Source organism: Crocuta crocuta, unplaced genomic scaffold (genome assembly GCF_008692635.1).
Source record: "Crocuta crocuta isolate KB4526 unplaced genomic scaffold, BGI_CrCroc_1.0 scaffold260, whole genome shotgun sequence".
Classification (NCBI taxonomy): domain Eukaryota; kingdom Metazoa; phylum Chordata; class Mammalia; order Carnivora; family Hyaenidae; genus Crocuta; species Crocuta crocuta.
The window spans coordinates 4099128-4171216 of NW_027527525.1; the positions used below are offsets into that span (position 1 = coordinate 4099128).

Here is a 72089-nt window from a genome sequence, read left to right on the forward strand (position 1 = left end):
CCAAAAAAACAATCCAGTGAAGAAATGGGCAGAAAAAGTGCTTACTATCACTTATCATTAGAGAAATACAAACCAAAACTATAATGAGAAACCATCTCACACCTGTCAGAATGGCTAAAATTAAAAACTCAGGAAACAACAGATGTTGGTGAGGATGTGAAGAAATGGGAACCCTCTTACACTGCTGGTGGGAATCCAACTGGTACAGCCACTCTGGAAAATAGTATGGAGATTCCTCAAAAAGTTAAAAATAGAACTACCCTAGGGCCCAGCAATTGTGCTTTATCCCACAGATACAAAAATACTGATTCAAAGGGGCACATGCACCCCAGTGTTTATAGCAGCTCTATCAACAGTAGCCAAAATACAGAAAGAGCCCAAATGTTTATCAACTGCTGAATGGATAAAGAAAATAAAGAATATATATCTATTTCTTTATATATATTTCTTTATATATATATTAATATATATTTTGTAATATATACATATATTAGAAAGAGTGAAATCTTGCCATTTGTAATGAGAGGAATGGCACTAGGGTGTATTATGCTAAGTGAAACAAGTTAGAGAAAGACAAACACCTATGATTTCATTCATATGTGGAATTTAAGAAACAAAACAGATGAACACCAAGGAAGGGAAGGCAAAATAAAATAAGATAAAAACAGAGAGAAAGACAAACTGTAAGAGACTCTTAACTATATAGAATGAACTGAGGGTTGCTGGAGGCAAGTTGGGTAGGGAGATGAGTTAAATGGATTATAGGCATTAAAGAGAGCACTTGGTGTTATGTAAGTGATGAATCACTAAATTCTACTCCTGAAACCAATACTACGCTAAATGTTAACTAACTTGAATTTAAATAAAAACTTGGAAGAAAAAATTAAAATAAAATAAAATAAAATAAATGGAAATCATGGCCAAATAGGAAAAAATGTCACCAATAGAATCATTACCTTAAAAAATTGAAGAGAAAATATTTACCGTATAATGCTTTGTAAAAATGGCAGAATATGTTTTATGTATACATCTCTACAGAAAAAAGATTGAAGGGTAATACATCAAAATGTTTATTTATGAGAAGTTACAGGTACTTTAATTTTTTGGAGGATCTCATTAATTTTCTACAATAAACATGTATGGTCTTCATACTTGAAAAGTATACCTTTTTCCTTTAGATAAGCCAAAGGAAATTAGTATTTTAATTGTTATTTTCTAATTTTGCTTAAAAATTACTAAGTTAAAAAAACAAACTCACTATCCACATCTTTTTAATATATGTAAATGCAAATAAATATTTGTGTAAGGTATGTATATGTATACATAAAGCAGGTGTGTGTGTATATAAATATGGCTTGTTTAATGTAAAATGTTTAAAGTAAATTCGTATTTAAGCAATAAATTTTGCTTGAAAAGCACAATCAGAGCCACAAGGCATTGTATGGCCAGATTGCAGACAGTTGTTCTGTTTCCAAAGGTTCTATTCTAAAACTTGCATGTAGGGGGCAGCCTGGTGACTCAGTTGGGTGGGCATCTGACTTCAGCTTAGGTCATGATCTTGAGGTTTGTGAGTTTAAGCCCACATAGAGCTCGCTGCTCTCTGCACACAGCCCACTTCAGATCTTCTGTACCCACTTTGCCCTTACCCCGCTTGCACTCTCTCAAAAATAAACATTAAAAAAATTTTTTTTTTAACTTGAGTGTTGGGGCACCTGGGTAGCTCAGTCGGTTAAGCGTCCAACTTCAGCTCAGGTCATGATCTCACAGTTCGTGGGTTCAAGCCCCGCATCGGGCTCTGTGCTGACAGCTGACAGCCTGGAGCCTGTTTCGGATTCTGTGTCTCCCTCTCCCTCTGACCCTTCCCTGTTCATGCTGTCTCTCTCTCTCTCAGAAATAAATAAAAAACATTAAAAAAATATTTTAAAAATAAATAAATAAACTTGAATGTTGTATGTTCCTGAAAAGCATAATTTAAGCAAATTTTCTACTTTATTCTAAACTGAAAAACATACTTAAAATGAATTTTCTGCTTTATTCTAAGCATTAATGTAAAGGATAAATATTAGTATACTTATAACACTGATAAAATTATTTGAATACGTAAGTTACATTTTAGTTATGAAGTAGTCTAAAATATTTTGGTAAACCTAGTAGGAATTTTCTAGGATTCAAATGGTAATAGTTGTTCTTCTATGGTTAGAGGTCCTAATGTTATTGCAGTAACATGTATTTGGTTGTACGATTACTGTCCCAAATATATGTCCTAGGAAAAGCTTCTCCTGATTCTTACTAATAAAAAACTATTATTGGTTACCTTCTAGTACAGGAAAAAGAAAAAAAAGATTAACTGGAAATTAATTTTTAGAGTCTACAATTAGTCAATTTATCTCCTAAATGCCATTTTATGTTTAAAAAAAAAGGCAATGATAAACAATTGGCCAGGAATTTACTTTAAAATTTATTTTATTTTTAATGTTTATTTTGAAAGAGAGTGCATGCGCATATACATGTTCACGTGTGTGCAGAGGAGGGCAGAGAGAGAGGGAGAGAGGGAGTCCCAAGCAGGCTCTGTGGTGTCAGCACAGAGCCTGGCCATGGGGCTCGATCCCACAAACCATGAGATCATGACCTGAGCTGCAACCAAGAGTGGGACATTCAACTGACTGAGCCACCCAGGTGCTAAAGTCAGAAATTTATTTTAAAATACACTTTTAGGGGCACCTGGGTGACTCAGTCAGTTAAGCCTCCAATTTTGGCTCAGGTCATGATCTCACAGTTAATGAGTTCAAGCCTGTGGTAGGCTCTGTGCTAATAGTGCAGAACCTGCTTGAGATTCTCTCTGCCCCTCCTGGGCACACTCTCTCTCTCTCAAAATAAATAAACTTTATTTAAAATAAGCTTTTAGAACATGGCCTAAGATATAGAAATGTTTAGACCTGTGTCGCACAGAAAAACCAGAGAACCTCTGGCACAGCTGGGATGCTTTTTATTCATCTGTTTTTCCCATAGTGCTTAGTTAGCATTGTGCTTTGTATTAAGAGTACTCTGTGTGCACAATGGAGTCTGATCCAAAGATACCAAGTTTAGACCGCTAGATGACTGATCAACAAAGAATCACATTAGAGGGACTGAAGAAATACATGTCCCAGCAATTCATTTGCCCAGATCTAGGGCGTCTTTTTCTTGTGACACCTTTTCTGAGGCTCCCTTTGAAATAATCTCTCTCCCTCCCTCCCTTTCTGTTTAAAAAAAAAATCTCTGCATTTGTTGCTCATCTGTTTTTCTTAACGGGTTCTGTTTCTCATTCCTCCCTTTGCTCCTTTCTTCCTAATCTAACATTCTTCTTTCTTTAAATAAGTGCAATAGCAAACTTAAATATTTATACTTATGTTTATGTAGGAAAATATAAAATGCAGCTGGATTAAATACATTATTCCTGAAATAGAAAAAAATCCTTAATTTTTGTTTTCTTTTGACTCTCTTCTCTATTTTATATGATAGTGCCCTCACTTTTATAAAGATAAAGAGATAATAATTCAGCATTAAAATGATGATTGTGATGTACTATAATATTTAATACATCAAAGAAATATTCCTTTTTAAAAAATGGTAGTATTATGTAGGCAGTAACAGTATTTTACAAGCTACAACAGGTCTCCGGTTGCTTTGGTTAATTAGAAAACTAACTGAATACCTCATGCTTTGTACAATCTAAAAAGTTAGAGTTTCATTTCATTAAGAAAAAAAAGTAAAATTGCTTTACATTTTTAAAATCATTTTCTCTAATCTTGCTGGGTTACTGAAACAAAACAAAATGTTGAAAGTGTTGAAAAATCCCATATTTAAACATGCAAAGTGTTTTTCTTATATTTTCAAGATTTGTAATGAGTATCTCAGAGATTTTTGTATTAGAAAAAGATTTGTTTATGTTTTATAATACTTGAATATATTTAAATTCTCAGGGACAGATTGGAGGAAGAGAGTTCCATTTCAAAAAAATTTCATTTGATTTGATACAGTAAAAATTAGCTGTTTGCAGCAACCATCTTCTCTTATTTACCCTTCCTTAGGCAAACGTTAAAATGTGCAATCGAAAGGAAAAAATCCTATATGTAAATATTATCTCAAATGCTTACAGATAATTTTCTTAAACTATGTATTTTTTTTAGTTGTTTTTTTTATTTAGTTCTCTTTTGAGAGAGAGAGAGAGAGAAGGGGAGGGGCAGAAAGAGAGGGATAGAGAGAATCACAAGCAGACTCCATGCTGTCAGAGCAGAGCCTGATGCAGGGCTTGAACCCACAAACCATGAGATCGTGACCTGAGCCAAAATCAAGAGTCAGATGCTTAACTGACTGAGCCACCCAGGCGCCCCCTAACCTATGTATTTCTAAACATGGAACTCTAGTAAGAGCAATTCTTCAATAATGAGAAATATCTTTTTTTTTAAAAAAAAGGGAAAACTGTAAGGGAGTTTGGATGTTATTTTTTGCCACTATTATGAATAAACACACTTAAAGTGGAACAGTTATTATTCATTAAGGATTTAGTGTCTGTGTTCATGAGGAATATTGGTGTGCAGTTTTTTCTTTTTTGTGATTTCTTGGTTAGGTTATGTTTTTAGGATTTCTGAAAACAAGTTGGGAAGTATTTCCATATCTTCTGTTTTTTTTTTTTTCAAAGAATTTGTGAGTTAATGTAATAATGGTGTGTGTGTGTGTGTGTGTTTCTTTAAGCATTTAAAAATTCACCAATGAAACCATCTGGGCCTGGAGGATTTTTGCGTGTATATGTTATGGAAAAGTATTTGGTGACAAATTCAATTTTATTAATAGATAGAACTATTCAGATTTTTGTTCCATTTTAAGTCAGTTTTAGTAAATTTTATTTTTCAAACAATTTGTTCATTTTATCAAAGTTTTTGAATTTGCTGGCATAAAGTTATTAATAGTACTCTGTTTAATTTCTATAGGATCTGTAGTGATGTCCCTTCTTTCATTTCTGATGTTAGTATTTTGTGTTTTCTCTTTCTTTATCAGTGTACCTGGGGGGTTATTAATTTTGGGGGGTTGATTATTTCAAAGAAACAACTTTTGTCTTTGTCTATTTCCTTTATTGTTTTCTGTTTGATTTCGGCTCTTTTCATATTTCCTTCTTTTTGTTTACTTACTCATGATTTAACTTGCTCTTGGTCTTTTTTCATAGCTTCTTAAGATAGACCAGTAGGCCATTTATCTTAGACCTTTCTGCTTATTAATGTAAGTATTTCAGCTTCAAACTATAAGCTTTCCTTTAAGCATTCATTTTGCTGCATCCCATAAAGTTTGATATGTTGTATTTTCATTGATATTCAGTCTAATTTCCCTTTTGATTTCTTCTTTGGCCCATGTATGTATTTATTTATTTTAAAATGTTTATTTTGAGAGAGAGAGAGAGCAGGGGAAGGGCAGAGAGAGGGGGAGACAGAAGATCTGAAGCAGGCTCTGTGCTGACAGCAGAGAGCCCAATGTGGGGCTCAAACTGATGAACTATGAGATCATGACCTGAGCTAAAGGCAGAGACTTAACTGACTGAGCCACCCGGGCACCCTGAGTCCATTTATTTAGAAAATGTTATTTAATTTCCAAAACTTTTTTCTGGATGTCTTATTATTTATTCCATTTTGGTCAGAGAATGTATTCTTTATGATTTTAATTATAAATTTATTAACATGTTTTGTGGATCAGTTTATGGTCTATCTTGATGAGTGAACCATCTCCACTTAAAAAGAATATGTGTATTCTGTAGTTGTTGGGTGTTGTTTAAATATCAATTGGATCAGGATGATTGGTAGTGCTGTTCAAATAATCTGCATCTTACTGATACTTTTGCCTAGTTTTCTGTCAGTTGATGAGAAAGAGGTTTCTGTCTTTCTTAGTATGATTGTGGAATTGTTTATTTTATCCTTTAATTCTGTCAGATTTTGCATCATGCAGTTTGAAGCTATGATGTTAGGCGTAATCAAATTATTATTTTGTCTTTTGATGAATTTACTCTCTTATCATTTTGAAATGTCCCTGGCTCTGGTCATATTCTTTAGGTCTAGTTGATGTGATATTAATATAACCACTCCAGCCTTTATAAGCTTAGTGTTTGTATAGTATATCTTTTACCATCCATTTAATTTCAACCTATTAAACTATAATTCTTGTGGATATCTTATAGTTGGGTCTTGCTTTTTTATCCATTTTGACAATCCCTACCTTTTAATTGAAGCATTTAGTTTAGTCCATTAACAATGTAAATTACTGATATAGTAGGATATAGGTTTGTTACTTTACTATTTGCTTTTTGTTCCTCTGTTCGCATTCCCTGCATTGTTTTGACTTAATTTTTAAAAATTCCCTTCAAATTATTTACTAGCTTTTTAACTGTATTCTCATTGCATTTTGTCTGTATGTGTGATTGTTTCAGAGCTTACAAATATGCATTGTTGGGGCGCTGGGTGGCTCAGTTGGTTAAGTGTCCAACTTTGGTTCAGGTCTTGATCTCACAAATCGTGTGTTCAAGCCCCACATTGGGCTCTGTGCTGACAGGTCGGAGCCTGGACCCTGCTCCGATTCTCTGTCTCCCCATCTCTCTGCCCTTCCCTTGCTTTCTCTCAAAAATGAATTAATATTTTTTAAAAAAACACAAATATTCATTCTTACTTCTTCATAGACTGCATAGAGCTAATGTTGTACTACTTAATAGACATTGTAGAAATATTACAACCAAATTACCAAATTGGTCCATTTGCAGCCTCCTTTATCCTTTATGCTTTGATGTCATATATATTATATCTACATATGTTATAAACTCCATAAGGCAGAGTTAACAATTTTTTCTTTAGATAGTCATGTCTGCCTAAGTTAAATTACTAGGGGAAAAGTAGATTTTTTTATTTACGCAGTATTTACCATTACTGACACTCTTCATCCTTTCCTGAAGATCCTACTGCCCAACTGGCATTTCCCTTCTGTCTGAAGAGCTTGCTTTCACATTTCCTATATTGCAGGTTGGCTGGCAACATATTCTCGTAGTTTTAGTTTATCTTTGATACAGTTGGCCTTCATTCTTGAAGGATAATCTTTCTGGATACAGAATAGTGGGCTGACAGCTTTTTTTTCCCTTCTTGAATCATATTTAAAGAATCATTTTCCTTTAGTTAATATGTTGGGTTTTTTTGTGACTATATAAGATTATTTTCTATTACTGATTTTCCTCATGTTTATTTTACTAGGGGTTCACTGAACTTTCATGACTCTTGAAATTTTTGTCTTTCACCAAATTTGGGAAATTATTAGCCATTACTTATTCAAATGTTTTTTGGTTTTTTTCTTCCTGCTTTCTGGAACTCCAGTTATACATGTTTTGACTTTTTGATATTTAGCTGTAAGTCTCTTAGACTAATTTATTATTTCTCAATCCTTTTATTTTCTGTTCTTCAGATGAGTAATTTTTATTGGTCTATCATGCTCACTCTTCATTCTGCTTTTAAGCCTATCCAATTAACTTTTAAATTTCAGATAATTTTCATAGGAGTTTGATTCTTTTTGTAGTTTCTATTTGACTGTGTTTTCATTTATGTTTTTGTTTTTTTTTTTAAATGTTTTATTTATTTCTAGGATTGAGAGAGAGAGAGAGAGACAGCGTGAACAGGGGAGGGTCAGAGAGAGAGGGAGTCGCAGACTGAAACAGGCTCCAGGCTCCGAGCTGGCAGTCAGCACAGAGCCCGACGCGGGGCCCGAACCCACGAACCGCGAGATCATGACCTAAGCGAAAGTCGGACGCTTAACCGACTAAGCCACCTAGGCGCCCCTTCATTTATGTTTTTGAATATAATTTCTACTTCTAACATTTGAGTCACTCTGTCTATTGTTTTGTCTCCTGAAGATGGGTCATTTTCCCCCATTTCTTTGTTTGTGAAGCAATGTTAGATTATATCTTAGTCACTGCTGTAATTATCATGTTGTAGAAACTCTGGGTTATGCTTTATTCTTCTAAAAAATACCAATTTTTCTTTACTTGCCTCTTTTAGCAGGCGGTTGATGGTTAGGTTCATACTGCAAACTATATCTAGGTGTGCTGCTCAAATCTTCAGTTATTTTACCCATAGCTGGGATTTGTTTTGGTTTTTACTGCAAATTTGTGATTCATAGGTCAGCCATATATTTGAACTGACTGTATATATAGAATTTAGGGCTCCTCCTTTCAATCTCTATCCTTTCCAGGACTCCCCTTTCACTTTCTAATGGCTTTGGTTACCTTGCACCCCAGTCACTGCTTCTTCAGGCCAGAAAGAATGAAGATTTTTTGTTGGAGTTTTAGTTGCCCCAATATTGTGGGTTGAGGTCTGCCCTCAGGCCAAAAGAGACAATAAGCAACTAACTCACTTAGTTCTATTTCTTTTTCTAAGTGTTGATTCCTTTCCAGAATCAACCTGCTCTTGGACATTTTCTAGGTCTTTTAGGTAGTTATATATACTTTTTACATATTTGTTTACAGTTTATAGATATTCTGTGCAGGAGAATTGGTCTCATAGGAGGTTAGGAAGCCAGCAGTGGAAGTAGAATCAGAATTTTTTACATTAAAATCATTGGAAAATATGATATGGTGAAATACAGTCTTAATGATTATCTTATTATTTTAAGATATTCAGGAAAAGTAAAAAGTAATGGTGTATGTTACACACATACACACACACACACACACACACATTCACACACACATACACACTGAAACGAAAGAACTAGGTTTTCTAACTCCAGAGTCGTCTTAATGAAACATTAAATTAGAATACATTTCCAATGTAAGTGTAGTTTGCCATATATATGTCAAAAGAAAATTCTAAAGTTTATTTCTTATGAGAGAGAGTGTGAGTGAGGGAGGGGCGCGGGGGAGGGGTGGAAATCCCAAGCAGGCACAGCACAGAGCCCAGAGCCCAGGGTGAGACTCAGTCTCACAAGCCATGAGATCAAGACCTGAGCCAAAATCAAGAGTTATTTGCTTAACTGATTGAGCCACCCAGGTCCCCTCAAAAAGAAAATTCTTAAGGTTAAGATACATACATAGGGAAACAATGCTTCTGGGGTTTATTGTGACCATTTTGAGGGAGGTATGTTAGCAGTGATCACAGTTGTTTTGTTTTTTAAGTTTATTTCCAGAGACAGAGGACAGGAAAGGGGTAGAGAGAGAAGGAGAGAGAAAGAATCCCAAGCAGTCTCCACACTGTCAGTCAGAGCCCAATGTGGAGGTTGATCCCAGGAATCGTGAGATTGTGACCTGAGCGGAGATGAACCACTCAGGCACCCCGCAGCCAGTACAGTTTAAACCTGTATAAGATTGCCTGGGCTAATTTCCAAGATTGAGTTCTGTAGTGCATTGAATTGATAATGTTCTGATTATATATCTGATAAACTTCTGGTATATATAGTTTTGATTTAGTTAATATAGTAAAGAAGGTAATTAACAGCATCAATGTCCTCAAAATGATCAATATATGGTTTAAAACATGTTTGACAGATACTTTCCAGTAAAATTTCCACTTTCTGGGAAATGTTCCTTTCATGTTTCCTCTTGCTACTTATTAGGTTCTTTGTGAAGCAGGAGGCAGAGTCTCTGCTTTGATTTTACTTTAATCTCTGTGCCAGTGGTTTTTCTTCCAGCTCTGTCTCCTTTACTTTATCTTTCTTTCTTTTTCTCAGTCTTTACAAAATATTTTTCATTAGTTTTAATCTTTTACTCTTTATGTGTAATAGGAAAGAGATTAGGAATATTGATTATATTATTTGATTGCTCTTTGCTGTACCTTTACATTTGCCTACCTCTTACCCTTTCTTCTTTGAAGTTGTAAAACAGTTTGAATATTTTACTCACTATGAATATGTAGGGAATTTGAAGAAGTAAAAGCAAGGACTCTGTATACTCTCATTCTATTGGGAAGGTCCTGCTTGTTGAATTTTTAGGTATTTCAAGATGTTCCAGTCAACTGACAAGGACTTCTCCTCACAGTGTCAGAACTGTAGTGATGATGAGAGTAATGCATCTAGCAAATAGTTCTGGTATGTAACCACTTTTGCATGTTTACTTCAGCAGAAAACTCTGTGGCATACAGTGGTATCCTATGTTCCCTGTTAAAATTTGGAAAACCATTTGCATGCTTTCAAATAGATTTTGAGGTAATGGTGTTAGTCCATGGATAGCGAATATATTTTAATTAGATGGGAAATTCTGCAAAGATTAGTATCTTCATTTCAAAACTCTTCTAAAAAACGTTAAACAAAACTTAAACTTGCATTCTTAGAACTTTCTGAATAATACGATGATTGATTAAACCCAAGGTTTTAGCATACTTATTGTATAACCATTTTGGTACTATATTCAGTTTCAGTAAAATATTCACAAATATGAACAATACTTCTTTTTTACATAGTTTATCAATGAGGATGTATTTGCTTTTTACTTTTTTAAAAGTAAATTCTTCAGTTCTTTTGTTGTCATAGATTATAAACAAGTATTTTAGAAAATATATCCAGTTCTTAATGTGTCTCCTTGGACAGGCTGGTTGTACTAAATCTTTAGAGCAGCGTGACGCATGGTGTGGGCTCTTCTCTGTAGACTGTCAGTTCATTCTTTTGGACAGGAGGAGGGCAAAGTACGGTTCTCTGCCACTTTACCAGAGCTTACTCTTGTCCTCACACAAATGGTGAGATGTTAGGTATGTTGCTTCTTTATAATAATTGTTAATTTTTAGATTTAATGATTGCAGTTAAAGCTATTACTTTGATTTATACTTGGGAAAACTTTGTGTGTTTTATGATATATATTATAAATAGTTTACTGTTACTTGTGATTCTGAATAGCACTCTACTTTTTCTTGTGTAAAATATTCTATATTATCCAATAGTATAGGGTTCAAAACCCAAAATATTTAATGTATTATCAAGAGAGATTAAGGAACAGAACACAATCCAGTGAAGTCATCATTGAAATACATTGCTTTAAAGATATTATTTTCTGTTTTTTTAAAGGATATCTAGGTCTATTTGAATATTCTTTTTTCTGCTATCAATGTTTGTTTGTATATATATTTCTTAAGACATCTGTCATTGCCTTCTTAAAGAAAGGTAGCTATATTTCAAATGTTTTTTTTTTTAACTGTAACTAATCAGGCCCATTATATAGATGTAAAGACTTAAAAAACAAAAAAATGAAATGCTAATGATTACCTAGGCCCATAGGGTCCATGGTAGACTTGTAACTAAAGTTCAGTTTTGTTTTCTAGCCTTGTAATTTAATCCATACCAAGTATTATTTTCTTTATGGATAACTTTGGTCTGTTAACCTACAAAAATTTATAAATAAACTTTGATATCCTCTCACTTTGTAAATCTGCTGGTATTTTCCTCATTGTAATAAAAGGAACTCGTGCTATGGTAACTAATTCTTGACCTAAGCCCTTTTTTTCCCCTTTAGAAAAATTGGAAGCTGCACCACCCACGCCAGGACAGCTGAGATATGGTAATGGTTCTCTAATTGTTAAATATTTGTTCATCTATCTTTTAGACTTGAAACAACTGCATCATTCAATGATAGTATAGAAGAGTCAGTAAATTTAATTTTTCCACATAGAGCGGATTATCTTATTTATCATGGCGAAACAAAAAGTTTATAAACTTGGTTTAAGACATATTACAATGTTATGGAATTTTAATATTTGTAATAGTATATAACATTGTTAAACTGTAGTTACCATCTAGAAATAAAGTTATACTTATGGTAAGGTTTCTTTAATTCCCAGTAAAAAGGATATTGTTTACTTTAATTTGGATTCAAATTGGGTAATTTCAGAACTAGAAAGTCTGAGCTCAGAGCTAGGTAGATTTGTTCTCTGGTGGAGAAAATACTTATGGCTTGCTGTTTGTAATGATGAAGAAAGTTAAGTTCATTTGACACTGCCAGGAAGAAGCTTATAAATGGTGCTGGTGTACTTTCTTTACGGTTATGAAAATAGTCAAGGCTAACACTGACATAATGTAAAACAGTTTGGGATCTTATTATAGAGACAGTGAAAGAAGAGAATGTTTTAACAGTGCAGTAAATTGAGTAGATTATAAGTGAAAGCTAAATATTAGATGTGATTTGCTGTTATAGAGTAGTATTTCCCAAAGGAAACTGAAGAAGTTACAAATTAATAGGAGATCATTACATACTAGAGAGTAAACTAACATAATTTTTTTAAAATTAATAACTAGTTATATTTTCTCTCAGAGGTAGAATATAATTTATATTAGAAATAAGTAACGTTTCCCAAATACCAAACCATTTAAGAATTCTTTAAGACCTTTTCCCCCCAGGTAATTTTTTCTGATTCCCCTAGCCTAGATTCATGCAGTTGATATCCATAGCCCAGTATAATACTATTATCAGTTTTTCTGTAATATTGAAATGAACTGTTTACATGGTGTTTTATCATACCCTCTATCATAACTTCTTGAGGGCTGGTAACCAAGTCTTATTTATCTTTGTATCTCATACCCAGTGGAGTGTCCAGTACGTGTTTATTTAACAATATGGAAATAGTATTTTTTCTTTTGTGTTGAAAATAAATTTTTATATATAGGACATGTTTATTTAGGTCTAAGCATAAAAACATGTTATATTTTATACTTCAGAGTTGCCTGTTACAGAATTTTGGATGTCTGGTAGTTAAGTAACTAGACAGGCAAAAAATCAAAGAGCTAAGGTTAGACTCTTTAGTTGAAAAATCCCATTTCATTAATACACAATTTGATTTTTATCATCTTTAATAACTTTTAAAATAATATTTTTGTAATTAAAAAATTCTATTTTTTATCTTGAACATTCTTACTTAATAGCAAAAAGAAATCTGAAATAACCTGGGATGTATATGCACCCTTTTCCTATGATGTTAGTATTCAATAGTTGTTTTGGGTAGAAGCATTTTTTGTTTTTTTTTGTTCACTGCTTATTAGCCTTCCCTGGGTTGGTGCAAAACTCACTATAGCAATATCAAACTTTCATAACTTCTAGATTATATTTTAATTATACTTTCTGTGGACTTAACCACAATAAAAGAAAAAAACACTCTAAAGTCACTGAACACATACACCAATTGGCTTAAGGGACTATTTTTGGATACGGTATAAAATTCACAGTTTTGATATTTATCTAAAAAAGTCCTCAGTTGAATTGATGTTGACTATATCTTGGCAATTTTATAGATGAATTAGCATAAAGTCTTTTAACTATCCCAGCTTTTAATCTGTTTCACAGTTTGCCTTCAATTCTCTTAATATGGAATTCTCTTCCTTTCCAGGTTAGTGGTCCTCAACTTAATTAACTAATGTTCATTGAGTATCTGCTATGCACTAGGCATTCTGCACGTGCTGAAGATGCAAATATGAGAAAAAAATTGAGGCTAAATGTATAAAAAGTATATAGGTATTAGTTCTTCCTAGTTACACTTGTATTATGTCAGGTCGTTCAGATTGTGTATTGGATAGCTAAGGTAAGGTGTGCTTTTGTTAGGATGAGGCCAAATTACATTTGATATAAATCAAATAGTTGGTATATAGTTTGTGAAAGCTTTCAGGCATACCAATATGAGGGGGAAAAGACTGCATATCGATGACTTATATAGATGAGATAATGACATTTTTCTCACATTTGTCCAAAAAATTATTTAGTGAGTAAAAGCAACCATATAGTTTCCCTGAAATTTGATTCAAGGTATTTTTTATTATTTCTAATATGGAGCTTAATTTTATGATATCAGTCCTTAAGATATAAGAAATAGATTGATATCTGTAGCAATTAAACAGGTAAAAACATGGTACTTATAATGTATATTTACTTACTTGTTCTGCCATTAACTGTATGTACTTTTTAAGTGTAGCTAGTAAGAAAACAACCCAGAAATCTAACACAATTACTTTTACATGTTACATGGTTTTAAATTTTGGTGTTTTCCTTACTGTAGCTTCTACAAAGTAGTTGAACTTATAGCAGAGGCAGAATCATTTGGCTATGGGGAATGAAAAGCAGATTTCAGAAGTTATCAGATCTGTTTAGAAGACTTTAATCATATGGTATGTTTTTATCATTTAAGTTACAGAAATCTTAATATATATTTTCTGTTTTTGGTGTTTTTCAGTATTCATCCACAATGCGATACCTTTCATAGGGTTTGGCTTTTTGGATAATGCAATTATGATTGTTGCAGTAAGTTCTTTCTTTCACCGCTTCTATTTTGAGTTAATAAAGAAATTAATGTAGTCTAAATTTTCCCAATGATTTATAGATTCTAGCTCTAAAATTTTAATTAACATCATAATGAACAAGGCCAGTTTTACTATATTTCATGTTAATTAGGTGATTATTTAATTTTAAGGCATTATATGTATTAATCATTAAGACTTCAGGCAAAACATTGACAGTAATAAACAAATTTATTGGGTCTGTATTATTATGTTCTAGTTTCAACATTCTTGTTAAATAAAAAAGTATGTAAAATTTTCTGATGTTCTTTAATTTTATTGACTGTTCTCATAACGTATATGTTATTTGGTTAGTTCTTTGTTCAGGTTTTCCATGTAGAAATGTTTTAAGGGGTGTTTTGATATACAGTCTCTCCATTTAACCGAAAGGTATTTTAAATTTCAGTCGAGAACACTAAATATACCTGCCTTCTGTCTTTATTCTATTGTAGTGTTAACAGATAGCTCCCCTTTGCTGTGGTCTTTTTGACGTAATAAGAGTGTTCCTTAAGTGTTTAATCTCAGAGAAGGCTTATTTTCCTTTCTTACCACCGAGTAACATCTTTTATTAATGAATACCAATATTGTCCCAATTTCTAAAGACAGATATTAAAATATTTGTCCTCTAAAACTGCCCAGTGCTCTCTCCACTTCTCTTCACTTGACTCTAACTTCAAAAAATTCTGTAAATGGTAGCTGTTGTGTAGGAGACTGCTAAAAAAAAAAAAGTGATTTTAGGATTATTAAATGTGAGGAAAATACATATAAGAGATGCAAGGGTTTTTTTAATTTTTATTTTTAGCGTTTTGGAGGTCACATGTACTACATATGGACATAAATAGGATATTTGGTTTAAAACCAGGGATTAAAAGTATCATTTACATTGTGCAGATTATACAGTTTGCTTAAAGAATATCTAAAATCCTTAAAAGAATATCTAAGAAGAATTTTTTTTTACACTATTAGGTCGTCTCCTCTTATTTCCAGATTAATGGTGGTCAGGTATCACACAGCAGGAAGGTGTCCTGCTACCTAAATCGTCACAGAAGATACTGTAACCTGCACACTACTTGAAAGTGAAAGCATCCGTTGCATAATTCTTTAGCAAAGAGGTCTGGCGAGACTCTCTAAGATATAATTTCGGAATGCTAGTTTTTTGACCGATTATGACATTTTCCTAATGTGTATAAACGAATTAAAGTGGCCAATTTATATATCTGTGAATGTGAGAATAGATCTGTGAATATTCAGCAACCCAGAACCACACTGCTTTTTCTGAAATTACTAAAATTTGAATTGGTTAGATCATTTAAATAGTCAATAAATAGTAAATCATATCTAATTGTCATGAAAACCCCATTATGATGAATTTATAAGCTGTAGTTAAGACTTGATGTATTCTTAAACAGTTTGTCTCAAAGCTTCTCTGTGCAAACATTTCTTTTAGTTTCACACAATTCAGTATTTTAGTTTCTCTTAATTGACAGCTAGTATCCATAGTACCATCTTCATATTCGTTTGGTTTTTTTCCACCTCAATAGGGCAGACCTTAGATAGTCAAATAATGAAAGACTATTATTGCTACAAGGTCATATTGAGATGATATATTTTGTATAAAGAGAGGTGAATAGAGATTTTGAAGAGAGGTCAGAATGGAGAAACTGGGTAGCTCCTTAGATCCTGAATAAGACCTTCACAGTGTGCTCTTATCATTTCTTTGAAATAAACACCTAAAGTAACAGATAATCTGCATCTAAATACAGCTATCAACAAAGCAAAACACCCACATTCTAGAGTCATTATTGTAGTGTTGTTTACTGTTTTCTGTTACTCAGGCCTGTGTCTCATTATTAGTATAACTGAGAGTGAACTGTTTTTCCAGGTCCGGATGATTGACTCCAAGTTAGTAATACTTGTTCTTGAAGTCTACATTGAAGTCCAGTTTCAGGAACTTAACACCAGTTTTTGCTTATGTAATACTGAAGTAAATGTTTAAAACACTGGCTTCAATAACAGTATTATGTGTGGCAAAATGTTATTCCGTGATAATTGCACACTAGTTCAGGACAGTGAAAGTTTCTAAAGAGGTTTTATAATAGATTGCTGAAACTAAAATATGTAAGTAATGTAAACTCTAGAATCTATATTAGGGAGAATAGTGGTCATCATTATCTGAAGAATGTTTTTCACCTTTTTATTTTTTAAAAACACTGCCTCCGAACATTGAGGGTAGCCTTGATTGTTTTACAGTGGTTAAGTTAAGGAAATATTTGAGTCTCCTTTTCTCTCATGCCACAGACATTTGATGTTTTCCTCTTTCCTGCTGTACTGTCTTGGTTGCTTTCCTAGCTGTAGTCATTAAAAACAAATTCCTATGTAATTTCCTGTAATAGATTTGACCTTTATTGTTGGCTGCTGTTCATACTCAGCCTTTGGTTTCATAGTTTTTTATTATATTTTTGAATACAAAAATATATTTGTATTAGTATTGCTAATACTATAAGAGCAATTAGTATTGCTTTTTATAACTTCTATTTTAGTGGGGTTTTTGGATTATGTTTCTTACAATTTAATTAGAATAGAATTTATTAGAATTCCAGAGCAATTTAAGTGTATTCAGGTGATGAGCCAGATATAATTTTGAGATAACTAGTATTAGATGTATTTATAATTTCTTCTGTACTCGTTAACATAAAATTTGATATAACTATGAGAAAAAGTCAAGAGTGGTACTCCATTGTCCTCAAACTCTCTTTGACTTCATTTTAGGCTTTCATATTATTAGGAGGTCCTTCAGGTTTCTTAAAGTTAACTAAATGATTAAGCGCTTAAATACTTTTTAAATAGTTGTATTGCAAACATATTTTTCTTGGGGTGTTCCTAATAATTTACTGCCACCTAAGATGCTATATTTATTTCTTCTATGTTGTACCTATCAGGTGCCATTCTTCTCTATTAGTGCTCTAGGTTTTTGTTATCTTTGTGGGTTGTTTTTTTATTTTTGCATCCATATATAAAGATACACATTTTTATTCTTTGTGCAAGTTCTCTTTTTTTCTTCAGAAATCTGGGGTTTTTTGGTACCTTTACAACTCTCCTTGTTGCTTTAGTGCATGGGAGACTTTTATGCATCAGGCTGTTCTCTCCATATCCAAGAATTTTATTTTATAATTTTTTATTTTTATTTTATAATATTTTTATTCTTATTTTTGAGAGAGAGAGAATACAGACAGGGGAGGGGCAGAGAGAGAGAGAGAGAGCGAGCATGAGCAGGGGAGGGGCAAAGAGAGGGAGACACAGAATCCAAAGCAGGCTCTAGGCTCTGAGCTGTCAGCATAGACCCCAACGCGGAGCTTGAACTTGTTTAACTGCTAGATCATGTCCTGAGCCAGTCAGATGATCAACTCTCTGAGCCACGCAGGCACCCTAAAGAAGAATTGAAGTTTATTTTATTTTACATTTTAAATTATTTTTATGTTTGTTTATTTTTGAGAGACAAAGCGTGAGTGGGGGAGGGGCAGAAAGAGAGGGAGACAATCTGAAGCAGACTCCAGGTTCTGAGATATCAGCACAGAGCCCGACACGGGGCTTGAACTCGTGAACTATGAGATCATGACCTGAGATGAAGTCAGATGATTAACTGACTGAGCCACCTAGACGCCCTAAGAAGAATTGTATTTTAATTTTTTTTTAACGTTTTATTTATTTCTGAGAGACAGAGAGAGACAGCATGAGCAGGGGAAGGTCAGAGAGAGAGGGAGACACAGAATTTGAAGGAGGCTCCAGGTTCTGAGCTCGCTGTCAGCACAGAGCCTGACGTGGGGCTCGAACCCACAAGCTGTGAGATCATGACCTGAGCCGAAGTCAGACGCCCAGGCGCCCCAAGAATTGTATTTTAAACCAAAAGGCCTAGGGAAGAGAAAACTGAGGAAAACTTAACTCAGCTTCTCTTCAGTTTTATAAATAATTGATTAATGCAGTATTTCTACTTTACCAAATAGGTGGTTCTTTTTTTTCTCCGTAACTATCAATGAGATTTTAAAACTTACTGGGGCGCCTGGGTGGCTGTNCAGGGGAGGGGCAAAGAGAGGGAGACACAGAATCCAAAGCAGGCTCTAGGCTCTGAGCTGTCAGCATAGACCCCAACGCGGAGCTTGAACTTGTTTAACTGCTAGATCATGTCCTGAGCCAGTCAGATGATCAACTCTCTGAGCCACGCAGGCACCCTAAAGAAGAATTGAAGTTTATTTTATTTTACATTTTAAATTATTTTTATGTTTGTTTATTTTTGAGAGACAAAGCGTGAGTGGGGGAGGGGCAGAAAGAGAGGGAGACAATCTGAAGCAGACTCCAGGTTCTGAGATATCAGCACAGAGCCCGACACGGGGCTTGAACTCGTGAACTATGAGATCATGACCTGAGATGAAGTCAGATGATTAACTGACTGAGCCACCTAGACGCCCTAAGAAGAATTGTATTTTAATTTTTTTTTAACGTTTTATTTATTTCTGAGAGACAGAGAGAGACAGCATGAGCAGGGGAAGGTCAGAGAGAGAGGGAGACACAGAATTTGAAGGAGGCTCCAGGTTCTGAGCTCGCTGTCAGCACAGAGCCTGACGTGGGGCTCGAACCCACAAGCTGTGAGATCATGACCTGAGCCGAAGTCAGACGCCCAGGCGCCCCAAGAATTGTATTTTAAACCAAAAGGCCTAGGGAAGAGAAAACTGAGGAAAACTTAACTCAGCTTCTCTTCAGTTTTATAAATAATTGATTAATGCAGTATTTCTACTTTACCAAATAGGTGGTTCTTTTTTTTCTCCGTAACTATCAATGAGATTTTAAAACTTACTGGGGCGCCTGGGTGGCTGTCAGTTAGGCATTTGACTTTGGTTCAGGTCATGAGGTTACAGCTTGTGAGTTTGAGCTCTGCCGTTGGCCTCTGTGCCGACAGTTTGCAGCCTGGAGCCTGTTTCAGATTCTGTGTCTCCTCTTTCTGTCCCTCCACTGCTTGTGTACGGTCTCTCTCTCTCTTTCTCAAATATAAATAAACATTTAAAAATGATTTAGAAATTTTGAAGCATCAGTATTCAGGAGGAAAATTAAGTCTCCTTATGTCAGCATTGCCCCCGTAGTAGAACTGAATTAGCACAATAGACTGTAGGATTTTTTCTGTATTCTCTGTAATGACCCGTTAGAATAGTTTAATCTTCATTTTAATTCTTCTGTTTAAAATGGAAGTAAAAATACGAGCCCTTGTCTTCCGAATGGGATGGATGTGGAAAGTCCAAAACTCTCAATAAATTCAGTGCAAACGCTATTTTGCTGGGGCTCTATTGTACAAGAAGCTGTTGTTGCTTATAAATGAATCATGTAGCCTCACGACTTAATGGTTAAAGAGCAAAGTGATATAAAGATAAATTTTGAAGTCTGAGCTCTTGGATCCCTAGAAACTAGTTTTTTACTGTTTTTGATAGACTAAATAACAATGATAAATCATTCAGAATTTAAAATTAGGTGAGTTAGTCTTCCTTGTGTTCCACGAGGTTTGTTTGTTTGTTTATTTATTTAATTTAGAGAGGACACATGGGGGAGGGGCAGAGAGAGTGTGAGAGAATTCTAAGCAGGCTTCATGCTGTCAGTGCAGAGCTCAGTGTGGGGCTTGAACTCAAAAACCGTGAAATCATGACCTGAGCTCAAATCAAGAGTCAGATGTTTAACCAGCTATGCTACCCAGGCGCCCCTGTGTCCTGAGAGGTTTAAAGCATCTTTCTCTGTGGTTTGAAAATATAAATTCTAGATTTTTAATTATGGATTACATTGCTCTTTGTGTAACAGTTCTATTTATTGCTATTTTTTATTATTTTTATGAAAGCCTAATTTTAATGAATAAAATGATACCGATATTTTTTTGTGTGAATGCGTATGTTTAGTTAAGTGCATTACTATATTATATATGAATATTTTTTGATATTTTATGTATATAATTTTGTTGCAGTAACATGTTGGTTTAACTATTTTATCTTTTTTTACTAACTTTGCTATTTTTTATAGTCACTTCATTCATGTTGAAGATTAATTTCTTCATAATCATTTTTCAGGGAACCCATATTGAGATGTCTATTGGAATTATTTTGGGAATTTCAACTATGGCAGGTACTTAATAATAGTACTGTTATTATCCCATTGTTTGTATACTTATAAAACGTTCCAGTCGGTTAGGTCTAGAAGCAGATACTTAACCTGAATAGGTTTACTCATTGAGATGTCTTTTAGTTTATCTCCTTAACACTATTCTTCTGTTACTTTTGTATATGTTGTACTTTTCCTGAGAAATTTTAGGTACTTTATGTTAGCTAATGGGTAATAATGCTGTACTGACTACATTAAAATAAGTTTTTCTCTTTTTTTTTTAATTAAAAAAACGTTTATTAATTTTTAGAGAGAGAACCAGCATAAGTTGGGGAAGGGCAGAGAGGGAGACAGAGGAGCCAAAGCTTGGGTTTTGTAGCCAAAGGTTGTGGGTCTTGAACTCACAAACCTTGAGATCATGACCTGAGCTGAAATCAAGTCACCTGCCTAACTAGTTGAGCCACCCAGGTGCCTCAATAAGTTTTTGTCTTAATTCAGCATTATCCTAAAACCTTTTTACCCTTATTTCTGGTAAGTTATTTATTTTCAAGGGTAGAAAAATCGGAGAAGGAAATACAAATTTGAAAATCTAATTCGGTTCTATTACCTTCTTTCCGCCAGTTACTACTCTATTTTTTTATGATGGTGAAATTTGGGAATGGTTCAGTGTTGTGTTTATTGTGTTGAAAGTAGGTAGTAGATGGGTTAATAAAAGAGACATTTCTTCTCTATATGATTTTCTTGAATTTCGGACCTATGCATAAAACTTTACTCTAAGGGCACCTGGGTGGCTCAGTCGGTTAGGCGTCTGACTTCAGCTCAGGTCATGATTTTATGGTTTGTGAGTTTGAGCCCTGCATTGGGCTCTGTGCTGACAGCTCAGAGCCTGAAACCTGCTTCGGATTCTACCTCTGTCTCTCCTTCTCTCTCTCTCTCTCTGCCCCTCCCCTACTTGCTCTCTGTCGCTCTCAAAACCAACAACAACAACAACTTCAACTTTGAAATATCCAAATTTCCTTAAATATAATGAAAGATAAAACTACAAAATACTTTATAGGTATTGACACCAAAATTGAAACTGGCTGCGATAATAGAAAAATCTATTACTTGATGGAAGTACAATACTATAATCTCAGGAGACTTGTGTTCTATTTTGAAATCTTGATTCAAAGCTATTCAGTGAGTTACTTTGGATGTAGTTGTTATAGTTTCAGAAACTGATAACTCAGATCAGTTCTTTACTGATGATATAGTGATGTATTAGAATGATTTTTCTGGTTCCTATATGACAATTCACTTACCTACTTCTCAATTTTCTAGCTGCTGCTTTGGGAAATCTTGTGTCAGATTTAGCTGGACTCGGGTAGGTCCATTTATTTATTCATTTGTGCCTGTGTGTACTGACCTTGCTCTCTTTCTGTTCTCTATTCTTTAATCGAGAGGGATTAAGAAATGGGATATTTATTGTGTGTGCTTTCAAACTAAAGTTTTAAATTTATGTTTTTCCTAAATCAATAAGTGCTAAATCTTTGGTGTACATCAAATATGGAATGTCAGTGTTACACCTCAGAATTAGTGTCTCTGGGTGTAAGAACCTGGAATTTGTGTTTAAAATCCTTTCAAGAGATTGATACATGCAAAAAAGATTTCTAAAACGACCAAAATGTAAGCACAGCTTAATTTTTACTTACTGAAGTATTTATATGTATGTTATAGACATTTCCAAGATGAGGCAGGATTAATAGCAAGAATCCCCATCATTATTTCACCCTACTCTTCTCTCACTAAGCCCAAAGATAAAAGATATGGCTCAAATGTGAGGATACTGACTGGGCATGTTTTCTGGCGAGAGGAACTTTCAAAAGGCATAATGGCAGGAGCACACGTGGGAATGGCCAGAGAGCATTACATGGGTTTGGCCAGCTTTTGCTCTCCTTATTTCATTGGCAGGAATGATGGAACAAAATGAGGATGTCTGCTTAGAAAAGGCCAGCTTTTTCTCTTTCTCACTTTACATTCTCTCTTCTGAGCAACACATGGTCTGGGCTGCCTCTTGAGCTAGAGGAAGCCTGGAAATTATAAATTAGACTAAGTTGGCATTAATTACTGTGATAAACATATTCTCTTTTGCTCAGTCTTTGGCTCTGTTTCTTCCTTTCTTGGTTTATTAGAGTGGTAAGGTTTGAGATTTCGATTTGGTTCTAGTGGAAGTCTACTTAGCCCTATAATTTCAGAAAAGGCAGCTTCATAAGTGATCTGACCCTGTATATTAGACTTCTGTACTGGAGTTTGGGGCCAAAGCTACTGTTAAAAAGATTTACAGTTTCTTCGCTTCTAGGCCAAGGCAGAAATTTTATATTCCTGGGATTTGTGACATTAATATATAATGATATCACCCCTTACACATTTCCATTTCTCTGTTTCCATCATTAATGTTAACAATGGTAATATTAGAGCTCCTGTGATAGCTTTTTATATTTAATAGAACCAAATGATCTAATAGAATTTAAGGCTATTTAATTTTAGATTGCATCATGAAACAGTTATTTTTGATTAGAGATAAAGATTTTGTTGGGAGTCTTTCTATTTAAGAACTATTTCTCCTCTGCCTTTAAAAAATATCATTAAATAACAAATACTACATTTTATTGATTCTTAGATACACAGTTCTTTTTAGAACTTAACATACCTGCTATTGGGACCCATCTTAAAATTGATGTATGCATAGTTTAATTGGCAATTCTTTTTTTCTTACAGTTCATAAAGTAAGTTTGTATCCAATAAATGATGGGAAAATAGACTTGATAAATACTTGAGATGGCCTTGAAAATTCAAGGCTGTTTTTCTTAGTATATCAATCTGATAAATTTTGGAAATTTTTGCTTTCTGGTGACAGTTATTAATTGATACCATACATTAAAATGCTTTGCTTTGAATTTGAAATAAGCACATAACTGTTAATTGTTGCAAAAGTTTTTATATACTTTGAATTGGTCTTGTTAAAGTAATTGTGGAGAATAATTGCTCTAAGTCAACTTGTTTACCTGTGTATCGAATATATTAATACTAAATATTTTTAAATAGATATTTAGATATCTAAATGCGCAATATATTTATGCACAATAAAAATGGAAGTTGTCAAAAACATTTCTGGAGTGCCAGTTACAGGTGTAAAGTTATCTTCTTGTTTTTGTTTTCGTTTGTAGTAACTAGTTCATTATCTTGAGGACATTTGTGTATCTCTTTAAAAACTTATATTCTGTCCTGTTTTTTTAAAGACTTGCAGGCTATGTTGAAGCTTTGGCTTCCAGATTAGGCTTGTCAATTCCTGATCTTACACCAAAACAAGTGGACATGTGGCAAACACGTGTTAGTACACATTTTGTAAGTACTTTATATGGTTTGTGATAATGAATTCAGGTAGCTAGAGCAAGACACTGTATAGTTTGGTCCTCTGAGAAATTTCAGACAAAATTTATTTGAGGGGAGGTGGTTGTTTTTGTTTGTCTGAGTGGAGTTTTTAACAAAAATTGTGTAAGTTTTGGCAGTTTTCAGAAGAATAGTAATTTTGTATTAACTATTTTTTATAGTGTAACTAACTTTTAAAGTATTCTTTACATGATTCGATTACTGTTAAAGAATATGTCTTATGTGCTAGAAACTGAAGGACAGAAAATGAATATAAACTGTACTTATTTTTACGAATTGTTTAGGTAAGCAACCAAACATGTAAACAAACTATAATTTGGTGTGACATACACAATTATAGAATTATGCACTAGAAATAGCAATAGCATAAGTAAGAATTAATATTTTGTGGGGAGGAATTTTTTTGGTGGGAAGATTTCTTGGCAGTTATTGGATCTAAGCTGATCTTTGAATTATTGATGAGACAGTTACTAGGTGAACAAGAGAATTCCAAGTACATTGACTAACAAGTAGAAAGGCATGATAAAAACAGGGTATGATCAGAGAAATACAAAAAATTAGGCATTACTTGACTATAATAAGTAGTAGGTGAGAATAGAAGCAGCAGTAGAAAAACAGTATTGGAGAAGTGAAAAATGGATCAGACAGGAAAGACATTGTATAAGCTATGCTAAGGAGCTTGAACCTCATACCTAGGTGATGGAGAACTAGTGAAGAATTTTAAATAGGACGGAAACTGAATGGATCCTAATGTCACTAAGTCAAGACAAAAAGGAGGAGGAACAAGTTAGTAAGGCAAGGTAATGAGTTCTGTTTTCAATAAGTTGAATTTGAGACTAATAGGACATTGAAGTGATGATGCTGAGTAGGCATTTAGATTAAAAGTTTAGAGTTGGAGAGATCTTGAATTAGAGATGATGAGTATTCTCAATCATTTATTCAACAAATATTTATTGTTTACCTACTATATATCCCCAGTACATATGTAGGAGTTTTGAATATATTGGTTGACAAAACAAGATCTTTTTTTCTCAGAGATCTTACATTCCAGCAGTGGAGAGAAGACAATAAAACTGACAAAATGTTTAATGTATTAGAAGTTTGCAAATGTCATAGGAATTTTAAAAAGCGCAGGGTAAAAGAGGTTGGGAGTGCTGGGATGGAGACAGATTGCAGGAGTAGGTAGGAAGGTCGCTGTGGGCTGCACTGAAAAGGTGATAGGTAAAACCGTGGGGGAAGTAAGATTCGACAGGGCACCGCTTCCCCAGGTGTGGTGCCAGGGCCAGCGGGGACGTTACCTGAACACTTGTTAGAAATGCATAGCTCAGCCTCCTCCTTAGACCTAGTTCTGTAAAAAATCATCTGTGTGTCTATATCCTGCAATTTGTAGATAAATTGAAGTGAGACTAGCTGGCTAGTATCAGCCAGCATTGTTGAGGAATCGGGATATTCTAACATTCTAGCAATTTTGGTTAACATTTTAGCAATACAGTTGGGATCAAGATTATTTTCCTGGAGTTTCTTCTCACATAATTGATAATTCTGTTTTTTTCTGTATTATAAATAGATCCATTCTCCTCTTCTACTATAAAAGTACCTCACTTACTAAACCAGGATTTATATATATATTTTGTGTGTTTGTGTATTTTGATAAATCTTCCACCAGTGATTCTCTTCTTTAGTTGTTGACTCTGCTTATTTTCTGTTAGGGTAAAATCTACTCTGTAACATTTGTTTAACAAACAGCCTAAAGGAATTTAAGTTATTGATCAGCAATTTATTAATGACATAAGCTAACTCTGACATTTACTCGTAATAGAATATATGCAAATACACATGCAGGTTCCTATTCATATAGGCTGTCTGTTTTAAAACCTCATTTATGATTTGGCTATTTGAAACTCAGAAAACATTTTCTTGTAGAACCATATTACAAGATGTACTCAAGTTCTTAGATTAGCCCCAGTGTAGTTAATTATAGGGCCTAGACTGTCATAAAACCTGATAATAATATATAAGTAACTGATTTTTCTTTTCTTTTTCTTTTAATGTTTATTTATATTTGAGAGAGAAAGACAGAGCACAAGCAGGGGAGGGGCAGAGAGAGAGGGAGACACAGAATCTCAAGCAGGCTCCAGGCTCTGAGCTGTCAGCACAGGGCCCGACATGGCGCTCAAACTCACAAACTGCAAGATCATGACTTGAGCCGAAGTCGATGCTTAAGCTGACTAAGTGACCCAGGTGCCTCATTAACTGATTGTTCCGTGGAAAAAATGTTTCCTGAATCATGGAGCGAGAAAAGGATTTCCCACTGTTTTCCTGCCTCTCTGCCCTATTGACTTTATGCCCCATTGAGATGATGGGTTGGAACTTAAATGGAGAGGAAAGGCTAGGTTTCCACAGACAACAGTAACAAGCATTCTAACAAATAGGTGGGAAGTGGACATGGAGCCTGTTGGCAATGGTCATTTCACGTGTTTGGGGAAGTCAGGAATCTAAAATAAAATACATTCCGTGTGTGAATAAGTAAATATAAATGAATACAAACTTCAGAATAAGAGTCTAGGATTAACTTTTTCAGCATCAGGAATGAAGAAAATTTCTGCTTATTAAAACTCTCTAGCACTGATACTTTTCTACGTTTGGCGTGATGAAAGTGATAAATTTATTAATATAAAGCATGGACCTACTACCACCACCACTGTCACTACTACCACCAACAAACCCAAAAAAATAATAGACTTGAAAATTTTTATGCAAGATCTTTGTCAAAACATTAGCGTCTACACTTGAAATTTATTAGAAAAACTGTAGGGTCTGATAGATAAAGGGACATTGTATAGGAAAAATGTGTTTTATTTTACTCAAGACTGTGGATTAGGTAGCTATCATATACCTGTAATGTTTGATAGAACTTACTTTATTTCTTTGGTTTTCTTTGTATAACTAACGGGAAGTTCCTAGAAGAGAGAGACAGACTGCATCTAATTAGTCTTTGTCTCATTGGTACCTAACACAGATCTGTGTTAGATTCAGATTCGCAGTAAATGTTTGCATGAAGAAATGAAACTTAATTGAAAAGTATTTGACCTTGATGGTCCTCATAGAAATGCAAATTTAAAACATTATTTACAAAAGTAAAAATTTTAAATGTTCATAATGTAGGTATGGTTGTAGAAAAATTGGTGTATATATACATATACAGTTGACCCTTGAACAACACAGGGGTTAGGGATCCCAAGTCCCCATGCAGTTGAAAATCCACGCATAACTTTTGACTTAAAAACTTAACTACTAATAGTTTACTGTTAACTGGAGCCCTTACCAATAACATATACGGTTGATTAACACCTGTTTTGTGTCTTATATACTGTATCCTTACAATAAAGTAAGCCAGAGAAAAAAATGTTGCTAAGAAAATCATGAGGAAGAGAAAATACTTATGGTACTGTGCTGTGAAAACCCCCATATCAGTAGACCCACACAGTTCAAACCAGTGTCTTTCAAGGGTCAGTTGTATTTCAGCTGATATATATGAATTTGTAGTCAATTTTGTCCAGAAGAGACAGCATGACCTTCATTACCCTATGAATATGCACAGGTATTCATACTATTTGACTTTAAATAAATCATTAGGGAAGAACTATAGACAGAAATGTTTATTGTATTATCACTTATAATGGTGAAAAATAGCAATGATTTTTAATGGTATAAGGAGAGATTTAAGCAGATTATGGGCCATCAATTTAGGGGAATTTAGAAGTTTTTATATTAAGTTTATGAAACAGTTTGGAAGAGAGCTTCTATAACATGTGTGGCTGTTAGGGGTGAGGCAGAACACAAAGCTGTTTCCATAATGGTTAGACCTACATATAATTAGGTATATATGGGGATAAACATGAAAAAGGAATATATACAAAAAGGAGCAAATTCAAATCTATTGAGAGTGAGGTTTTTTGGTGAGGTTTTTTGGTGAGGTTTTTTTCCCCTATCTTCAGACATTAAAGTATTTGTACAGTTTCTAAACAGTGTTTTTCTACTTGAGTATTTCTTTGTTGTTATTTCATGGCGAGTTAAAAAAAACTTTCCTAGTTGTATTGAACTTCAAATATTACTTGTTCTAGAACCTTTTTGTAGCTTATTATTTTTTAATTGAAGTATAGTTGACATATATTTCAGGTGTGCAACATAGTGATTCAACAATTATGTACATTACAAAACAATAAGTATAGTTACCATTTGTCACTATACAAAGTTATAATATTTTTTACTATATTTCCTATGCTGTACTTTCCTTCCTCATGACTTACTTATTTTGTCATTAGAAATTTGTACCTCTTATGGCCCTTTACCTATTTCACCTCTCCCCCACCACTCCTCTCTGGCAATCACCGCTTTGTGTTCTGTATTTATGAGTCTATTTCTGTTTTTTGTTTGTTTTGTTTTGCTTTTTAGATTCCATGTGTAAGTGAAATTATATGTTACTAGTCTTTTTCCTTTTGACTTATTTTCATTTAGCATAATACCCTCTAGATCCATCTGCATTGTCATGAATGGCAAGATTTCATTCTTTTTTTATGAGTAATACTACATTGTGTATGTGTGTGTGTGCATGTGCATACTTACACATATGCAAGTATACAAATGCATATACATATACACACATATACATGTATGTATACACATATAGCCACATGCGTGTGTGTGTGTGTGTGTGTGTGTGTGCATGCACACACATACATACTACATCTTCTTGATCCATTCATCTGTCAGTGGACACTTAGATTACTTCCATATCTTGGCCATTGTAAATAATGCTGCATTAAACATAGAGGTGCATATATGTTTTCGAATTCATGTTTTTATTTTCTTTGAGTAAATGCCCAGAAGTGGAATTAGTGGATCACGTGGTATTTTTATTTTTAATTTTTTGAGGAAGTTTCATTCTGTTTTCCGTAGTGGCTGCACCATATACATTCCCACCAGTAGTGCACAAGGGTTTCTTATCTCCACATCCTCATCAATATTTGTTATTTCTTGACTTTTTAAAAATTTTGTATAATTAACATACAGTGTCATATTAGTTTCACGTGTGCAGTATAGTCATGCGGCAATTCTTTTTTTAAAAAATGTTTTTATTTATTTTTGAGAGAGACAGAATGTGAGTGGGGGAGGGGCAGAGAGAGAGAGAGGGAGACACAGAATTCGAAGCAGGTTCCAGGCCCTGAGCTGTTAGCACAGAGCCTGACACAGAGCTCAAACTCACAAATTGCAAGAACATGACCGGAGCCAGAGTCAGACACTTAACTACTGAGCCACCCAGGCTCCCCTTTGATGCAACAATTCTATACATTACTCCATGCTCCTCACGATGCATGTGCCCTGAATCTTCTTCACCTATTTTACCCTTTCCCTCACCCACCTACCATCTGGTAATCCTCTGTTCTCTGTCGTTAAGAGTCTGTTTTAAGGTTTGTCTCTTTTTTCCCCTTTGTTCGCTTTGATTCTTAAATTTCACATATGAGTGAAATGGTATTTGTCTTTCTCTGACTTATTTTGCTTAGCATTATACTCTCTTGCTCCATCCATGTTGTTGCAAATGGCAAGATTTCATCCTTTTTATGGCCGAATGATATTTCAGTATAAACACACACACACATCTTCTTTATCCATTCGTCTATCAGCAGACCCTTGGGCTGCTTCCATAGTTTGACTATTGTAAATAGTGTTGCATTAAACATAGTGGTGCATATATTCTTTTGAATTAGTATTTTTGTATTCTTTGAGTAAATACCTAGTAGTGCAATTACTGGATCATATAATAATTCTATTTTTAATTTTTTGAGCAACCTCCATACTAGTTGCCGGAGTGGCTGCACCAGTTTGCATTCCTACAGTAGTGCAGGAGGGTTTCTTTTTCTCCACATCTTTCCCAATGCTTGTTTCTGGTGGTTTTGATTTCAGCCATTCTGACAAGTGTGAGGTGATATCTCATTGTGGTTTTGATTTGCATTTCCCTGGTGATGAGTAGTGTTGAGCAGTTTTTCTTGTGTTGGCCATCTGTATGTCTTCTTTGGAGAATTGTCTGTTCAGGTGCTCTGTCCATTTTTAAATCATTTTGGGTTTTTTATTTTTGGTGTTAGGTTATAGGAATTATTTATATATTTTGAATATTAACCCCTTATTGGTTATATCATTTGTAGATATTTTCTCCCATTCAGTAGATTGCTTTGTCATTTGTTAATGGTTTCCTTTGCTGTGCAAAATCTTTTTAGTTTGAAGTAGTCCTTAATTGTGTGTTTTTTCCGTTTGTTTTTTTCTTGTCTGAGAGGAGACAGATTCAGAAAAATGTTGCTAAGACTGATATCCAAGAGATTACTGCCTATGTTTTCTTTTAGGATTTTTATGGTTTCAGGTCTTATATTTAGGTCTTTAATCCATTTTGAGTTTATTTTTGTATATGATGTAAGAAATTGATCCAGTTTCTTTCTTTTGCATGTAGCTGACCGTTTTCCCAGCACCGTTTATGAAACTGTCTTTTCCCCATTGCGTATTCTTACCTCCTTTGTCATGTGTGGCTTACTTTTGAAAAAAAATGCTTATTCATTTATTTTGAGAGAAAGAGAGCATAAGTTAGGGAGGAGCAGAAAGAAAGGGAGAGAGAATTCCCAAGCAGGCTCCGTGCTGTCAGGGCAGAGCCCAATGTGGGGCTCGATCTTACAAACCTCAAGATCATGACCCAAGCTGAAATCAAGTCAGACGCTCAACCAACTGAATCACTCAGGCACCCCATATGTGCCTTATTTTATATTTAAGTTATTGTGGTCAAAAGAAATGCAATTATAGTTTAATTTTACAATACATAGTAATTGTTTATCATAGATACTTAGGCAAGGGTTCTTCTTTTAGGGATAAAATAACTTTCAAAAATGTTTTCTTTTGTTTCCTTAGGGCAAAGCTGTTGGGGTGACTATTGGCTGCATTCTAGGAATGTTTCCTTTGCTTTTCTTTGGAGGAGGTGAAGAAGATGAAAAACTGGAAAAGAAAAATTAACCCTCTTAGAATATCTATAAAAAGATGTAAACTAATGTACCTCAATTACTAAATATGCTGTCACAACATTTAGGAATTAAGACAATAACAGTGTATAGATATGGGATCAAATAATTCAGCATGTATTACGGAAAACACTAATTTATTGTGGCTTGGTTTTCTTAGGACATCTTTTTAAAAAAATGTTTAGTATCATTTTGTGTAAATTGTTGAAATGCTTTTTCATCAATGGCGGTCAACATTTTACCTTTTTCTTTATATATCATTTCAGTATCAGTCCTTGGTGTACTGTACTGAGTTGGGGTTTGCCTATTTGTTATTTCATGTGTGTGCATGCATGAAAGTGTCTTCTGTTGTGGCTGTTGTTCTCTACTTACAATCAAACCTTGAGACTTTTTTCCCAATTACTTAAGATGTTTACCATAAGTTAAAGGTTTTTCTTTTTACTCTATTTGGCAACATCAATTTTGTACTGTTTTACAGTAAACACTTGTAATCATAAATTCCAGTCACCTTTTTAACTCCTTCTATTCAAGATAGACTCACACTTCAAGTATTTTAAGTATCTATTACTCATTTTAATTTTCACACCTCACTGTCACAAGAGCCAGAGGTTAATCAGAATGAGTAATTATGTGGTGTCCTTATTACATAAAACCATAAATGTTAATAAGTATATTTTCAATTGATTTTTTTTATCTTTAATGTCTCAATTTTGAATCATTACATGGTAGTTTCTAACTCCTTAGGGGAAGAAAATGATTATTTTAGGGTCTTTTATAAGTGAGGAGTATGGAATTAGGTAAAATAAGGAGTTTGACATGACACTTGGAAATTAAGAGGCTAAAACCTTTTTTTAGAGAAGAAGAAAATGGGAACTTCAGAGAAGGCTTATGGTATAAGCGGTGAAGTTGTGGTGTTTAGAGGGTTAATGGGATACAAACCATATTGTTTTGGATGAATTTCTTTTTCCCCAAAGTGTCTTCTCATCTGATTTGAATGAATCTGAGTACTCCATACTCATAATCATGATGTCTTATCTCATTTAGTGAATTTTATTTCTGGATAACTCACTTTAAGCTGAAAACTATATATTTTATATTTTGCTTTTTTGCTATGAATAGTCTAGTAGTCAAAAGTTATGTGAGGAGAAATCTTTTTTTTTTGTCTTTTTTCTTTTGTGATGTTCAAATAATATTCTAGGTTGAAATTACTTATGTTCAGCCTTCCATATCTGACATATATAGTATAACTATGTATGAATCATAAATTTTAATTTTATGAAACTTTAAGTTTGTTAGCATATGGTCTGTAACATATGCTAAAAAATTACTCTTACTTGTAAGAGTAAACACATCATGGAGAAGAAAAACTGAAGTTAAAATTACTGTTTGGGCTACTGGAATTATTTATATTGCTAAAAAGATACAAAAGAAGAGAAACTTCTAAGATGGCTGTACTTACAGCTACCTTATTTTGAAGTTTTATTTGCACATATTTACTTTGACCTCTTATTTTCAGAGGGGCTCTTTTTTCCCACAAGGCAGTTTGTCACAAATTATGCTCTGTGATTTTCAAAATAATTTAAAGCTATCCTTTAATCATAGATTTTTTAGAGAAAAGAAGAAAATAAGTCATATAATATAAAAATAAATATATAACATTCTTATTATGCACAAATAATACAGCAGTCTCATTTGATCAAATGAGAATTACAAAAGTTGCCTCCTTAAACAGAATTGTCATTTTATCTTCTACCTAGTGCTACACACACACACCAAAAAGAATTTATTACTTTAGCTGATAGGATTCGAGTGCTTATTTAAACAATTTTGAGGGGCAAGGGTAAACATTTAAGTGCTTGTATATTGCCAGTCCTTTCTGTTTTCTGAAAAGTATTTTATTGTGGTGCTTAAATTTTCCTCTTATTAATTAAATCCCATATCCAGAAACCTTGCCTGTGAGTACAGAAAGGGCTTTTCATTACTGGTTTCCAGTTTTTGCTCTTGAAAGTAGTCCTACAGATGCTTTCAGTTTAGCTGAGTGTCTGCAGAATTATTTAAGGTGTCAAAACATAGTATATATGTGTATATCCTTCATGTTGAAAGAAGGATATATATCTTTTAATTTATGGACATAATAAAAATTTGAATCATTCAGATAATTAATTTTCAAAAAATGGGGCCCATTTGTCCTTAACTACACATCTTTTCAAGATCTTAGTCTATGCGAGTATTGGCGCTTTGCACAGAGTGGCTTCTGAAAAATGGTTCCCTTTAAGATAATGACGTCATAAAATCATTGTTTCATGGTACTTGTCGCAGATAACCTTATTTCAGACTGAAACTGGAATCTTATTTCTCATATTAGCTCTTTGTTGGAAGCACCATAAGTATAGTTAAATGGAACATGAGCTACTTCAGTACTGTTTGTTTGAAAATCATGTTGTCTGTGTATTACGATTTATTGACCTGTTGATGCATGTAAACTGGGTGCATTTTGTTGCCACTGTATGTTAAATGGTGACCAATGTTTTTACAACGGAATTGAACAAAAAATATCTTTTAAGAAATTTGGAATGTGGTTTTGATTTTGAAATTTTATTTTCTTCCTAATCTCTGAGGGAGGGCCCTGGTTAGTCAATCTGTCACTAAAGAAAATAAGATTAATAAATACAAATTTGTTTTTTACAGGGTTATAGCAGTGTCCCTGACACAGTGAAATGAAACTATTTACCGCCTCCCTGAAATCCATTCTGGAGATCCATTACAGATTATGAGAGAAGAATGATCCTATATTGAGACAATTTGATCTTTAATAGGATGTCAAAAATAGCATTAGAGAGATCGTTATAAATCACACCGGTGGGTCTTTACAGCAGAGATACCCAAGCCTCCTGTAGAGTAAGGCCTCATTTACTCCTTTTCTGTAGGAGGTGAATTTTGAAGGGGATGGAAGTTTATCTTTTACACGGAAAATTTGTGTAAACCATTTTGAAGTAAATCTTCTTAATTTTAGAATTATATTTTCTTCTCATCTTAAAAGAATGTATGAAATGTAATGTCACCTTTTCCTTAGTGGCTGCCCACGACCCCCATGGACATCAGTACTGTGTGTACCGCAGTCATGAGTACTGTGTGTACTGCAGTCATGAGTACTGTGGGTACCGCAGTCATGAGTACTGTGGGTACCGCAGTCATGAGTACTGTGGGTACCGCAGTGCCTGAGGAAAACTCTCATTTTCCTGCCGTCCTTCTGTTGCTCTCACTTTTGGCAACTGCTTTCTCCCTCTAAGCTGCCACTTCTCAGCCGTATGGACTTAGCAGCTAGATAGCCAGTCTTACCAGGAATTTGAGGGAAAATATTAGGCTATGAAACCTGAGTGAAATGATGATAATAATGCTAGCTCCCTTTTATTAAGTGTTTACTTGCTGCTGTGTAAGGATTTTAACACACTTTTAATCACTTTAATAATGATATTAAGTTGGTGCTATTATGATCCTTACATTATATTCGGTAAATTTTATACGGAGAGGTTGATTTGCCCGTGAGGTCACTACTAATAAGTGGACTAGAATCCAGCTTTGTCCAAGTTCAAAGCCTGTGTTCTTAGTTACTATGCAATAGGGCATCAGTTGTATGGACTTTGTATCATCTCTTCTCTGCTTAGGTTCCTTTTCATCTCCAGGTTCATGGAGTTGTTTTCTTACCTATAACCAAAGGGTTTATAATCTCTAGGTTCATTTAAGAAATTCTATCTTTTGGGGTGCATACCATGCACTCAGAACTGTTCAAGGAACTGTGGAAACAGAATATCATAATCCTCATGACATTTATTCTTGGGCGGGGGAGGGAGGGCATTGGTGGGGCAAATAAACACTTAAGTATGTGTATGTCAGACAGTGGTAAGTTCTACAGAGAAATGAAACAAAGTAAGGGGCATGGTAAAGACTGGTGATCATATGTAGGGGGTATTTTTATCAAGTGGTCAGGGAAGACATGAAAGAAGTGATAACATTAATAGTACATGCTAAGAAAATCTCAGACATTTAAAATATATTACACTTTGGAATGCATTGTAAGTTTTTTGTTTCACATTATTAATGCTTTGACTCAAGTCTAAATATTAATATTTAGACATTAGGTTAATACTCCCTGCATATTTACTGACAGCCATAGAGGGAAATGGCCCAGAAGCCTGAAGAAGCTACCTGGGAATTCAAAGTCTGTGGATAACCCATCTGCAAATTATTTAGGGTTTGTTGTCTGCTCCTAATGAAACCTCACTAACATATCACTTGTTTTTACCAAAGTAATACAGGAGTTGTAACACTGAAATTGGTTTTTCTTCTCTAACTTTTAGAAATGGAGTACTACTTAAAGTGAGGGCATATAACATTTTAAATTTTGAAGCCCCAGGGCTTTTAGGGTCTTCTGATCTTCTTGTGACAGCATATAGTGTTTTGTGTTGGTTTTTATATATAATCTGTGACATCAAACATGTTAATGCCATTGATAAGTTTACAAATGAAAGAAATTTGAACAATTTTTTTATTGACACCAATTAAAAGAGTAGGTACCATGGGGCGCCTGGGTGACTTGGTTAAGTGTCCGACTTTCGCTTAGGTCATGATCTCACGGTTCGTGGGTTCGAGCCCTGCGTTGGGCTCTGTGCTGACTGCCAGCTCAGAGCCTGGAGCCTGTTTCAGCCTGTGACTCCCTCTCTCTCTGACCCTCCCCTGCTCATGCTGTCTCTCTCTCTCTCCTAGAAATAAAAAAAACAAATAAATAAAAATAAAAAAAATAAAAAGAGTAGGCACCTGAGAGATCACATAATTTCCCCACAACTTCAAGTCAAATTTTTTGTCTCCAGTGACAAACGTGAGATGTGAGAGTGTGAGAATGATGACTGAAGAATTCAACTCTTTTCCTTTATTTAAAAAAAAATTTTTATAGTTTATTTTTGAGACAGAGAGAGACAGAGTATGAGCGGGGAGGGGCAGAGAGAGGGAAACAACAGAATCCAAAACAGGCTCCAGGCTCTAGGCTCTAAGCTGCCGGCACAGAACCCCACGTGGGGCTCAAACCCATGAACCGCGAGATCATGACCTGAGCCGAAGTCGACGCTTAACCGACTGAGCCACCCAGGCACCCCTGAAGAATTCAACTCAAAGGAACTAGTCTTGGGGAGAGTAGGGTGAACCCTCAAAAGCTGTGAGACAAAGGAATTTTCTGTGAGAATTATAAAATTCAGTAAAGACTTGGCATTTGCTAATCATATGAAAGCTGTACATTTGTGTAGTGCCTTACCATTTGTAAAATAGTTATGCAGACGCTAGACATACATGGGGCTTAAGGGGGCAGTTGGGGAAGAAATGTGAGTACTTTAATTAGAATTAAGTTTTTCCTTCTTGCACGTCAGCCCTACCATCAGCGTGCCTGTGCAACAGTGGTAATTCTGTATTTCTTCACCTTCTGTCTCAGGTGCATTGACTCTCTGCCTCATGTTCTCTTCTTGTCCTCCACCTCAGACTGATGGAAATGACGTTTTTAGAATGTATGCTATGGTCCGTGCTGTTATTTTAAAAGCAAAAGTCAGTTTCTTTTTTCTCTTGCCCTCAATTTAGGGGGAGAACAAATCTAAAATTTTAGTTCATTTCGTGGTTAACTGCTCTTACTGTTCTTTCTTCCATTCTAATTCACACCCACCTTTCATAAGAAGAAAAAGGTCTGACTGTGCTTTAAGTGTCAATGCCACAGAGGATGGGATCTCCTCCAACTTGCTCCCTTCTCGATCTGTAATGCTTGTCCGGTGCCGGGGACATGGTGGGTGTACAGTAGATGTGTGTGTAATGAGTCAGTCCTTGCCACCCCCTACACTGGGCGCTTCTCTCTAGGAACTTGAATTCTGGCTTGACTCCCAGCCCAGTCTGTATCAGTACTAAACAACTATTTCACTTTGTAGGTCACATTCTAATTCACTTTTGAGCTTACCACATTTTCCTTCTGGCAGATTGGTTCATGGTTCATCTGTTGGCAATTCTCTAGTCTGTTGTGTTATAACAGACAGTAAAATCTCGAATGGGCAATTATCATCCCATTCTACTGGTTATCAAGGAAACAAATATTCTTTGGTTTGATACGATTTGCTCTTAGTGAACTTGTGTTGGGAGCCTATGGTTACCACTTTTCTTTCTGTTTAATTTGTTCTATTTTTTCTCCTGAGGATTAATATCAAGTACAGTAGTCTACAATTTCTAGGACCTATGTACACTCCTCTTTTTTCTGAATAGGGAATTATTTACACAACTTTGAGCTAATCATTCTTTTCCTGATCTTCTCAGTATTATTGTTTTTTCCCCAAGTTTATTTATTTATGTGAGAGAGAAAGAGCATGTGTGGGGGAGAGGCAGAGGAGGGAGAGAGAGAATCCCGAGCAGTCTCCACACTGACAGCGCAGAGCCCGATGTGGGGCTCAAACTTGTAAACTGTGAGATCATGACTTGAGCCAAAATCAAGAGTCAGACATTTAACTGACTGAGCCACCCAGGTGCCCTTCACAGAGAATAGTTTTGTAATTGGATCTCAGATTCTTTCAGTATCACAAACCAAAGATTTTAAACTTTTGGCCTCAAGACTCCTTTACATTCTGAAAAAAAATATTGAGGTCCTCAAAGAGCTCTTGTTTATGAAGGTTATAAAAATATTTACTGCAGGGGCGCCTGGGTGGCTCAGTCGGTTAAGCGTCCGACTTCAGCTCAGGTCATGATCTCATGGTTCATGGGTTCAAGCCCCGCATCAGGCTCTGTGCTGACAGCTAGCTCACAGCCTGGAGCCTGCTTCAGATTCTGTATCTCCCTCTCTCCCTGACCCTCCTCTGCTCACACTGTCTCTCAGAAATAAATAAAAACATTTAAAAAAAATAAAAATATTTACTGCATTAGCATTAAAGCTGACAAATTACAAAAATATTTACTAATTTATCTTAAAATAACCAACATTATGTTAACATAAATGATACACATGAAGATTATTTTCTAATGTTTTTTAATGTTTTCTTTCTTTTTGAGAGAGAGAGACAGCATGGCAGGGGAGGGTCATAGAGAGGGAGACACAGAATCTGAAACAGGCTTCAGGCTCTGAGCTGTCAGCACAGAGCCCAATGCGAGACTCAAACCCACCAACTGTTGAGATCATGACCTGAGCCAAAGTCAGACGCTTAACTGATTGAGCCTCCCAGGTGCCCCAGAAGATTATTTTCTAGAAGTATAATTCAGTGAGAAGAGTAGCATTGTTTTATGATTTTTGCAAATCTCTTCAATGTCTGGCTTAATAGAAGACAGCTGGATTTTCATATTTGTTTCTGCATTCAGTCTGTTTGATATTTGTTTTGTTTGAAGTACATGAAGAAAATTTTGCCTCACACAGACACAGTTGGAAAAAGGAATGTTTTAATAACCTATTTATATGACTGTAGATTTATTCTTGGACACTACTGAAATTGTACAAGGGTTATTTCTAAACAGTTCAGTACACTGTAGAATTCAAAACCATATCAATGAAATTTTGCGTCAGGTTACATTAAAACCTGTTGGTCTACCTTGCACTTTGAACATTTTTCCCATGCATGGTCTTATAACACCATGCATTCGGTCTTTGGAAATTACTGGCTCACTGAATTATGCAGATCTTCCAAATGTTAATACATTTCCCACATAAAATTTTAAAAGTCATGTTTAAAAAAATTTTAAATCAGTGCTCTTATTTAAAAAAAAAAAACTCTTAAATATTGAGAGGCTGTCAAGTTCCGATGGCAGATACAGATTTCCCAAAATTCTGATTTCTTAAATTTTGTCGTTGGGAACACATACCATTAGTTTCCCTTGAAGTGACAGTTCACTTTTTCATGTTTGAGAAAATACGATCTGCCAAATAATGCACATCTGAATAACCCGTTTATCTCACAACTCAAAAACGATCCTATAATTGCTTTTTTTTAGGACAAAACCATCATATTTTGGTATCCCCAGAAGTACTTTGTGTACATTTGCCATTTCATACAGAATGTTAAAAAGACATTTACTCAACAGTCAAGATTTAAATAATTTTGACTGCTTTCTGAAGGACACTGAGTGAAGCTTTTCTTCCCCACCCCCGCCTCTCACCCCAACTGCAAGTGCATGGCAATGAAGAATACAGTGACTAATAGCGCCTTTATTCTAATGCTAGTGCTTTTACCAACCATGGCTTTTGGACATCAGTGAACATGTCACTACAGTAAAAAGGGTAAATAAGGTCTTCACATATTATGAAAATAGTTTTGACCTCACAGACTCCCTAGGAATCTGCAGACCACACTTTTCACACTTTGAGAACTGCTGTCCTGAACTTTCCTAACTAATTTAGATTAGGTTTAGCTGTAAGTAACAAAACCCCAAAATAATAGCTGAAACAAAATGGAGATTTATTCTCTTATAGAAAATTATTGTGGTATGCGGTCCAGGCTAGTCTAAGGGTATGTTGCTCCACAAAGCAACTAAGCCTAAATTCCCATCCTTCTGCTTCATCATGTAATTAGTATTTGTTCTCAAAGTCACTTCATGATCCAAAATGGCTGCTTCAGCTCCAGCTATCATGTCTGCAGTCTATCCAGGAGGAAGGAACTAAAAAGAAAAGGGCATGAATTCAGTTGCCACATGACACATCTACTCAGTATCAAACCATCATAAGAACACTGAGCTGAAAGAACTCAGTATAAATCTCTCCATTTGTATGGCCAAATGTGTAGCCAGAAATTGGAAGAAGGGAAAGATGTTTTCGGGGGAAAAACTAGCTGTGTATCACAATCTACCATTTTAGCTACCAGGTATTCACGCCTCACCTTTTTCTTAGTGGAAGATACGCATCCATAATGGAATAGGCTCAAGTTTCCATGCAGTGACTGCATTCAACTCTGGGAATATACTATTCTCTCTATAAAGTTTTAAACTGGCTTACTGGTATCAGATATCCTACACATGAAAAAGTATCTGCCCTTATACACCCAGAATGCAATAATCACTTCAGAAAGGGAAAGAATAAACAACACAACTGTCACTAGTTCCTAGAAATTACTAAATCCACCACTACCATATCGCAGCTCATCTATTTGAAAGCAGTGGAAACCTGCTACTCACGACTCCAAAGAGGAGTGAACATTTTAGAAGTGAACTGACTTTAGAAGCTGCTTTTAGCTTAGTGGCATTTGTCAATTCTGGTTGCCCAGGAGGCTGATAATTTTGGTTTTATATATTTTAAGGCTTGCTTCTAGGGGACAGAAAGCAGGAAAGCTTTTGGTAGAGATAAACAGAAGCCTCAAGCATGTGAAATTTTCTCAGAAAAGTTGCAAAATTGTAGAGCTATTTAGGACAGAAGACAAAATTAAGCAGAGACCCTTATGAAACAAAAATTAAATTCAAGACTGCTAGAAGAAGGGGATCTGAGGAACAGCCTAAGTTATTAGAAAATTCTGAAAGTCAGGGCCGATCAAGTGTGGGAAGAGCTTTATACCAAGGTTTGCAACTCTGCCTTGGTTTATCATGATTCCTAATTGGATTAAGGTGACCTCTCTATATTGTCCTTGCAAAAGAAAGGATGAACCTCTCTGGAGGAAGAGATCACCAGAAGCCTGTAAAATGTTTATGTATAACACCTGGAAATTAACTGAAGATTATTAGACATACCAAAAGATAGGACCATATGACCAAAAACTGAGAGGAAAAAAGAGATACAAAAATATAGACCCACAGATAATCCAGAGAGCAAAGTTAGCTGACATGAATTCCAAAATACTGTATTTTTCATTCTTTTTTAAATTGTAATTTCAGTACAGTTGATGTACACTTTATATTAACTTTAGGTATACAGCATAGTAATAACTATGTTGTTTTTGTTTGAGACATGGGGAAAAAATGAAAAGGCCTAGAGAGAGTTTCATCAGGAAGTTATTCTATAAAAATTAATCCAATGGACATTCTATAACTGCCTATGCTATCTGAAATTAAGAACACATTAGACAGATGTAACAGTGGATTCACAAAGCAAAAAACATAATTTATGACCTGCAAGATAGGTCAATAGGAAAGAATACACACTGGAGCACAGGAAGAAGAGGGTAATGGAACAGACAGTCTTTGGAGGCAAGTGGGCACAATGAAAAAAGCCTTTAAAAATGTGTAGTTGGAGTCTCAGAGGAAATAGAGAACGAGAGGAAGAAGGAAAACTATAGGTATTTAAGGACCCAATTTCTCTCCGTGATCATCTCAATAGATGCAAAAAGAAAAAAAAAGACAAAATCCAGTAAAACAAACATCCGTTCATGATATATAGATTGCATATTAGCGCATGAAAAAATGCTCAAGGTCATTAGCCATGAAAATACAAATTAAAACCATTCTCACTAGAATGGTTAAAATGGGAAAAAAAAAAAAAAACCCTATCAGGTCTTGAGGATGTGAGACAACTGGAGCATAATACTGCTGGTATGGATGTAAAATGGTACAACCACTTTAGAAATCAAGTGTCTTAAATCAACATAGCAGTTTCTTAAAAAGTTAAACACATACCTGTTGTATGACTTAGCCATTTCACCCAAGGTGTTTATGCAAGAGAAATGAATGCATATGCCCAAAGACTTAGCACTAAAGTATATAGCAACTTTATTTGCAGTAGCCTCCAAATAGAAGCAATGCAAATGTTCATCAACAGAAAAGGGATAAACAAATTGTGTGTGTCCATATAATTTGATACACATCAGCAATGAAAAGGTATTGATTTGTGCAGCGACTTGGATGTATCCCAAAATAATTCTGCTGATAGAAAAGCATACACATTGTATGATCCCATTTACTGTATATAAAATTCTAGAAGATGCGAACTAGTCTGTAGTGTTAGAAAACACCTGGTTGCCTGAGGATGGAGGAAGGGCAGGGAGGGTGGATGGCCAGGATTATAAAAGGGTCACAAGGAACCTAGTGGGTGATGGATGCATTCTTTATCTTGTTTATTGTGATGACATATGCCAAGGCTCACCAAACTTTACACTTGAAATATTTGCAATAAAGATGTATTAAAAATACCCCCCCAAAAGGAAAAACATTAAAAGTCATTTCTGCTTAAAATTGTTTTTAACTTTCTCCCCACATCCTCTGAGCAGAAATAATTTCTAACTCTTCCTTGTTCCCAAATCAGTTTTTATATCCATTATAGTACTTATCAGACCTCTCAGTTATCCGTTATTCCACAACTTAGTGGCTGAAAACAATCAATTTACTTTTTCTCATTTCTGTGTGTTGGCTGGGCAGTTTCTCTGCTGGTCTTGCCTAGGTTCAGTCGTGTGGCTGCGGTCGGCTGGTGAGTTGGCTGAAGCTGGGGGATTTAAGATGGTTTGGGCATAGATGGATGGAAGACTAGCACCTCTCTCATCACATGGTTTCTCATCATTTCTTAATCTAGCCAGATCTTTACATGACAGTTGGGTTCCAAGGAGTAAAAGTAGAAGTCCTGAGGTCTCCTAATGCCTGCACTCCAGACTTCATGCCATGCAGCTCTTGCCGCCTTCCCTTGGTCAAGACCAGTTACAAAACCAGCCCAAATTCAAAGGGATGGAGAAGCTGACTCTATCCTTTTAGTGGGAGAAATGGCCATTGTCTTACTGCAAAGGGGCATGGACACAGGAAGGCATTGTTCATTAGAGACCATTATTGTCATGATGATGCCTTATGATTGCAGGCATTTTTTGTGTGCCTATATCCTTTCTATTATGTCATATGTTCCTTGAAGGTAGGAATCAGATCTTATTTATCTTCATGTTTTTCTTTGCAACTATCACAGACCATTGCACACTGTGTAGTATGTGTTGACTTTTTCCTGGATGCTAAGAGAAATAAAAGGTAAGTGGGAAAAAGCTTAAGTTGAAACTACATCATTGCAGTAGTAGGGTAGAAAAGGTATATTACAAAGCATTTAAAATCATAATCTCCAGGGGCGCCTGGGTGGCTCAGTCAGCTGAGCATCCAACTCTTGATTTCAGCTCAGGTCATAATCCCAGAGCTGTGGGATCGAGTGCATTGGGCTCTGCGATGAGCATGGAGCCTGCTTATGATTCTCTCCCTCCCCACCTCTCTCTCTCTCTCTCCCTCCCTCCCTAGTTCATGCTACTCTCTCTCTCTCTCAAATAAAATAAATAAAATATAATAAAATCATAATCTCCAGAGCAGGCAAAAGCAGATAGTGGCCATTGATGAGTCAATAGAATTTCTTAATAATCAGCAATTTTTTTGAAAAAGCAGGAGAGGTAATAGAACCCCCAATTTTATATATGAGAACATGTTGCAAAGCTCTTTGAGAAGCTAGACCTTTATGTAAATACAACTCTTCTGATTCCATATTGTAGACTTCTTTTTTTCTTCGAATTTTATAGGATTGCATTATGTTAGGCAATTGGATAGAGGGGTAGATAACTTAGAGGTTTTAAATTTACACAGCAAACATTCTCTGTTTGGTATCCTCCTTTTCATATTTATATTTCTCTGTGTAGAGAATGAAACACTTAAAAAGAACAATGCTTAAGGTGCTTAAAAATAAACTTTCCTCATTTATTTCAAGTCCTTTCTATTTCTAAGCAGTTGGATTTTGAGAGAAAAAGTATGTTGTCAAGCGGTTCTGCCAAAAACTTAGTCCAAATCTTTAGTCTTTCCTGGAAATTGTAGCCAGTGTTTTGTCTGTCTGCTATTAACACATTACCCTTTGCATGCCATCTGATATTTGGCATGTTTTATAAACAGGCTGAAAACTCTAAGCTGGATCCCAGCTACATTCAGGTTTTATAATTATATCTTCCTGCAGTATTCTTCCCCCTCAGACGGCTAATAAATAGTTTCACTTACTAATTTAAGACTCAGCTTTTCTCTTTGTCTCTGCAAAATTCAGAAATTTAAAATGCAGTTCCAAAAAAAAAAATGGTTTCTGCACTCACTCTTACCATTATGTACATGGTGTCTAGTAATGAACCAGATTATGAGGGAAGTGGCTCAAAAGAATCATGAAATCTAAGTCCCTTGAGGATCATCTGCTATCAGGGAGATGGAGAACCTTTAGGTACTCTGCAAGCTGTAGAGTTCTGTGAATCTAAGTGCATGACCCACATGGGTCACGGTGTTGCTGTTAAGTTCTTGTAATGCTTTATATTATAATTTTTTGCTTTTATATAATTCCACATATTGGGCAATAAAGTCAGTCAGTTTGACACTATTCAGAATGGTTAATCTTCGCTGCAGTAAGAATGTCAGTAACCTTTTAAATAAAAATAGGGCATCATTCCAATTCAGGAAAAATATAAATGAATTATAGCAATCTGAAAGGGCAGGACATTAATTCGGTTTAAATCAGAGAGTTAAATCTTTTGTGATTCCATGGCTCCCTGTGGACACCATCGACACATTGTTTCACATCTGTTGTGTGATGCCTCAACACCTAGGCAAAGAGTATATCTGTATTATTGTGTCCTTGGTATTATAGGTTATCCATCTTTCTACCTGAGTGTGTTTTTTAAATCTCTGTATCAATTTTGAACTTCTGAAGACTTCTTAAGAGAGTTGCAAACTCATTAAGAAGACATGGATTAGATTAAAACTATTCACCCATTTTCAGTGCATTTTTTAAGCCTTCAGCCTCTGAGCCTCTGAGACTTTGAGGGGGAGTGGTTGCTGTGAGTAGCCCTGGCCATTGTCATAGGGGAAGATCTGCTTTCATAGCGAAAGTCCTTTACTTTTCTGAAGTCATGTGAATATTGTTTGTCATTTGGAAACCAGCAGTTCTAAGCCAATGACCTCCTAGCCATGGGAACTGACACATGAGGATTAGCCTCTCTGAAGTCTCAGGGTATTCCCGTTTATAAAATTGGGACAATATTTCTCTTTATGGTTGTAAGCATTGAAATTATATATTTATAATACCTGGTGAAATGCTTGGCATATAGAAGGTGCTCAGTAAATGGTTGTTGTGAAGACAGCGGTTTTTAGGACTCTCTCTGGCCTTTAATTTGGTGGTTAACTATTTCAAAAAAGAAAAAAAGGAATCTGTTGAATATATTTGAACCAAGGAATAATGGGAAAGTGAAAACATTACACTTTCTCTCTCTTTGTACATTTGTAGTGTGACTTTAAGTGTTGGAATCTCAGTCCATCAGACACAACTTTGATGAAGTCAAGCAACGAAAAGATAACTCAGATCAAACACATGGCTTTGCAGTTATTTGTGGCACTACTACCCCTGAAATAACTGCACTGAAGTGCAGTGATTTGGAGCCTCCCCATATTTTTCTTGCATGTTGTTTATTTCTTTTCTTTCATAGTTTATTTTCAAATTGGTTACTATATAACACCCAGTGCTCATCCCAACAAGTGCCCTCCTCCATGCCCACCACCCCCTTTCCCCTCTCCCCCATCCCCATCAGCCCTCAGTTNTATTTAGGCTCTTTCCATGTTTTGGCTATCGTTGAAAGTGCTGCTATGAACATTGGGGTACATGTGCCCCTATGCATCAGCACTCCTGTATCCCTTGGATACATTCCTAGCAGTACTATTGCTGGGTCGTAGGGTAGTTCTATTGTTAACTTTTTGAGGAACCTCCACACTGTTTTCCAGAGGGGCTGCACCAGTTTACATTCCCACCAACAGTGTAGGAGGGTGCCCGTTTCTCCTCATCCTCGCCAGCATCTGTAGTCTCCTGATTTGTTCATTTTAGCCACTCTGACCGGTGTGAGGTGGTATCTCAGTGTGGCTTTGACTTGTGTTTCCCTGATGATGAGGGACGCTGAGCATCGTTTCATGTGTCTGTTGACCATCCGGATGTCCTCTTTGGAGAAGTGTCCATGTCTTCTGCCCATTTCTTCACTGGATTATTTGTTTTTCAGGTGTGGAGTTTGGTGAGTTCCTTATAGATTTTGGATACTAGCCCTTTATCTGATATGTCATTTGCAACTATCTTTTCCCATTCCGTCAATTGTCCATTAGTTTTATGGATTGTTTCCTTTGCCGTGCAGAAGCTTTTTATCTTGATGAGGTCCCAGTGGTTCATTTTTGCTCTTGATTCCCTTGCCTTAGGGGACGTGTCAAGTAAGAAATTGCTGCGGTTGAGGTTAAGGAGGTTGCTTCCTGCTTTCTCCTCTAGGGTGTTGATGGTTTCCTGTCTCACATTCAGGTCCTTTATCCATTTTAAGTTTATTTTTGTGTATGGTGTGAGAAAGTGATCTAGTTTTATTCTTCTGCACATTGCTGTCCAGTTCTCCCAGCACCATCTGTTAAAGAGGCTGTCTTTTTTCCATTGGATACTCTTTCCTGCTTTGTCAAAGATTAGTTGGCCATACATTTATGGGTCCAATTCTGAGTTCTCTATTCTATTCCATTGGTCTGTGTGTCTGTTTTTGTGCCATCTTGCATGTTGTTTAAAACTGATGAGGTACTATGAAACTATTGTAGCTTCACTGAAATAATATTTAAGTCTGAGTCCCAAGTCTTTTGTGTACTAGCTGTTTGATCCTAGACAGGTCTGCAAATTGAGTTCTAGACACTATTGTTATCACTGCGCAGGTTTGTTTTAAGATTGAATGAGAATTGGCATGGGAAATGGCTTTGTCACTTGGATAGCCGTTATCTTACATTGTACTAAACATCCATGGGGATGAAATGGGACTTCCATTTAATGGAAAACTCCAGACACACCTCCTTTCTCATGTGAAATAGGACTGACTATAGTTCACTGGGTTCTTCAAAATCAATTAAGAGAAGATACTTCATCTCATGGCATTTATTTCTTCATTGGCCTTCTATTTTAACAATTTTAGCCTCTCTCAGTTACTAACTGGACTCTTCCCCTCACGTGAGTTTTGTGTATCTACCATATTTTACTTATGATGATTGGACTGGGGGGAATCTGTCACTTACTGGGTTTCCTTTGGGATCTGCCTCCCTGCAGAGATTATCAGAAAACATTTTTCTGCTGCCAGGAAAGGCCCATGGTTTACAAAAGATGCCTGTGACTTGGTAGCAGGTCTGCCTAAGTCTGGGCTGCAGCATTGGCCAGCTCATTATTGCTCTACACCTAACCCATATTTCCACCCTCCTCTCTGTCACCAGTAAGCCTAGTTTCATCTTCAACTGCTTGTCTTAGTTATGTCTCAAAATGTTTAGAACTCAAATTGAAAAAAAAAATCTATGAAAAAGTAAGGGCTAACTTACCCAAGACTGATTCGTTCTAGGCTAGCCTCTGAAAAAGCCCCTAGATACCAGCCACAGCTGAAAGTCTAAGACATGCAAACCAACTTATGTTAGAACCCTGACATGGCAGTGTAGCTGGGACAGCCCGGTTTCACCCAGTAGTGAATGCTGAGGCAGAGACATGGGGACAGAGCCAAGGTTCTGCCACACGGTAGCTGGCACCACAAGTTGGGACCCTAGCCGTGGGTTACACCACGTGAGGGGCCTGTATTCTCTCAGTTGTGCAACTTAAAAGCCCTACCGTTGGGGTGCTTGGGTGGCTCAGTTGCTTAAGCCAACACTTGTTTTGGTTCAGGTCATGATCTCCCAGGTTCTTGAGCTCCAGCCCTGCGTCGGGCTCTGCACTGACAGCACTGAGCCTGCTTGGGATTCTCTCTCTGTCTCCCTCTCTCTGCCCCTTCCCTTCTCCTCTCAAAATAAATAAATAAGCAACAATAGCAACAACAAAACACAGCCCACAGACTGAGGTTTCTTTTCCACTGCCTGAAGTTTGGCCCCGTTAGATCCTTGTATACTGTTCAAATGCAACCAGAAACGGGTTCACACACTTGCTATGGCTTATGAATTTCACCCGCCCTGTACATGTTCCAGGAGCCCTGGTGTGTGTGTGTGCGCCTTACTTGATCATTCATCTTTGGTTGCAGTCACCTGTAAACCTCAGCATTATCTACCCAAAAAGAGTGATTATAACTTATCTAGAGCTCTCTAGTTGACAGAGAAATTTCATAGGGGTTATCTTACTGGGCCAATACAACAGCCTTGAAGACACAGGTATTCCTTCTCCTGTGTCATAGACAAGGAACTTGAATTCTGGGAACTGCAAGGTCACATACAATGAATAACAGAGGTGGTTCTCTGTTATCCAGGCCTCTAAATCCTATGCTCTTTGCTTCGTAATCCTTTTGTAGGTGTTGGCATTTCCATAAACATCTATTGGGCCATGAAGCAATGCCTAAGTCCCTTGTTGCTATGGGAATCGTCGAGTGCCTTGTTCTCCAAAAGTCTTTTTCTTTACCTCAGATAGCAGTTCCAGTGATGGATTTTGCTTCAAATAAAAATAGCCCATCTCCCTCTGCTCTCAAGAATTTATTTCTCAAAATTACACCAAAGCTGAAGAAAAAAAAGAATAGATATTGAAATCGGTAGCATCCCAATGCTGCAGGAGTGGTATTGCCAGTGAAAGATGAAAGAATACTAGGTTGGAATGGATCTGGAAGAATGGAAATTTTGCATTTAGATCCCAAAGGCAAGATTGGATGATAGAAGGGAAAGGTGGAAAGAAGGAAGGAAAGAGAAGTATACATGCACTGCTTTAACACTGGCTCTGCCCATTGGTAGATTACAAGTAGAAATCAAATCCTGATAGCAGCTTTTGCTGCACAGTCCCAAGGAAAATTCTGGGTGTGCAGGGCAGTCAGGCCACTTTTGGCACTCCCAGGACCATCGGGGACCAGACGGAATTATGATCTTGGTAGTGCCCAACGAGTATCCAGTCTGATGCAGTTCACAAAGCACCTTTACTCAAAGGAGTTAGTTTTAGTTTCCTAACCCACCCACTGGAGGTCATCGATCAGAAGCTGCCCTGTTGTACAAATAAAGGAATAAAATAATGACACCTAGGTCCACGTGTAAAAAATTCTCCTCTTAATATTCTCCTCTTCCAATTCATGGGTGATTCAAAATAGTTTCACTAGGAATATGAGCATAGGTATACAATACAAAATGTGAGTGTGGCATCTTGAAAATTTTCATTGCTTTAGTAAGGACAGCACATAGGACCTTCAAGAGTAAGATTCTGGTTGCATTTTTCATGCTAATGTTGTTGAGCATAACTTTCCTTTCAGGAAAGGAAACTTCAGGACTGAATCAAATCAGAGGTAAAGGAAGGTAGAAGGTAGAGTTGTAAAGAGTGAAAGCTGAGGGTCTGTTGGAAATACTAGGATGAGAGAGAGGATAGGTAAATGGATCCAGTGAAAGGGGCTGCAGAGTCCATATAAGGTAGATATTCTCTAGCTGGTAGTATAGAAGAATGAAAGAGCATTCGGTTTGGGACCAACAGACTTGTGCTTGAGTCTTGGCTCTATTACTTAGGTAACATTGAGCAAATTTAGCTTCTCTGAGCTTTGGTTTTCTAATCTGGAGGGCAGGAATAATAATCCCTTCCTTATAAGGTTGGCAATAAAGAGAATCCATATGAAGGATATAGCAATGTATATGTTCAAGAAATCTATTAAATTAAAAAAAAAAAAGTGAATCGAGGAAAGCTATCCTGGATGTCTCAAAAATTCCTTCCAGCCCTAAAATTCAGTGACTCTCCAAAACAGGGAGAATCAGCAATGGAGATGACAATCGAGATGTGATGACAGATTGAGCGAAGCGCCTATTGCCAGATGCTTAGTGACCTGAGCTGACCAGTGTGCAAACCGAAAGCATGTATCTGGACCTGAAACTGAAGTGGAGTGTGGGTGAATTCGGGGCCCAGGAAAGAAAGGACCCCCTTTTTCTGAAGACTAAGGAAATGAAAGAATTTAGGTTTGGAGTGGACATGAGATCAAATGAGGAGAGAAATCCAGTGGATTTGGGGCTAAATTATGAGAGGGACTTGGAGCCCCAAAGGGCATTGAAGATGGAGGGCTGTGCAGTGGGGACCCCAAAGAGGGTAAGACGGGGTATCTTCTCTCGAGGATCTTACAGCCCAATGCAGCACACAATGAGGCCAAACCACCTACAGCAGAGAGTTTAAGACAAGTAAAACACCTTCTGGTAGAACCGACTGTATTTAGCATCTATTTGGGATTTGGTGGAGGATGCCAGTGTATTTTCAGATTAGGAAAAGTCAGAAAAATACCAAGTCAGAGTAAAGCCTAGAGATTTGTTGATGCTTTTTAATGCCAGGAACTTCAAATGGCTTTTCTTCTCTGCGGAAGGCAAGCATGTCTGTAATCTTGCACAGTTGAGAAGACATGTTTCCGCTATCCCTCGAAATCTCGCTCCCTGCCTTCCAGCCACATGAAGAACCCCTGTGGCTCCTCACATGGGCCAGGGGCTCTCTCACATCTCCCTGCTTTGCCATGTTATTCATTCTGCTTCTGTGACTTCTATCTATCCATTAACCTCTACACTCCGCCCACTTGTCTACCTGCAAAACGTGCAGGTGGAAGAAGACCTTAGAGAGAGAGTGTGTGGTGTAAGCAGAGGAGAAGGACAGAGAAAGGGAGAGAGAGAATCTTAATCAGGCTCTATGCTCAGCATGGAGCCCAATGTGGGACTCAGTCCTATGACTGTGGGGTCATGACCTGAGCTGAAATCAAGAGTTGGACGTTCAACTGACTGAGCCACCCAGGCGCCCCTGGGGAACACCTTGTCTTTCTGTGTCACCAAGCAGGCTGACCCCACATGCCTTGGGATACTTTGTACTTTGTTTTCACCTCTATTATTCGGCTATACGATTCCTGGAATGGTTTGTTTGCTTCTTTTTCACTCCTTCTAGACTGAATTTCTACTGGAGACGGAGAAATCCTCCTGAGGTGGCACATGAATAATATGTGGCATTTATCAGGACACCTGGGTGGCTCAGTTGGATAAGCATCCGACTTCAGCTCAGGTCATGATCTCTCGGTCCGTGAGTTTGAGTCCCACATCAGGCTCTGTGCTACAGCTCAGAGCCTGGAGCCTGCTTCAGATTCTGTCTCCCTCTCTCTCTGCCCCTCCCCCACTTTCTCCCTCTCTCTCTCTCTCATTTTTTTTTCTCTCTCTCTCACTCATACACTCCCTCTCTCTCTCAAAAATTAGTAAACATTTTTTAAAAGGCCCAGATTATGCAAATTAACACTAGCAACAACAGCTGCCATTTATTTACCTTTTACTTTGTACAAGGGCTGTGCTCAGTATTCACATCCAGTTTGCTTTTTAACCCTCCTTAACACATTTGAGATCAGTTTGACAGCTGAGGAAAGAAGGGGCTCAGAGAAAGTTAAGTAACTTGACCAAGGGGCAGAGCTGCATGTCTATTTGACTGCAGCACCTGTATTTCCATATTGCACTCAGGCCAACTCTTTCAAACATGCCTCTGGTCTACAGATGGTAGACTGGTCCTGGGCCACAGGTGGCCTCCTGACCCCCAGCATAATTTCCCTTTCATGACCTTACCCATGGGGAGAAAAGACGAAAGCTGGGACCATTAGTGGTTAATTATGCTGAAATTTTTTTAAAAAGAGAGAAAGAGACGTCTGACTTTACTTGGTTAGATAATTTGGGAAATTCTTGATTCTTCTAGAAATTGTTCTAGGAACATTTGTTGTTCTAGAATTGTTCTAGAAATTCTAGAAACAATTCTAGAAAATGTTTACCAGAAGGCTAAATTATGCTGTTATGTATGGCCTTGGAATGTCTGGCTCTGCCCTGTTTCCACAGACTTCCAGTCCCCTGGTTTTGTAGAAAACACCAAGACAGGCACATAATTCTTCTCAGTCCATTCTGAAGATTCTCAAACCCCCTAAAAGCCTTGTTAGAACAGTGCAAGCACTGCAGAGCCTTTTCCTGAACTGGCAAAGGGTAATAGCTAAGCCCTGAGGGAGTATTTTAGGCTAAGAGCAGGCTGGTTTTATGAATGTCCAGCTGCTTTTGTGAATATTAACCAGAGGCAGAAAGTGGCAAGTGCAACACCATGAGCAGCTAGGACTGACCGGATGTGGGCGAGAGACCCTACTGTTGGGCCGGCTGAGAGGTAGGGCAGAGACGCCACAGAACCGCAGACTTCTTGAGATGGCCGACCTTCCCGCCACTTCTTAAGATGGCTGACCTTCCCGCCAATACATTGGCGGGGAAACAGAAACAAGCAAGAAACCGAAACCTTCCATCTGGGACTTTCCAGTCAAGAGACCGGCCCCTGTTATCTGGGCTTCCCCACCCCCACCAACAGGTTATAAAATCCCTCACCACCCAACCCGGGCGCGACTTCCCCGACTCCCCTCTCTTGAGTCGCGGAACCTCACCTGAGGCTGCATGCAATAAAACTCCTCCTGTGGAACATTTTGCCTTGGAGTCTTTTTTACTCTCTTAAAAAATCTTACACCTACGATGTGACACGGAAAACCCTAGGTCGTCAGCTCTTCCTGTTGCTCTGAAATCTCAGAGGAAGCGCTCAACCCATATGCACCCAGTTTTTGTATTAAATAATGTCAGTGTAGGACGCCTGGGTGGATCAGTCGGTTAGGCATCTGACTTCGGCTCAGGTCGTGATCTCGCGGTTGGTGCGTTCGAGCCCTGCGTGGGGATCAGTACTGATAGCTCAGAGCCTGGATCCTCTTTGGATTCTCTATCTGCTTCTCTCTCTGCTCCTCCCCTGCTTGCTCGCGCTCCTGATCTCTCTCTCTCTCTCTCAGAAATAAACATTAAAAATTTTTTTAAATGATGCCAATGCTACCTGTGCAATTGGTGTAGATGAGAATCCGTGAGGATATCAGTGAAAGAACCTCCCACCCCTAAGCTCTTAGGAGACTCACCTGCCATCGATCTCTGCTAGCTTTTTTTGGTTTTTCTTAACCGACCTTCACAGCTGGTGTGATTGAGATCACGGCTCACAGCAGGAATGCAACTGGCACTCAGTGGAATTGAACTGCTGAATATTCGTGATAATTAAGAACCTTAAAGATGAGTCTGAACTTGATGATGTTGCCTTTATCACTCGTGTTCTATTCAGGAGCTAATGTGTTGTCCTGGTTGGAAATCACTGTGGCCAGAGGCATGAGGTGTGTTCAGTGTGACGTGCAGGGTGATTTGGGGTATTGCACAGACAAATGTTTTTAGTGTATATTTAGGTATTTATTTTACTGAATTTTTAAAAAGATTCATCTGAAAAAAAGTTAAAAATGAGTCAGTTAAAATATATAAAGCAAATAATAATACAGGTAGTATAATAATATGGCAAAAGTCCTCAAAATGGTACCTGAAGGACTACAGCTTAGGATCTATTCCTAGGATATAAATCCATAACTCCTTAAGCAAAATGCTTGGGGCCTGATGTATTTGAGAATATCTCATGTATTCTTGTCACACCCAGAAGTAACTGGAACAGCACTTTCAAACACATTATTTCTGTAGTAAAACATATATGATATTCACCATAACTGGGATAAATAAAGTCTATAAATAGAATCACATCAACTGAGGTCAAGTGTTGTGGCCAAATGAGTTACGAAAGGTATTGTTTTTCAGATGTTTTTCCATTTTGGAATTCTAGACAAGAGATTTTTTACCCATAGTAAAATAGCCCAAGAGGTAAAAAAGGCAAATCTAAGAACTTCAGACCTGAATCATACTTTGTAGTTTATAAAACACTTTCCTTCTCATTATTTTGTGAGGTATACATGTTCATGTTATAGACGAGGAATCTGAAGCTCAGAGAGGCTAGGTATCTTAGCCAAAATCACACAGCTCAGCTGGTAACCAGGTAGGCCAGGACTAGAACAACCCAGGTCCTCTGTCTCCAGCCCCTTGAATCATCTCATATCATAACCCACATAAATGCAAAGGTTGACTTCTTGAACATGTTTGCTGGAGCATAGGGAGGCTTCTGGAGGGAAAGGATGAGAGTGGAAGACATAACCTTGACCTTTTATTATTATTATTTTTTAACCTTGACCTTTCTGTATTGAACTAAAGATATATCGAAATGAATGGATCACTTTCCTCCAGCATTGCATAAAACCCAGCCCCAAAATGCTTGTATGGTCCAGGGGCATTTCAGAGGAAACATTGTCCACTATTGCCAGAAATTCTAATGAGAGTAAACATTTATTGACTACCTGCTGTATGCCATACACTCCTCCCTATAACATTTCTGAATATTATTACCACTCTCCTCTAGATGAAGAAATGGGTGTTCAGAGACATAGCTAATGTCCCAAAGCTGGTAAGTGACAAGTCAGGTTTGGGCCAGATGTGATTCTGCCTGGGGGCCCACTCTTGCTCAGTACTCTAGCAATGATAGCATCCTGGATTTCTGAGCCACCCTTGGGAGAGATGCCTTTTCCCCTGACCCCAGGCTGCTGACAGACAGACAGGCAAGATGGATTGGTTTGGGAGGTGAGGACTCAATGCATCTTCCATGGCCATCATGACTTCAGATGAACTCAAGAGTGCTCTATTTGCAAGATGCAGATGCGGAGACCCCCAAGGACCTTGGGCATGATTCTTGGTGTTGTCCAAGAAGGAACCTTCCACAAGATCCTTTTACAACTAGATCCCACATTTTGCATGCCTTGTGTCCCAGAAATCCAAGTGCGAGTTGATTCAGCCACCTGAGTTTGATGGTGCAGCCCCCAACAGTAGGGGAATAGGAGGGAATCTGCTATATTCAGGAAACCACTGTAGATACAAATGATTGGAATGTAAAATGAGGGTGGAGTTTGGGGAAGGACTGGGGACAAAGGTTATATTACAAAGGGCCCTGTTCTCACTAAAGATGATTAGATTTTGTGCTCTAGGCAATGGAGAATCATCCAAGGGTTTTGAATAGAGGAAGAACAATGGTCACATTTTCATGTGAGATATCTTATTTGACTCTGAAATCAGAGACTGCTTCCTGGAAGAGTTTTCTGTTAACCTACCAGGATGAGTAGGATGTCAACCAGCAGAGGTATTCATCCAGGGCAGAAGCAGCTGTACAGCAAGGTGTGTTCAGGGTTCACGATGATATGAAGCAAAACAAACCATTTCCATGTATTGGGCACCTGCTGTGTGCACTGGCACATGTGGACATTAGCTCTGTTAATCATGGCCAAAGCCCTGAAAGGAAAGTCATAACTCTTAGCACATGGAGATGGGATTCAGACACATTCCCGTCAGACCCCAAAGTCCATTGTCTCCCCATCCCACAGGCTGTCTCTCCAATGGAGAGACACAGTCTTGGCTCAGAGCACAGAGGGAACCGGAAGAATAGTGGAGGCTCAGACAGAAATGAAAGTTTGAAACATATTTTAAAGAACCTTGACAGCTTAGTGGCTGTTCCAAATTTGATCTCTCCATTACTGCATTCAAACTGTACCTGTTCCCTGATGGGGCAGTGTTAATCAAAATGAGATTATTACTTGCAGGAGAGGAGCACTCCCAAGGAACCAGTTTTAATTCCAGGAATAATTCTTCTAACTTACTGTCCCTTTGTCTTTGTCTTTCTCTCTCTTCATTTTTCTGAGTCCATATACTGTAAGTGAAAACAAAAGTCATGAAAAATAATTCCAGGAGTGGCCCCACTGCATCTAAGACTGTTCAGAAGTCTATTTTGAGGGCACACAGAAATTCCATAGAGTTGGTGACTGTAAGCTGGATCCTTGGGTTGGCCTGTGGGGGATAGAACCATCCACAAGCCAGTCCCCTACTCCCACCCACCTCATGAAGCTCAAGGAATTTGCAATGGAAGCCAAGCATATAACTCTGGAATAGTCAGACACAATTGCAAACTTAACTGTTAGGTACCGACTTAGAGAGAGCAGGGCATTGGGGGAAAGTTGGAGCCATTATGGATGGTGATGGACAGGGAAGGCACCGTGCACTTGCAAGACTGACCCTGTGTCTTGAAAGTGGTGCCTTCCTGGAACCTGGGTGCTGGTTGTCCCTGACTAATGGGCCATATTTGGGGGCATCATGGAACAGGACCCACCCCTGCTGTGAACACATCCCATTAAAGAAGACCCATTGATAGCACAGGTCCTCCATACAGCAATGCACCAAGATTAAACTGAGGTTGGAGGAGGGGGGGCAGTTACAGCTAAATAACCTGTGGGATAGATATATTATTTGGAGACAGACCTGCCTTCCCAAACCCTCTGGGCTTATATGAGTTAAAGTGACTGAGTGAGGAGGACACATGAGCACCCAAAGGACCCGGGGCAACCTGAGTTTGGTTTCTCTTGGCCCAGCTTCAGACCAGGTGTTTCCAGGATAAAAACAACCAAGGAGACTTTAAAAAAAAATAAATGATACTGTCAAAATTCAATGAGTATCACTTTTTCTGAAAAAGGACAATGACTCTGCATGGATATCATGCTATAGTCCATGAAATGGCCAGGGCCCTCAATTCTCAGTGTATCTTTGACCCTCTTTTGTCTACATCAATATTTCTTTATGTCTTTGGAAGCATGGTGTACGCCAACCCTAGTCTTTCTACCATTGAGTCCCTGGAGTGCAGCTTCGTCTGGCCTGATTCCTAGTCTGTCCCATCCTGTCTCCCAAAGGTTCTAGAATGTCACCCCTTAGATGTTGCCTTTTCCCACTCTGGACCCACTGATCATAAGAGATTTCGCTTCTCATTGCCTCTAAAGACAAACAGATGGATTTCTCTTGTTTGAAGGCTTTTTATTCTCAACTAATCACAGTGGGGACACAACAGAGAGACCAACATAACAAGCTCAGGTTAACAAAGTTCAGGAAACCTTACACAATTTGTGCTGCTTCAGTCTTTTTTTTTTTTTTTTAATATTTTTATTTATTTCTAGGAGAGAGAGAGAGACAGCGTGAGCAGGGGAGGGTCAGAGAGAGAGGGAGACACAGACTCTGAAACAGGCTCCAGGCTCTGAGCTGGCAGTCAGCACAGAGCCCGGCGCGGGGCTCGAACCCACGAACTGCGAGATCATGACCTAAGCAAAAGTCGGACGCTTAACCGACTAAGCCACCCAGGCGCCCCTGTGCTGCTTCAGTCTTTTCCTACAGGTGCTGGCAGGTTGGTCAAGTGGAAAGTGGTCATCTGATCTGGATCCAGATCCCAGTCTAGCCACTTACCAACTGTTGTCCTTCAATCAGCTACTTACTCCCACTGAGCCTCAGTTTTCCCTCTGGAAAATGGGGGACAACAGCACCTGCATCCTGGTGGTGTAGACAGGGAGGAAATTATGCATACATACACAGCACTGCACCAAGTGCCCAGGATGGAACAGGTGCCCCACACAGTCCTGTGTTTGCTGAGATAGTCGCTGGGAAGGCCCCTGGACCCCAGCTCTCTATTTCTTCATTCCTAAAGGTGAGGGTTATGAAAACCCTCCATGAAGGGTCTCCATGAAGGCTGCATTCAAGCTTATAGGCCGCAGATGGAATACCTAGAACCATGGGCATCAACCAGTCTCCCGAGCTGCCCCATTTGTCTGTGGTAAGTGACTGCTCTTTTTGAGGATGCAGGAAGGGACTAGTACCCCCTCACGGGGCCCCAGACACATATTGGTAAAATGTCCCCTGAGAGGAGTACCTTGTAATTCTCCTTTCTCACTGAAAAGTCAAAGCCAACTGTTCTATTTCTTCTCCACATTCTCTCCTCCTTGTCAGGGTAGAGAACACATCAGGCCCTGTCAGTGTTCCTGATGAGGTAAGGAGGCAAATCCAACCTTGTTCACTATCCTGGAACATGTTTCACATCAAAGCTGAATTTCTCTTGGGCCCCTGACTACTGAACTCTGAGTTAGAGGTTTTCTTAGAGATGCATCTGGTCAGAGCTTCATGGTTAGCTGGGAGAGTCAGTCACTGTTCTTATCTGGATGGACACTGGTCGGCCCACAATGTTCTAGTGCTGCCCCCCTCTTGGAATCCACATCCACTTCCACAGTCTCCCTCAGGTATTCTCACACTTGGGTCCCATTAGGAGTTTGGAATTGGGTTAGAATTTGGATGCTCACAAGCACTCAACAGAAGCTCTCTTGGAGGGCATGATGGTGTGATTGGATATGCAGAGCTCCAAAACATGCTTCATTACCCCTGGGAAAGGAAACCAAACTTACTGAGTGTTCCTTGTGCTGAGCACCAGTTGCAGAATGTCACATGCACCGTCTCATTCTGTCTCTCAACAATCCTTTGAAAGCAGGAAAGACAGGCTGAAAGGGGGCAGTGAGGTTGAGGTTTCCCTGCACACTCCGAGGACAAGTTTCTGTTTGGGAGTGAAGTCTGGAAAACCCATGCATGGAGGTCAGGAGTGAACCAAGCAAGTGTCTCTTGATGAGAAACCAAAGAATCTGGAACTTTGAGAAATTGCAGTCAGGTGACCTGATTCTAAGGAGACCAAGCGGGAGTCTTTGGAACCCACTTAGCAGACACCTATTCACTTGTACTTATGGTTTGGTGAAAGACTATGGGACCCAAGGGGGAGAAGAAGACTGAAGAACAGAACGAAGAAAACCCTCAAAGAGCCAGGAGTGGCTGAGCCTTTCAACACTGTCTGGTAGAGAGTGTCTGCTGCCCCATGGGCCTCGCCATTCCTATTTCTGAGTAGATGTGCTCTGTCATGTGTCAGTCTACACAACCCGGCATTCCTACTTATAGATAGAAAGCCACTGATTGCAATTCTGAAGGCCAGGTGTTTGGTGTATAGGGAAAGGCAGTTGAGAAGTGCCGAGGTGGACAACTGGGCTTGGATGGCAGGTGCACTTCCCATCTTAAACCAACAAGCAGGCATCCTGACTGGTGTCTCAGTCTCTAAGTGCTACATGCCCTGTAAGCCGGAGGCACGTGCTTCCCTCTGAGACTTCACCTGTTCAAAGCCCTTGCAGCACATTCTTACTAGCTCATCTGCACACACTAAGGAACAAGGCAACCGTTATTCAACTGATAAATATATGGATGTACTTAGAGGCTCCTAATGAAAATAGAAAGTGGAGGAGAACAGAGTCATTATTAAGTGTAAAAAATGAAAGGCTGAAGGTGATTGTAAAGTGATGTTCAAACATGTGGACTGAAGGAGGAACATCAGAAACTCACACAGCCCCAAGTTTTTTCTCTTCCCAGAGATAACTGTGTACATCAGGTCATTTTATCTCTCCTGGGTGATTCGCATTGTCCAGAGAGGACACAGTGTGATCCAAGGAGCTGTGGTATTTATCTAATATTCACCAGAGCCTTTTTAAAATTTTTTTTCTTTCATAGTTTATTGTCAAGTTGGTTTCCATATAACACCCAGTGCTCATTCCAACAAGTGCCCCCCTACATACCCATCACCCCCCTTCCCCTCTCCCCCACCCGCATCAGCCCTCAGTTTGTTCTCAGCATTCAAGAGTCTCTCATGGTTTGCTTCCCTCCCTCTCCCCAACTATTTTTCCCTTTCTCCTCCCCCATGGTCCTCTGTTAAGTTTCTCCTAATCCACCTATAAGTGAAAACATATGGTATCTGTCTTTCACCAGAGCCTTTTTCTTGCCTTCGTGACTTTTCTTTTTTTGGAGGAGAATACTTCAGTTAGAAATGTCAGCAAATTGATAATATTTATAAAGGGCATTTTAGTGACACAATGTGAAGCTGGAAGGGAGATGAATTATATGAGACAGTTTCTTCCAGGGCCACTTTGTACAGCTGTGCAGGCTGTGCACTGGACAACCCTAGGGTGTGCTATTAGCACTATAGTCTGTGCAACTGCCCCTCTCCCCGGGCTGTTCAATGCAATGTGTGGTATGTTGGGGGGCTTTGAGATGTCTAGGGAGCTTAAAATACAGTTTGCATTTGAAGGCTAGGGCTACATTGTAGAACTCCCCACAGTGCCTCAGATGGGAAACAGTCTGCTCAGTGTAAGAACTGGGACTGGAAACTGTGAATTCCTTTTGTTAGTGGTTTGGTGCATATTCATGAGAGGAACATTCCAATGAAGTGACTAAAAATGAACATATAGAAGAATGCTAGCATGGGAAGAAGCTGAAATGTGAATAAGCAGTAACTGTCTGCTCCAGCATCATCTTTGAGAGCCATGGTGTCTCTTCAGGAAGAATGATAGACTGTAAGAAAAGTATGCTTTTGGGGCACCTGGGTGGCTTAACCGATTAAGCCTCCGACTTCGACTCAGGTCATGATCTCGCGGTTTGTGAGTTTGAGCTCTGTGCTGCCAGCTCAGAGCCTGGAGCCTGTTTCAGATTCTGTGTCTCCCTCTCTCTCTGACCCTCCCCTGCTCATGCTGTCTCTCTCTCTCAGAAATAAATAAAATGTTTAAAAAAAAAAAGAAAGAAAGAAAAGTATGCTTTCAAGTGCTGTGCCTCTTCCCTCTGCACCATTGTCAAGTGACACCTTAAATATAATTGGCTGGAAACAGTTTCCCAAAGCCACCATAAAAATGAGTCAGCATGGTTTATTTGAACTTGTGAGTTTATGTACAAGCATCTGCCTATTGAGAAATACAAATAGTCTGTATTAGTCAGCTCTGGCTGAGTTAACAAAGTACCACAGACTGGGACACTTCAGCAACAGGAATTAATTTTCTCACAGTTCTAGAGGGTAGAGGTTCTGAGATCAAGGTGTCTGTAGGGTTGATTTCTTCTGAAGCATCTCGTCTTGGCTTGCAGATGACCACCTTCTCACACGTCCTCACACGGCTCTTTCTCTCTGTGCATGCATCTGTGTCTCTCTCTGTCCAAATTTCCTCTTCTTATGTGGATACCAGGCAGAATGGAAGAGGGCCCACCCTAATAGCATCATTTCAACTTAATCGCCTCTTTAAAGGCCCTGTCTTCAAATATAGTCACATTTTGAGCCACTTGGGGCTTAGGGTTTCAACATACGAATTTTGGCGGGGGTCACAATTCAGCCCGTGGAGCACCTGAAGCATTGTGGGGAGGAGTGAATGGCTGACAGCAGGTGGACTGCAATATGCAGACAGAAATCTAACCAGACGTGCAGCAGCGGCTCACCAAGGAACGTAACACCCAGTCTTCCTTTCTGGGTCCTTGGATCTCAAACCTGTCTGGAGGAATGTGGTGGGATAGAGTTTTAGGACTTTGGAGCTATTGTAGCAAGGCACCTTCACCTGTGACCGTCAGAGCAAGGTCAGAGGGGCAGACTGTATCACTGAGTAAGAGACTCTATTTTGAATTTGCAGGGCCGCTAGTGGCAGAGGACTACCCACCTAAAACATCACCATCACAGAGGACACATACATTTAGCAATACCTGAGTGCAAGGACCCTCCATGCCTGGTGTGGAGAGTTAAACGGAGCTGACATATGTTTAACCAGTGACATAAGTTTAAACTGTGTTTGTGGAATGAATCCTCCTTTTTTATGGTTTGTGTAAAAGCAATGAAAATACTAAATAATTATTACACTATTTATTGAGTGCTGGAATATGCTAAGGGGTTAGGCACCACATATTACCCTGAATCTGTACAGCTCTTTGAGGTGGGTTTTAATTGAGACGCAGGACCCAAAGTCAAACCGAAAATAGATGTCAGCTCTGGGATTTAGCCTGTAGCTTGGCCCACTCCATAGCCACGCAGTGAACCACTGGGTTATGGCTAGTGCAGAAAGTTCTGAAAGGCAGAGCTTGGGAGCTGGAGCCTCAGTTTTGCCAGTAGCCAGACAGGCCATCCTTGTCTCTTGCTATTCCCTTCCACGTCAGAGAAGGGACCTCGGTGGGGATGGGTGGTAAGGAAATCTATAAAGCTCCCTGGACTCAGTAAGCAAGGATGGCATTCGAAACAGTGTGTGGGTCTCTGCTTGCAGACAGTGTCATGGTGACAGTGGTGGTGGGTGGATAATTGGTGTCCCTTCTCTGATTCTACATTCAATTTCCTTGGTCGGAGAAACTGGATTACTCAAGAGGTTGAGAAAAGGAACATTAGTAATAAAGCTCAAGGGGATATATTACATTCGGATCTTTAACCTTTTCCATGCTAAGCAATAATTAAATCCTGCCTGTTTGACAGTGATGGATGGTTGAGGACTTAAAGATTTTAGCCTCATTTCTGAGGGACAACTTTTCTTGTATCTAAAGAAATGCCAAAATTAACTTCTTTCTTTGGAGTCTCTGCCAAGAGGCCTGTTTTGATGGGTTTCTGGTGCCAAAAAAGCATAGTATGGACATGCTTTTGGTGCTTGCCCATGAGAAAGATAGTCAGTATTTTTTCATTTTCATTTTATTACTTTTTTGTTAAAGAGTGGTTGACATACAATGTTGTATTAGTTTCAGGTATACAACATAGTGATTCAATATTTATGCACATTATGAAGTGGTTACCATGAAGTCTAGTTACCAACTGTCACCATTAAAAAGTTGTTGACAATATTATTGACTGTATTCCCTATGCTGTCCGTTACATCCCTGTGTCTTATTTATTTTATAACTAGAGGATTGTACCTCTTAATCCCCTTCACCTGTTTCACCCATCCCTCTACCTCTCTTTCCTCTGGCAGCCATCAGTTTATCCTCTGTATCAATGAGCTTATATCTCTTTTGTTTTGTTTGTTCTTTTTTTTTCAGATTCCACTTATCAAGTGAAATCATATGGTATTTGTCTTCCTCTCTTATTTCGCTTAGCATAATACCTTCCAGATCCATCTATTTTGTCATAAATAGCAAGATGTCTGTCATCCATTTTTATGCCTGAATAATATTCCATTCTAAATGGATATACCACATCTTCTTTATCCATCCATTAATCCAAGTACACCTAGTTTGCTTCCATATCTTGGCTATCATAAATAATGCTGCAATGAATATAAGGGTGCATATGTCTTTTCAAATTAATATTTTCATTTTCCTTGGGTAAATACCGAGGGGTGGAATTGTTGGATTGTGTGGTAGCTCTCTGAGGGGTCAAGGAGTTGAGTTGCCTTGATGATTTGTAACTTACACATCTAGTAGCAAAAATAAGTTCAAGCATTTTAAGAACTTAAGAAAGACCTTGGATCTGTTAATCCAGAGATCTGGTCCCTAGGTCCCTAGGTCCCTAGGTCCACTCTTTAGCTACCTGTTTGTCTTCCCAGTATACAGCAGGCACTTACCTGACACGTGTGGCACAAATGGATAAACCAATGAACTGGATGTGAGGCCTCGAGTAAGTCCTCATATTTATCTGCTTCATTTTTTTCATGTCAAACTTAGATAAAACTTGACCTCTGCACCTCTCAGGCACATGGTGAGGGTCAGATGAGAAAACAGAGAACCATAATCCTGGCAAACATGTGTCAGAATTCCATCAAGACAGGCGCTTTTCAATGTGTTTCCGTAGCTCATCTCTTTTATCACTAACAATCAACTTCTAGACTGACAGCAAAATTCCTCCCAAGTGTGTCTACCATCTTTAATTCCTCTCATTTCAGTCTCCCCTCAGTCAGGCTTCTACACCCACCCCTTCACCAGAGGGCTTCTTGTCAAGGTCGCCAGTGACTCCACATCACTAAGTCCATCACCAGTCTGTGCTCATCTTATTTTACCCCTCTCTCTTCAGCATTTGTCCCAGGTGATCACGCCCTCAAAGCCATTTGCTGCCACCACAACCCCATACCTTCCCTATACCCTATGCACTACCAGTCCCACCTCAGGGTCCCTTCCTTGTTTCTGTGGGGGGATTTAGCCTCCATCCCTCCCACTTCACTGACTCAAGGACATCATTTTCATCCATCCAACCATATCAATGTTTTGGGAAAATGGAAGCCACACACTTACAATCTAGCTCAACTTCACCTACTTGACAGATGAAGAACCAGGACCCCAAGGTCACACCACTGGCTAATGATAGGGCCCTAAGCCCCCCACCTCTTTCCTCTTAGCTCAGCACTCCAGAAAGTAACATCTCCCAAGGGAGAAATATAAATACCACAATGATGTACAAATCGAGGCTACAGGATTTTGCTTCCAGCTTTGCACTCCAACTTTCAACTAAGGGAACTTAAAATAATGTTTGAAAAGTGTCTGGAGTTTCATATTTTCTATAGCTAGTAAAAAATTTAACTTTCAGGATGGGGCTTATTGCCTTCACTCTTAACCGTATCTGTCAGGGGCTCAGCTGATATTTTTGATGAGGAGAAGATGGCCCCAGAGGATACTGTCCAAGAGTAAAAGAGGTGTTAGAATAATCCCAGTCAAGCTCAAGGCAGAGTGAGTTACTTTTGAGCTTTCTTTATGGATATTCTTAGACCTGCTTTTGTAAATATATATACATAATATATGATGTTATTATATCATATCATATTATATTACTAAGTCTCTACTATATGTCTACCATCAACTGGTTATTTTTACATATTATGACACTGAACACTCACAGAACCCTATGAAGTAATAACAATTAGTTATTGATCACCTACTACGTGCCAAGAACTTGACATTCATCTCAAATCCCCTTCCTTCCTCATAGAGCCAGAAACCCAATTCACCGTTTACCACTGGTCCCTGCAGTAAACATGATTACTATTTCAATTTTATACTCAAGCAAACTGAGTATAAGGAGATTTAGTGACCTGCAACAACATGCAGCAGTAATGAGGCAACCCCAGAGCAAGTCAGCCTATTCACTTCCTACCCCACTAATTGCTATGGCCTTAAAGTTATCCGCTCAGGTCAAACTACGAGCCTGTGGGTATCCTACTTGCATTACAGAATGCAGGCCAGAAAATTCCAACAGGTTTGTCTGAGATGGCTCCAGACGCTTCTGAGAAGAGGCCACCACACTTTTGATGACTAACCCAGGCTGGTGGTCAAGCTTGGGAAGCTGAGAACACATCATTTGCTTTTCCTTGGAGGCCAGCTCCAACTCATTAGCTTTAGGAAAATCACACTCTGAACAGAGGAGAGAGTGTTTCTTTAAGTATAGGAACCCTTTTGAAAGCCCCACAAGAGATTGTAAAAAGCTCTGGATGTTGTTTACAAAGTAATCAGATTAGAGAAAGGAAAACAGTTGGCCCTGCATTGAAGAAGGAAGGTATAATTAACAAGAACAACAAACACAGGGAAAGGAGAACAATGCTGACTTCTGATTTTTATTTTTGCTGCTCTGTTTAACTAAATGAATCTTTTGAGTCAGTCCTTTGCTATAAATACAGACTAATCTCTGTTTCTTCCCCCAAGCACTGGACAGATTTTTGCCCATGTCTTGCTATGAGTCAGAAAGGAAGGCTATTTACTATGTACTGACTATGTGACCATAGTGTAGTCAGCTAGGAGCACTGGATTCATCTGCTCAGGTCTTCCTCATGGAATCCAGTGACATTAGCTTCATGTTCAGCCTCTCTTCTGTTCATCTGATCTCCTGCTGGCGCCACCCATTGGATGAGTTGAATTGGAAGCCAGAGGAGCCTGGGTGACTCAGTGCCTGAAGGTCAGCATCCCTGGACAGTGGGAAGGTGTGGACAGTAGACAGTGAATCGGGAGAGGCAAATGGGGACCGACCTCCATTGAGCCCATGCTGATTGCTTTGAGGTAGGCATGATGATCTGATGAGGAACTTAACTGGCCTTGAACTCCACTCTGTGATCCTGCAGATGACTGGGGCTCATTAGCTAGCCTAGGTCTTCCCATAGAACATCTTTAGGACCTTTCCAGGTCTGAAAAACTACACCTGACAGCAGGAAGTCATTTGACAGGGTGGACAGAGGACCAACTAGGAGCCAGAAGACCTGCCACACAGTGTGTAACCTTGGGCACGTCTCCATTCTGAGCCTGACTTCTCATCTGTGAAATTAGTGGGTTTGACCTGATCCAGGGGCCTCAGCCCTCTCTGTGTATCAGAATCTCCCAAGAAAATTTAAAGATCAACGTCTTCCTGAGACTCACCTCCAAAGCTTTCGTTTCACTTGGCTTGAAGTGGGATCTGGGCACTGGCGTTTAGAAACATGGTCCAGGTGATTCTTGTGTTCAGCCAGGTTGGAGAAACACTGAACAAGATTGCCGGGAGCCGCACCGGCCTCTATGGATGGCAGTCACAGCAAGGAAATGGCAGCGTTTGCACAGCTCCTGCCATGAGAAATGAAAACTGGTATCTCCTGCTACTACTGGCTCATGTTGTGCTGGTATTGACCAGGCCTCACGATATTCCATATCAGACCAATATTCTGAACACAGATACCTCATAAGGAAAAGCATATTCCTGCCTTTGCAAGAGAGATTTTAGATGAAAGCTCTATGGATGATTGTCAAAAGGCTCTTCCTAAGGGCCTTGCAGATCCAAGACTTAGGGGGTAAGAACACAAGAATTACAATTGAGCCTGGCCCCGAGACAAAGAGCCTAATTTAGAGTTAAGGTATAGATAAGGGCAGAACTTANTGAGGAAAGAAACAAGTTCTCATGGAAATCACATCCTACTCTAGGGATGGATAATGAGGGCTATCATAACCCCCTGGTTTGTCTGGGATCATTAACACCTGTTCATTATGTTTAGCATGACTTTTTACTCTCAAAATGTCCTGATTTGGTTGATAAATTATATTTTTAGTCTACAGATAATAAACAAGGAATGAACAAAATGGTTTTAGATGGTGATAAAGGCAATGAGGAAAACAACCGCAATATTGCCTTGTAAAAAAAAAAAAAGCCATGACTTAGATACATATTTCTCAAAGTCTTAAGCTTCAAAATGCTGTGGTTAAGTTATTCCAGAGAGTGGCTGCTTGAACTGGGTGGTCAAGAAACACTTCCTTGAGGAGGTGACACATGAGTTCAGTTGTGAATAACCTGAGAACAACAGGCAATGGGAACAGTAAGTGCAAAAGCCCTGAGACAGGAATAAATCTGTTGGGTTCAAGAGACCAAGCATTGTCACTGTGGTGAGGCTCATTGAGCACCTGGGAGATGGGAGGAGATAAGATCTAAGAAGTGGGGAAGGCAGGTCTTGAGGGCTTTGTTGGCCATGGGAGGATTTGGGTTCTATCCTACGTGTGATGGGAAGACTTTAGAGGGGTTTAGGTTGGGGAGAGCCGTGATCTAAGTCAGTGTCCCCAACTAGGGGTGATTCTGTCCTTTAGGGAACATTTGGAAATGTTTGGAGACATTTTTGGTTGTCACAACTGAGGGAGCAGGTGTGACTGGCATCTAGTGGGTAGAGGCCAGAGATGCTGCCAAGCCTTCGACATTGCATGAAGCAGCCTTCTCTTCACATATACACACAAGTAAATAGAGATTTAGACCCAAATGTCAATAATGCTGAGGTCTTAAAATGCCACTCCGCACTATTGGTGGGAATGTAAAATGCTGCAACCACTATGGTAACAGTAGCATAGTTCCTCAAAAAATTAAAAATAGAATTAACATATGATCCAGCAATATCACTTCTGGGTACTACCCAAGAGAACTGAAAGCAGGGTCTTAAAGAGATATCTGTATACCCTGTTCATAGAAGCATTATTCACAATAGGCAAGAGGGGGGAAAAACCCAAAAGTCCTTTGAAAGAGAAATGAATACACAAAATGTGGCATATATATACGATGGAATATGATTCAGCCTTTAAAAGGAAGGATATTCTGACACACACTATACACAGATGGACCTTGATGACATTATACTAAGTGAAAGAAACCAATCACAAAATGACAAATACTATATGATGCCTTACATGAGAATGGTGGTTGCCAGTGGCTGGGAGGAACGGAAAAAGGGGAATTGTTTAATGGACACAGGGTGCTAGGTTTGCAAGATGAAAAAGTTCTTGAGATTGCACAACAAAGTAAATATTTTTTTCCTCCAAGATTTTATTTAAATTAGTTAACATATAGTGTAGTGTTGGTTTCAGTTGTAGAGTTTAGTGATTCATCACTTAACATACAACACCCAGAGCTCATCACAAGTGCCCTCCTAATGCCATCACCCACTTAGCCTATCCCCCACCTACCTCCCCTCCAGCAACCCTTGGTTTGTTCTCTAAGAGTCTCTTATGGTTTGCCTCTCTCTCTGTTTTTATCTGATTTTATTTTTTTCTTCCCTTCTCCTGTATCTGTTTTGTTTCTTAAATTTCACTTATGAGTGAAGCATATATTTGTAATATTCTTAACACAACTTAAAAATGGTTAAGATGGAAATGTTATGTTTTACATGTTTATTATAATAGACTAAAAAGTTATTTTAGCCGTTGAGTGGAGAATGAACTGTTGGATGGCAACTATGGAAACAGGGAGCCTGGTTAGCAGGTTATGGTGGTAATCCAGACTAGAGGCAATGGTGGCTTGCTGTGGTGGGCAGCAGTGGAGATGAGAAAAACAGATTAGGGACGTTTTGGGGAGGTAGAGCCTCAGGGACTTGCCAATGGCCTGCATGTGGGAATTAGGTGATAAGCGCAAGGTCACTCTGCTGATAAATGGCAGATCCGGGACTAGAACTCAGGGCTGACTCCAAGGCCCACACTCACCATCTCTCCAAGCAGCACACCTTCCAAAATCATCTGAGGGACTGGAAATCTCACTGAGATAGCATGTCTTGCCATTTTGGTCAGCTCATGCTATTAGGTTGGTGGCAATCACTTCATATTATCATTTTCTAAAAAATGCCATGGCATATATTTCTCAAAGCCTTGAACTTTCGAATACTGGATTTATTTCAGATTACTGCACACTGAGCTGGTCTTTCCGCCAGCAGCTCACAGTTAGGCTTCAACGCTGGGAGTTATGCTCTTGTCTGGGCTTTCATTGTGATGGGCACTGCGGTAATTAGTCTGTGGTTTTATGTTCAGCCTGTGGGTTGAGATCACAGACCTTATTCATGCTGGCAGACAAAACTCTTCTAATTCTGCAGAAACCTCTTCCAGTACCTGGTGGGGGCAGCCAGCAGAGAATGATCTCCTAGAACCCTTTGTTTTTACGTCTGTCCCCTTACTGTTTGGGTTGCTAGGAAACCAGACAAACATCAGAGTAAGGGCTTTCTGAATTCACCTGGGCCCCAGCTTGTATTAATAGCCACAAACTGCAATCAAGCTTCAGTGGTTGCTAAGCTCTCTCGCAGAGGCTGCGAGTGCTCCGGTTGCATTGCGGGCCGGTTTATTCTCCTTTTCCTGGACTTTTCCTGACATGGGCCAAGGAAAGGCCTCAGAGAACCAAGTTGCCCACCCCAGGAGGCTAGAGAGGCCTTGGTCTTCCACCCTGAGCTGTTCTGGAGGGTGTGATTAGATTTGGACCGAGCAGAAACCTACCTCTGAAGAATCCATCTGCTTGATAAGCAATGGTGTTGGGTGTGTACGGGTGACTAGGGAAAACTAACAACCTTTTAGAGAGTTATTTCTAAGAACTCTTCCCTTTTTGTCATAGCTGAGGTTTAATTAACATGGTTGCCATAAAGCAGATGTTCTAAAACTGGTTCTCAGGACCAGTAGCATCAGCATCCTCTGAGAACTTGTTAGAGATGCACATTCTTGGGCCCTATCCCAGACTTCCTGCATCAGAGAGCCTGCAGGTGGGGCCCAGCAATCTGTTTAACAAATCCCCCTGGGCAATCCTGACGTGTGTTCAGGCTTGGGAGCCCCTGGGAAACCCTAGTCTTTGCAGTCCAGCTTTTGCCAGCTGAGTGACCATGGTATATTATTTCCCTTCCGTGAGCCTCTGTCTAACATGATGGGGAGGTGGGCATGCACACCAGGCATCTGGTATACCAAATGGATCCTCTTCCAATCAAGAGTGCCTACGACTTGTCAGCTAGTAGTTGGAATTAGAGTGCGTTCAAATATAAGGGACTTCTGTTAAAACTGAAAGATTACTGTTAGTGTGACGTTTCTTATCTCAGTATAAAATCTGAATTCTAGAGCTTTTTTTTCTTAAAAAGTTTATTGTCACGTTGGTTTCCATATAACTCCCAGCGCTCTTCCCAACAAGTGCCCTCCCCCATGCCCATCACTCCCCTTACCCTCTCCTCCACCCCCATCAGCCCTCAGTTTGTTCTCAGCATTCAAGAGTCTCTCGTGGTTTGCCTCCCTCCCTCTCCCCAACTATTTTTCCCCTTCTTCTCCCCCATGGTCCTCTGTTAAATTCCTCCTAACCCACCTATATGCGTAAACATATGGTATCTGTCCTTCTCTGCCTGACTTATTTCACTCAGCATAACACCTTCACGTTCCATCCATGTTGCTACAAATGGATGAATCATAGAGCTTTAACTGTGATTCAGAATCTATGGTTCTCAGAAATAAGGAAGCTAGAGTCATGAGAATCTGTCCTTCTGGTCTTCTGAACTCTGTTCGTGGTGGCTTTCTGCACATTAAAGGGCAGGAAGTCAGGCTCTCCCTTCCTCCCAGCCCCTCAAGGTCCAGCATCAGATGTGCTGCTCTCCTCTGGACACTGACCAAAGCTCCTAAGAAGCCCAGAACCCAGGGCACATCTCCCAGGGGCGGCCGCTCCACCACCCAGAAACACCGGGCTCACCCTCTGCTCCCTGAGACTTTATTTAAAGGCCAGTTTGCAGCTAGAATGGGGTATATGAGGTTTTTAGTGCCCCACCCCAAATGCTGGGGTGAAGGTTATTGGAGAGAAGAGACAGTAATTATAGTGAATTCCTCCCTGATCAGCAGGCACTGCTCATCCCATGGCCTCTTAACTCAGGATGGAACAGAGAAATTCCAGAAATTGTGATCCTGAGTGTTCGCTGTGTTCCTTGAACACGTCACCTTGTTCCATTCTCCCAATGACCCCTAAAGAAGGCTAATTCCCATTTTACAGGTGAGGAAATGGTGGCCCAGAAATATGCATCATTCTGCCCATGCCTTTGGTTCCACAACTACAGTTGTAGCAGAGGTGGGGTTCACATGTTGGGGGGGCTGTCTGCAGAGGGTGGGATGCCACCCTCCAGGCGATGGTGCGATGCTGGCTGCTGTTGAATCTTGACGGCCCAGCACCCTGCCACAACCTGGGCATCAGGGCGACACTGACACAGACAGTGACCTCAGCCTGGGATGCACATGGAAACTGCCTAGGAAAACTTAAAAAACACCTGTGAAGGGCGCCTGCGTGGCTCAGTCCATTCAGCACCCACTCTTGATTTCAGCTCAGGTCATGATCTCACAGTTCATGGGATCGAGTCCCACGTGGCACCCTGTGCTGACAGTGTGGAGCTTTCTTGGGATTCTCTGCCTCCCTCTCTCGCTGTCCCTCCCCACTCACGCTCTCTCTCTCTCTCTCTCTCAAAACATATAAACATGAAAAAAAAATTTTTAAGCACCTGTGCCTGGGTCTCTCCCTAGAGATTCAGAGGTAATTGCACCGGGGTGTGGGTTGGGCACTGAGAGCTCTGAAAGCTCTTTAGCGGATGCCAGGAGCAGCCGAAGTTGGGGAGCTCCGCTGTGTACTTGAGTGAGGCTCCAGAGGCCATGAGACTCCTGGGCATGTGCAGAGTTGGTCTGGGATTTTAGGCCCTTCAGAATGTAATGTTCTTTAAACAAACAAACAAACACACACACACAAGAATTAGCCTCATCCAGTCCCCAAAGCTGTCCACCAACCTGGAAGCAAGCATTTCTACAAGCCACAAGGGAGAGAACATCCTTGCCACATTCAGAAAACAATTTCTGAACTTTGAGGAGCACAATTTGACCAGTGTCTTACACATGTCTGTCTTCCTGGGTATCAAGTCTTATTTTCCTCCAGATACAGAAATGACACATTCTTTTATTCATTGATTGATTGGTTGATTCATTCACTCATTCATTATATTTATTCAATCATTCATTCATTCATTAATTTTTTTAAAAGATTTTAAGTAGTCTCCATGCCCAACATGGGTCTTGAACCCACAACCTCGAGATCAAGAAATAGCCAGCTGCACCAGAAATAACACATTCTGAACACATTTAACCTGTTTTCTACACAGCTTCTTATGTATTAAGGTTTAAAATTACCCTGATTCAGTAATACATTTGTATGATTTTATTCTTTTAAACAAGCACCCTTGAGTTCATAAATCCAAGTAATATTTCCCTCTTCAAATAAATCTGAGAATGGAAGCCCCTGCTTTGGTGAGTGTCAGTGCTCAAGACTCTGAGTGGGAAGGCTTCTTTCAGAATTGCCTCAGAACTACATTAATTAAAAAAAAATCCAAAGATTATTTTAATCATTGCCATGCTCTTTGATTAAAATTGGACTTATTCCATTTCTTTGATGTCTTTCTTTCCCCGATTTGGCTGTGGATAGCATCCAGCAATTTCTGATGCTCAGATCTACAGTCA

General features: G+C 38.5%; 1 protein-coding gene across 1 annotated transcript; it reads left to right on the forward strand.

The window, feature by feature from the left end:
• The first annotated feature begins 9994 nt into the window (after positions 1-9994).
• Positions 9995-33488, forward strand: TMEM65 (transmembrane protein 65). Its single transcript, XM_077764782.1, has 7 exons — positions 9995-10055; positions 11495-11539; positions 14196-14263; positions 20397-20451; positions 21748-21790; positions 23706-23811; positions 30808-33488. The coding sequence occupies exons 1-7, from the start codon at positions 9995-9997 to the stop codon at positions 30907-30909; spliced, it is 480 nt and encodes a 159-aa protein (XP_077620908.1). The 3' UTR covers positions 30910-33488.
• The last annotated feature ends 38601 nt before the right edge of the window (positions 33489-72089 follow it).

Coding starts and splice junctions, on each gene's coding strand:
- TMEM65 (XM_077764782.1), top strand. CDS start 9,995: ATGTTCCAGTCAACTGACAAGGACTTCTCCTCACAGTGTCAGAACTGT. Junction 14,264..20,396: donor ATGCAATTATGATTGTTGCA/GTAAGTTCTTTC, acceptor ATCATTTTTCAG/GGAACCCATATTGAGATGTC. Junction 23,812..30,807: donor CACGTGTTAGTACACATTTT/GTAAGTACTTTA, acceptor TTGTTTCCTTAG/GGCAAAGCTGTTGGGGTGAC.